Raw genomic sequence first — 72,089 nt, 5'->3', positions numbered from 1 at the left:
GGTCCACTGACCACTGCAGCACCTGCAGTTGACTCTGAAACACAGCAATAAGCACTGGCCTGTAAACTACCTCCCATAATGCACGGAGCATAATTGCTGACTCAAATACAACATACACCCAAACGCCCATACACACACATAATAACCACATGCTCTGGAAGGAGAATGTCAAGACTATCTCAAGGTTGGTGTGGGTGTATGCACGCACACACACACATACACACACACACACCATATCTACACTCGTAGTGTAGTCGAGGTTTAAAAAAGGCTTTTTAAAGTTTGTATTTTCCACTTTAAAATGTCAGAGTTAATCTGCCCTAACAAAAAATGTCCATTAAACATAATCCACTTAATAATTCTAATTTCCTGTTGCTGCAGGATTATATTCCTGCTGTAGCAAACTGGCTGAAACTAAGATCCTACATCTGTACCTGCAGTGCAGAGTAGATGTTGGGGTAGTAATAGGCCAGGTAGCAAATGTCGTCGTTGTGTTTGAAGTTTACGGTAAAGGTCAAGGTGTAGAAGGAAGAGCTCTTCTGGCCTCGGCATGGGCAGAAGATGTTTCGGCATGGACAAAACTCAAATGACATGTAATTTAAAAAACTCAATTTACAAAATGTTATAATACACAGTGTACAAAACATTAAGAACATCCTTCCTAATATTGAGTTGCACCCCCTTTCGCCCTCAGAACAGCCTCAATTCATCAGGACATGGACTCTACAAGGTGTCGAAAGCATTCCACAGGGATGCTTACTCATGTTGATGCCAATGCTTCCCACAGTTGTGTCAAGTTGGCTGGATGTCCTTTGGCGGGTGGACCACTCTTGATACACGCAATAAAAGTTTGAGCATGAAAAACCCTGCAACAGACTATGAGAAACAAGATCCTCTGGTCTGATGAAACCAAGATTGACATTTTTGGCCTGAATGCCAAGCGTCATGTACAGAGGAAACCTGTCAACATCCCTACAGTGAAACATGGTGGTGAAAGCATCATGCTGTGGGGATGTTTTTCAGCAGCAGGGACTGGGAGACTAGTCAGGATTGAGGGAAAGATGAATGGAGCAAAGGACAGAGAGATCCTTGATGAAACCCTGCTCCAGAACACTCAGGATCTTAGACTGGGCTGAAGGTTCACCTTCCAACAGGACAATGATCCTAAGCACACTGCCAAGACAATGAAGGAGTGGCTTTGGGACAAGTCTCTGAAACCTCACACTCAATATCAACTAAACAAAAGGAGATGATCATGGACTTCAGGAAACAGCAGAGGGAGCACCCCCCTATCCAAATCGACGGGACAGTAGTGGAGAAAGTGGAAAGTTTTAAGATCCTCGGGATACACATCACGGACAAACTGAAATGGTCCACCCACACAGACAGCGTGGTGAAGAAGGCGCAACAGTGCCTCTTCAACGTCAGGAGGCTGAAGAAATTTGGCTTGTCACCAAATACATTCACAAACTTTTACAGATGCACAATCGAGAGCATCCTGTTGGGCCGTATCACCGCCTGGTATGGCAACCTGCTCCGCCCACAACCGTAAGGCTCTCCAGAGGGTAGTGAGGTCTGCACAATGCATCGCCGGGGGCAAACTACCTGCCCTCCAGGACACCTACACCACCCGATGTCACAGGAAGGCCAAAAAGATCATCAAGGACAACAACCACCCAAGCCACTGCCTGTTCACCCTGCTATCATCCAGAAAGTGAGGTCATTACAGGTGCATCAAAGATGGGACCAAGAGACTGAAAAACAGCTTCTCTCTCAAGGCCATCAGACTGTTAAACAGCCATCACTAACATTGAGTGGCTGCTGCCAACATACTGACTCAAATCTCTAGCCACTTTAATAATAAAAAATTGGATGTAATAAATGTATCACTAGTCACTTTAAACAATGCCACTTTATATAATGTTTACATACCCTACATTACTCATCCCATATGTATATACAGTATTCTATACCATCTACTGCATCTTACCTATGCCGTTCGGCCATCGCTCATCCATATATTTATATGTACATATTCTTATTCATTCCTTTGTTGTTGTGAAATTGTTAGATGACTTGTTAGATGTTACTGCATGGTCGGAACTAGGAGCACAAGCATTTCGCTACACTTGCATTAACATCTGCTAAACATGTGTATGTGACCAATAAAATTGTATTTGATTTGAATGTCATTGAGTGGCCCAGCCAGACCGGACTTGAACCCAATCGAACATCTTCGGAGAGACCTGAAAATAGCTGTGCAGTAACGCTCCCCATCCAACCTGACAGCACTTGAGAAGATATGCAGAGGAATGGGAGAAACTCCCCAAAAACAGGTGTGACAAGTTTGTAGTGTCATACCCAAAAAGACTTGAAGCTGTAATCGCTGCCAAAGGTGCATCAACAAAGTACTGAGTAAAGGTTCCCAATACTTATGTAAATGTGATATTTCAGTTTTTTTTTTATATACATTTGCAAACATTTCAAAAAACCTGTTTTTGCTTTGTCATTAAGGGGTATTGTGTGTAGATTGTTGAGGGGGAAAAAACTATTTCATCCATTTTAGAATAAGGCTGTAATGTAACAAAATGTGGAAACAAGACAAGGGGTCTGAATACTTTACGAATGCACTGCATATTGTGGAGTCTTATGTAAGGATATTAATATTGTGTTAGCACTGGCGACGCTTGTATTCCTATTCCTACCAGTAAAAGTTAACTTGAACAATAAAGCAATTATAATCTGCTTGCAATGGATATCACTAAATAATGGTTTGTTCACGCACCAAATTACATGTCACAGCTCACTCTTCTAATCATCATTAAAAAGGATCTGCAGTCTATTTGAGTGTTTGTAAATTAATGTCCTCCCGGCACTCACCTGTAGTAGCAGATCGCAGTCGCAGTTCTGACCCAGTTGAGTCGTACCTCCAGAGCCTCTCTGGCAGTGTACAGCACCGGCTGCATCCCTGGGGACAGACAGATAGGTGTACTGTACTGTAGCTTACATATGCCTATCTATACCCTTTATGTCACTAATCTAATGAACAGATTGATGCCACAACATAAACTACAAGGAACGTTGTACCGTTAGGTGGGAGCACAGAGTACGGAGAGCACATACCGTTTACTAGAGTGTACAAAATAAGTCAAGATCTATAGAAAGTATACTCAATAGGGGACTTTAAAATGCCATTGTACTTTTTTCCTAGGATATAGACCCAATTTCACATTTACGGCAAGTGTTATTGTGGCCTGGCTCACCGCTGAGCTTTAGAACTGGGGAAGGTGAGGTTCTGAATGAAGGAGAGCCCTGCGTGGGGGATAGAGCAGCACAGTGAGGGGGACTGAGGGGGGAGCCACACAGAGAGGGAGGCTTTAAGGGGCAGCTACTGAGGGAACCCACCCCCAACACGTAGAGAGATCAACAACACAGGGGGTGGGCAGCCAACCCTAAAATATCTATTTTGACAATCATCTACCTCAGTGCTTATCCAGGGAGGAGGTCTTTATCCTGGCTATTCCTGCTTACCGTAGTTGAACTGGCTGTTGACTTTCTCACAGTTGATGATGTTGAAGCGATAGGGCACGTTGGCCGCCATACCTCGAAATAGAACCACTTGTGGTTCTGGGAGCAGTTGGCGTCCGTATTCAGGATCATATCATACTTGTGACTGAGGAGGAGGCAGGCGGTTGAAGTCAGAGATTACAGTTGAATCCCAAATGGCACCATATCCCCTGTATAGTGCACTATAATTTTGACCAGAGCCTGTCAAAAGTAGTGCTCTAAAAAGGGAATGGGGTGCAATTTGGGACACAGTCTACATTATGAAGAAATAAGTATTTCCCTCTCTGGTGTATTCTAACTGCTCTACAGTGTAGCCATTTTACAAAGAATTGCTGTATTATTTAATGACATTCCAGTCCCGGTATAGACTAAACCTTTAATTTGATCTGAAATATGTCAATGGGACACCTTCCTTACAGAACCAAAAGGAGAGGTTAGTGCGACGCTGTTTTATTTCCAATGCAGCATCAATGAGCCCCGAGGGGGATGGACTGCCTGTAGTCAGATCTCAGCAAGGAAGCAGTAAGGATCTGGAACCAAATGAAAAACCGTACCTGCGGACGTGAATGGCTTTGCGCTGGTTCCCGCACTCAAACTTGGAGAAGAAGCTCAGGGAGTTGGAGTGAACAAGAGAGCACAGGGAGCTGGGGGTGGGGGAGGTTAATTAATATAGAGTACCTTGACTACATCAACAAGTATAGATGGCTAGGAGAGTAATGGTCATTTTGATATTTAAGCTTTGGTGTAGCTGCTCTTACATGCTATTCATCTGACGTCCTCTATTTCCACTGCATTCAACTAACACATCAATAGATGAGTCTGGAGCAGCAGAGCCTAGAAATATCTCCTTCAATGTGCTTTCTCCAGACATACCCCCACCAAAGTGCATTGCTATTTTAACATTTGGTCAGTACCAAGAAGGGTATTTCACTGCCTGGTAGCAGATGTTTTAAGCAGCTATGGTAGACACCCATTAATAATCCACAGGAGGATACGGCCATATGATAACTGCTTGTGTGGAATCAGTCAGAGAGTGGCTGACTAGTCAGCACTTACCTGGGGTCCTCCAGATCAAACACAACTTCATTAATAATGTCCTCAGGGTAGAGGAGACGCTGGATGTCCTCAAACAATTTCCTGTTAGAGACAGTACAGTACATATCCAATGAGGATTGTATTTTATTTATTTCACCTTTATTTAACCGGGTAGGCTAGTTGAGAACAAGTTCTCATTTACAACTGCGTCCTGACCAAGATAAAGCAAAGCAGTGCGACACAAACAATAACACAGAGTTACACATAGAATAAACAAACATACAGTCAATAATACAATAGAAAAAGTATATGTACAATGTGTGCAAATGAGGTAAGATAAGGGAGGTAAAGGCAATAAATAGGCCATAATAGGCCATAGTGGCAAAATAATTACAATATAGCAATTAAACACTGGAGTGATAGATGTGCAGAAGATGAGTGTGCAAGTAGAGATACTGGGGTGCAAAGGAGCAAAATAAATAACAGTATGGGGATGAGGTAGTTGGATGGGCTATTTACAGATGAGCTATGTACAGGTGCAGTGATCTGTGAGCTGCTCTGACAGCTGGTGCTTAAAGCTAGTGAGGGAGATATGATTCTCCATTTTCAGTGATTTTTGCAGTTCGTTCCAGTCATTGGCAGCAGAGAACTGGAAGGAAAGGCGGCCGAAGGAGGAATTAGCTTTGGGGGTGACCAGTGAAATATACCTGCTGGAGCGTGTGCTACGGGTTGTTGCTGCTATGGTGACCAGTGAGTGATTATCCAATGAGGATAATCTAGTATAATATAGTTACACTACTGTACACTTCAATAACAAAGCATTCAGCATTAATCTAGTTTATTAATTATGGTTCTGTAATTATTTTAATAAATACTGTGCATAGAATATATTCTTAGATTTGCCGGTACTGGCCATATAGTACAGCATTATGTAATCTAAAGCATGTTATGACTCATTACAAACAAGTACATTTGAGTTCTGTAATATTATAGCGAATGGCGGACTTCATAAACCCTGGAAGTCAGCCTAAACCCAGCATGTTAACTTATATGGCAATTTGACTGGACACTTCTAGATTTCCCCTAACTAAATATAAACAGCGGGATACACCTGCAGACCTAGTTTTTCTGTGTAGCAATTTGGTGTGTCAGCACAGCAACGGGCCCTGATATTTCCTCCTCTCTCTCAGTAGTAGGAGAGAGACTGTGGTGCAGACACTGCTCTAGCTCTACCCCTCTCCTATAACTATTCCATTGCCAACTCCCCAAGGTCCCTCACATCTCCCCAACTTCAGAAGAGAGGCGCCAGCCACAGAGGAGCACTGCATCAGACAGCCATTCCTTTCCTCCTCTCTGTGAATACAGGATTACAAGATGGGCTGGAGAAATGTCTCCACTGCAACCACACAGCCCTCCTCATCCCCTCCTTCATCCCTGTGCAGGGTGCACTCTAAAGAAATCCACCAGAGGACAATAATAAAGTCTGGGAGATCCACCATCAGGAGGCTAGGGGAACACATGCTGGATGGAGCCTGAGGGTGTGGCTATTTGATCAGGCCATGCCTGTGAGGACCACTGACCTTCAACAACCCCACCAGGTCTTGAGGGGAGAGAACGGCCAGCAACCATCCCACTGAGTGAGAGAGAGTCAGAGGGTGGCTGAAAACACTTTCTCACGCTCTCTAAGAAAGCAGGGCCCAGCAGACCAGACACCGTCCAAATGACATGAGTCTACTTGTTTTTCTTCATGAGAGGAGTTTTACATCAGGGAAATATTAATTTAACTTGGGACAATTTACATACACTTCTGGTGAAAGCTGAATTTAAAAGTATTCAGAACCATGTTATGTGAACTCAGACTCCCAAAAATGAAAGTGCTTGACAAAATTGCATCTGTGCAACCTAAATGTTGCAGACTGCCAAACACTTTAAGTCCCCAAAAATAGATTTTGCACAGAAGAAGACACTAAATAGAGCTAATATCTTATCTCTCCCCAGGGTGAACACAATGAATTGTGAAATGAGTGAAATAAACATCCTTTCCCACAATCTGCTATTTGCACCTGGAAAAGTTATCCAGGAAGAAAAACAAAAACGTTTTGGTCCAGGCACTCGCCACACAGCCTAATTAGACTACTGAGTGTTTAATAAAAGGTTTGCACTTTGGGATACATTTGGGTTGAGGGAAGCAGAACGAGAGACTGACAAAGATCATTTTTAATGACAAATTAAACAGCTTGAGATAATGATAAGCAAGAGGTGGATATCTACACTAGATGACCAAAAGTATGTGGACACCTGCTCGTCGAATATCTCATTCCAAAATCATGGTCATTAATATGGAGCTGGTCCCCCCTATGCTGCTATAACAGCCTCCATTCTTCTAGGAAAGCTTTCCACTAGATGTTGGAACGCAGACTGCAAGCCAGGCCTAATCGCCCAACATCAGTGCCCAACCTCATTAATGCTCTTGTGGCTGAATGGCAAGTCCACGCAGCATGTTCCAATTAATCTTTAAGGTGTTCCATGGGATTGAGGCCAGGGCTCTGTGCAGGCCAGTCAAGTTCCTCCACACCGATCTCGACAAGCCATTTCTGTATGTACCTCGCTTTGTGCACTGGAGCATTGTCATGCTGAAACAGGAAAGGGCCTTCCCCAAACTGTTGCCACAAAGTTGGACTCACAGGATCATCTAGAATGCCATTGTATGCTGTAGCGTTAAGATTTCCCTTCACAGGAACTAAGAGGCCTAGCTCGAACCATGAAAAACAGTATTCCTCCTACATCAAACTTCACAGTTGGCAAAATGCATTTGGGCAAGTAGCGTTCTTCTGGTATTCACCAATCCCAGCTTCGTCCATCGGACTGCCAAATGGTAAAGCGTGATTCATTACTCCAGAGAACACGCTTCCACTGCTCCAGAGTCCAAAGGCGGCAAGCTTTACACCACTCCAGCCGACGCTTGGCATTGCGCATTGTGATCTTAGGCATGTGTGCGGCTACTCGGTCGTTGAAACCCATTTCATGAAGCTCCCGACGAACAGTTCTTGTGCTGACGTTGCTTCCATGGGGAGTTTGGAACTAGCTAATGAGTGTTGCTTCCGAGGACAGACGATTTTTACCCCCTACACACTTCAACACTCGGCAGTCCCACTCTGTGAGCTTGTGTGGCCTACCCCTTCACGGCTGAGACATTGTTACTCCTAGACGTTTCGAATTCACAATAACAGCATTTAAAGTTGACCGGGGCAGCTCTAACAGGGCAGAAATTTGACAAACTGGGGCCTCACGTGTGGTGCTTCACTACAGATCCAGGTTCGATCCCAGGCTGTGTTGCAGCTGTCCACATTGAAAGTCACTGTGCTCTGAGCTCTGCCAATGTTTGTGTATGGAGATTGCATGGTTGTGTGATCGATTTTATACACCGGTCAGCAACAGGTGTGGCTAAAATAGTCGAATCCACTAATTTAAAGTGTGTCCACTTAATTTTGGTCATGTAGTGTATCAACTACGAATTTTACATGTCAAAGATACTAAAGCATTTGTTGATTCTCACAAATGCCAATAATTTCAGGTTCAGAAACAAATGATAAAAGCATTGTCATCAATAAGACAAAAATATGTATAGAATACAATTGCATTACATGAACAGTCTATCATATAAATAAGGCCAGAATCAGATTATGTGGAAAAACATTTCAAGACCTATCTAAATCCCATCTTTCTGTGCATATATAAAGCCTATATTAGTCACTCTTCAGAAAGCTGCAGTAAGCAATTTGTTTGATTAGCCAAAACTTCTCCCTCTGTTTGTATGGCCCCTCAAAATGAGTAACCACATTGACTACACTGTAGCATAATAAATATAGTCGTAGAAATAGAGTGTAAAAGGATCTAAACTATTCAACCAGGAAAATCTGTTCAGTACAGTAACAACCCCCCTCAAACATTCCCACAGTGTTGAACGCTGTGCTAGTGTCAATGAAAGGTGTCAGATGGTTACACCACTACAGTGAGATGACCATCGAAGAAGACAGGGAAAATGTTGCCATAATTCTTAATATCTCCGGCAAGTCCGTCTCTTCTCAAAAACAATTCTGGCAATCACTTCCAGAAACCTGCTTCCATGAACTACTTTTTGAAGATGGCACTCAGAAAACATTAAATGAATCCAAGACAATTGACAGCATGAATGCTATCTCTGCTGTGCCATCTGTGACAGAGAGGAGCAACAGCAGATGATACAAAGAGAGAAAATAATCAAGACAGTGTGGATAGCAGGAGGACCAAGCATATATTTTACATCTTCCTTTCTAAAATTATCCTTAAATTCCTTGTACAAATGGTGTTTATGCAAATTAAGTGATGGGGTGCTTGTAATGGTTAGTACCACACTGATACAAGGCCTTCCATCATGCCATGACACAAGAATGACACTGCAATGGATAGCAGCCATTTTATGGGCTCCTGACCAATTCTGCTATTTTGTGTGTCTGATCTTAACTTTTTCCGCCATCGTTTCCTATGACCGAAAAGAGCTTCTGGATATCAGAACAGCAATAACGAACCTCGATTTGGATGAACGAGTAAGAGGCGCAGGACATTCCGCTCACCCCGGACCAGGCCCGAAAATGAAAAACGCGTCGTAAGAGAGGCCGATGTGTGAGCAACCTGACGAGACTACGTCGGCGAATACATAAACCGCTTATAACTTCCATTCTATCGCCGAAGGTACAATCACTGGAGAACAACTGGACAAACTCTGTTAGAGACTATCATATCAATGGGACCTGAAGAACTGTAATATCCTATGTTTCTTGGCGTCAAGGCTGAACAAGGACATGGACAATATACTTCTAGCAGATTTTTCTAAACATCGGCAGGACAGAATGGCAGTGTCGGGGAAACTCAAGGGGAGTTGTGTGTCTCTTTGTTAACAACAGCTGGTGTGTAATCTTTACTGTTAAGAAAGTCTTGAGGTTGGTTGGAAAAGGACGGAGTGAGAAATATATTTTTGTCATGGGCAAAGAAACTCAAAAGGGGTGATATGTTTTAATAGCTATATATAGAACAAATCGAGGTGAGGGCGGTTTTACATTTATTAATTTACATTTATTAATGATGTTATGAATAGAAACGGAGGAGTTGTCACATTTGCAGCCATCAAAAATATATGGGAATATCTGCTAAATCCAAATTTACGACCAACTGATTGCAGTATTACCACCAAAATGTAGGAGGCAAGTGGAAAAGGGAGAAGGTAGGGAACTTGTTTGTTTGATACAAATTGGCTAAAAGGAATTGGCATAAATAGAAACATATACTATTTGAGGACTAAAATGTTGACAGCTGCGCCATACAGGTTGCAAAATAAATGGGAAGAGATTTTCGATGTATCGATTCCATGGCACATGGTTTATGAACTGGTACAAAAAACAACAGTTGATTCAACACTTAGTGTTTTCAATTTAAATTATTATACACAATTCTTGGCACCAACAGAATGCTATATACAGTATATGGGGCACATAACAATCTCAGCTCTGTAGAATTTGCTGCGAAGAGACAGAATCAATAGATAATTTATTCAATATTGCTCCCATGTAGCTTGTTTCTGGCCACAGGTTCAGGAAGGGCAACAACAACAAAAATCACAACATGCACTTAAAAGTAACCTTACAAATAACAGTGTTGGGCGATTTGGAAATCCATAGTCAGTCAAAATATAATATAATAATACTCTTAGGAAAGGTTTTTATCTTTAGCTCACAATCGGTGGATACTATACGATTAGAAATGTTAAAAAATTATGTAAAACATCACAGCACAATTGAAAGATATATGGCACATTAAAACCAAACGAGGGTGGTCTATGGTGATAGGTGGGATGGGCTGAGAGTGATCTATTGATTCTGTGAGGGTTGGGATTAAAAAGCTTATGTTTGGTCATGTATTATTATGTGTAATGTATTGTTATGTGACTGCTTTATATAAAAGTACCATGTATGTAAAATGTGAATGTAAAATGTATATGCAAAATGAAAAGCTTAAAAAATATGTATGTATATATATATTTGTCTGAAGATGGAAGGTAGTGGATGGTCCACACACACCAACACTGTCTTGAAGAGGGCACGACAAAGCCTCCTCCCCCCCATGAGCCTGAAAAGATTTGGCATGGCCCCTCAGATCCTAAAAAAGTTCCACAGCTGCACCATTGAGAGCACCTTGACTGGCTGCATCAACACTTGGTATGGCAACTGCTTGGCATCCGACCGCAAGGCACTACAGAGGGTAGTGCATACAACACAGCACATCACTGCCGTGGAACTCCCTGCCATCCAGGACCTCTATACCAGTCGGTGTCAGAAGAAGACCATAAAAATGGTCAAAGACTCCAGCCACTTAAGTCATATACTGTTCTTTCTGCTAACGAACGGAAAGCGGTACTGATGCACCAACTTCAGAACCAACAGGACCCTGAACTGCTTAGTTAGTTAAACAGTTAACCAAATAGCTGTCAGGATTATCTGCATTGACCCTTTTTGCACTAACCTCTGACTCATCACATATGCTGCTGCTATTGTTTATTATGTGTCATTTTATTTCTAGTTACAGTTGAAGTCGTAAGTTTACATACATTTAGTTTACATACAAACTCGTTTTTCAACCACTCCACAAATGTCTTGTTAACAAACCATAGTTTTGGCAAGTCGGTTAGGACATCTACTTTGTGCATGACACAAGTCATTTTTCAAGCAATTGTTTACAGGCAGATTATTTCACTTATAATTCACTGTATCACAATTCCAGTGGGTCAGAAGTTTACATACACTAAGTTAACTGTGCCTTTAAACAGCTTGGAACATTCCAGAAAAATATGTCATGGCTTTAGAAGCTTCCGATAGGATAATTTACATAATTTGAGTCAATTGGAGGTGTACCTGTGGATTTATTTGTCACGCCCTGACCATAGAGAGCCTTTTTATCCTCTATTTTGGTTAGGACGGGGTGTGACTAGGGTGGGTAATCTAGGTTGCTGATTTCTATGTTGGCCTGATATGGTTCCCAATCAGAGGCAGCTGTTTATCGTGGTCTCTGATTGGGGATCATATTTAGGCTGCCATTTCCCCACGTGTTTTGTGGAATCTTGTTTGTGTGTAGTGGCCTGTGAGCACTTCATTGTCGTCACGTTTCGGTCAATCTTTGTTTTGTTTTTTTGCGTTTCAGTTAATAAACATGTGGAAACCATATCACGCTGCCCCTTGGTCTGATAATTCTTACAACGAACGTGACATTATTTCAAGGCCTACCTTAAAATTCAGTGCCTCTTTGCTTGACATCATGGGAAAATCAAAAAAATCAGCCAAGATGTCAGAAATTTTGTTTTAGACCTCCACAAGTCTGGTTCATCCTTGGGAGCAATTTCCAAACGCCTGAAGATACCACGTTCATCTGTACAAACAATAGTATGCAAGTATAAACACCATGGGACCACGCAGACGTCATACCGCTCAGGAAGGAGATGTGTTCTGTCTCCTAGAGATGAACGTACTTTGGTGCGAAAATTGCAAATCAATCCCAGAACAACAGCAAAGTACCTTGTGAAGATGCTGGAGGAAACAGGTACAAAAGTATCTATAGCCACAGTAAAACGAGTCCTATATCGACATAACCTGAAAGGCCGTTTAGCAAGGAAGAAGTCACTGCTCCAAAATCGCCATAAAAAAACAGACTACGGTTTGCAACTGCACATGGGGACAAAGATGGTACTTTTTGGAGAAATGGCCTCTGGTCTCATGAAACAAAAATAGAACTTGTTTGGCCATAATGACCATCGTTATGTTTGGAGGAAAAAAGGGGAGGCTTGCAAGGCGAAGAACACCATCCCAACCGTGAAGCACGGGGGTGGCAGCATCATGTTGTGAGGGTGCTTTGCTGCAGGAGGGACTGGTGCACTTCACAAAATAGATGACTTCATGAGGAAGTAAAGTTATGTGGATATATTGAAGCCGGAGTTGAATGGAACAGCACTTCACCTTAGTGACTGTTCCCTCTGCTCTATACAATACATATGTTTATTTTATGTGGTGATAAAAGGCATATATTGAGGCCGGAGTTGAATGGAACAGCACTTCACCTTAGTGACTGTTCCCTCTGCTCTATACAATACATATGTTTATTTTATGTAACAAATGTTTTTTTTTATGTTTTCTTTCACAGTGATAGTGACTCCGACTGGGAGCCCCCGGTGTCAAGCTGCCCGCTCTACCTCTGCCCCCTCTACTCCTGCCTCCAGTGGTGTTCATATGCCACAGTTCATTACTGCAGGCATGACTGTGCCTCAGGGCCAAAAGGGCACAGCATGGAGGCGTCGTTGTGTTCTGTGTCGCATGAAGTCGCCCATCACCTGCACCACTTGTTCAGTTTGCCTCTGCTTTACATCAGAAAGAGACTGCTATGGGACATGGCACAGGCAGCAAAATGTTGTGTAGGGGACTTCCAAAGGGTCTACTGTTTTTTTTAAATATTTTTTTACTAATATTTTTTACAACATTTTCATATTTTTTTGCCTGTGTTAGAATTGCTTTTTGATATGTTGTATATAGTTATTTGCACTGTTGTATATAGTTATAGGTCATTTCACCAATTCGGCCACTTGGGTACATTTGGGAAACTTGTGTGGGACACCTGGGTGACTTCATGCTAAATGTCATGTAGCTCACCCATTCCTGAAGTTATCAGTCTGAAACTTTGCACACCTACAGTTGCCCTCTTGTGTATTCCATCAAAATTAACTCCAGCTGATGATGCTACAACAATGTAAAACAGAAAACGTATGCTCTTTCTTTCTCTTTTCTTCCACCAGATCTACTGTGTTATATTCTCCTACATTCAATTAACATTTCCACAAACTCCAAACTATGCAAGAACTATTTAGAGAAGAAACAGTCAGCTGGTATTCTGTCTGTGCTGGCCACTCCATTATAGTCACCGGATTTCAACCCTATTGAGCTGTTGTAGGAGCAGCTTGACCGTATGGTACACACAATGTGCCCATCAAGCCAATCCAACTTGTGGGAGGTGCTTCAGGAAGCATGTGGTGAAATCTCTTCAGATTACCTTAAAAAATTGACAACTAGAATGCCAAAGGTCTACAAGGCTATAATTGCTGCAAATTAATGATTATTTGACAAAAGCAAAGTTTGAAGGACACAATGATTATTTCAATTAAAAATCATTATTTATAACTGTGTCAACATCATGACTATATTTCCTATTCATTTTGTAACTCATTTCATGTATGTTTTCATGGAAAACAAGGACATTTCTAAGTGACCCCAAACTTTTGAACGGTAGTGTACTTGTAAGTTGAGCAGCCGGAGTGTTAGATGTGCCTGCTTGGGTGTGTCAGTATGGATCTGATACCATGGCTCTTCCTTCCTCCTATCTCTCTACCCACAAGAAGTAGGGGTTACAGCATGCCAAATGCTGTTATTCACAGACAGCCACGCGGTGCCTAGTCCTGGTCACATCAGTCAGGCACATAGAATAAAATAAGTATATTAGGAAGAGGAGGATAATGGGGGCTCCGGAACGACTTCTTCCATGTGTGTGTGTGAATGAGGCAGCGAGGTGGTGGCATTGATTTATGCCTGCATCAGAGGCCCTGTTATTGAAGTAATGTGAAGTCAGAAATCGCTGCACATCAAACTCACTGCACACACTTCCTCGGTCAAGCCTTTTCGCAAGTAATGGATCAGTCAAATAGGCTCCCATTTTACTAATTTAGGAGAAATTACAGAGGAAAATTGCATGTGTCAGATTATGTCTGTGCCCATGCCAGTGAGTGCTTGAGTGAGTGAATGTGTGCTTGTGTGTGTGTGTGTGTGTGTGTATCGTGTGTGCGTGCATGACTACTGAGTGCATGTGTGCTACAATCACAAATCACTCACGTATTCCTTGCTGCAGTCAGCCTCTTCATTTCAAATGTCGTCGTCACTATCATCTTCAAAGTTGACATCTAGCGAAAAAGAAAATACAAGACGACTAATACGTACATTTCAAGATGTGTCAGACTTCTGAACAATTTGTGTAGGATGAAACAAACTGGTAAATGAGAAATCTGTCCCTGTCTGACATGTAATATACATGTGCATGACTAAAATGTGAATTGTAAAATGCACAGTACGGACCTGTAACAGTGACCAAAACAAATAGATGCATACCTCCAAATCATTAAACATACAATATGAGAGCTTTTTATCTTGTCCTGTATCTTTTATATTCTACAAAGGACAAACACTTCTATTGCATATGGATTTTACAGTAATGCCTCTGACCTTAAAACAATAACTTGATCTTCTTTTGTTTCTGTAGACCTTTCACCCTGATGTTCTAGTCCGCTAACATGACTGGCAGATGAAAGAGTTCAACTCCATGTCATGTCAGCAGACAGATAGGGGAATGAACGATGGTTCACGGAGAAAGAATTCAGAACCTCCTCAGAAAGGCCCCCATTCCAACAGGATGAGCTAGGAATATGTCAAACTGAAATCTGCCTCACAGCAACAGCAGCCATAAAAGTATTTCAATTTGGAGGGTCATTACTGAGAGAGGTGTGAGGAATTGGTAGCTACAGGGGCTCTTAAAGGACCAAATCGCCCGCTAACTGATTCTAGAGGTGTGCCACTGTTGATGTAACTAGAGACAGTCAATTTCAACATAGCAGACTGGCCTTGTTGATGTCCCGTGTTGCAGACAATATATCTTTTGAATGTTGTGAAATATGTCCTTGTTGTTGGAACTGTAAATATAGATTTTCAATGGCTTTTCAGATTTTTGGCAAATTGGAAAGCCCTATGGCAGTCTGTAGCTCTGCAACATGTAAATCATACATCAATGCATGGAGTATTTATATTATTTCCTTTGGATAGATCATCCTGTACTTTACCCTGTTCTCAGAGTTTCACTGCTGCCTGCTTATTCACTCCTGTCTGTTTATAAGCAAGTTAGATGAAGAGTGATCCACTCTTCTGGGAAGGCGTTCCACTAGATGTTGGAACATTTCTGCGTGAACTTGCTTCCATTCAGCCACAAGAGCATTAGTGAGGTCGGGCACTGATTTTGGGTGATTAGGCCTGGCTCGCAGTCAGCATTCCAATTCATCCCAAGGGTGTTCAATGGGGTTGAGGACAGGGCTATGTGCAGGCCAGTCAAGTCATTCCACACCTATTTCGACAAACTATTTCTGTATGGATCTAGCTTTGTGCATGGGGGCATTGTCATGCTGAAACTATTGCTATAAAGTTGGAAGCACAGAATCATCTAGAACGACATTGTATGCTGAAGAATTAAGATTTCCCTTCCCTGGGACTGAGGGACCTAGCCCGAACAATGAAAAACAGCCACAGACCATTATTCCTCCTCCACCAAACTTTACAGTTGGCATTATGCATTCGGGCATGCAGCTTTCTCCTAGCATTCGCCAAACCCAGATTTGTCCGGTCGGATGCTAGATGGTAAAGCGTGATTCATCACTCCAGAGAACACGTTTCCACTGCTCCAAAGTCCAAATGGTGGCGAGCTTTAAACCATTCCAGCCAACGCTTGGCATTGCACATGGTGATCTTAGGCGTGTGTGCGGCTGCCGAGGATAGACGATTTTTACTCGGTTCCGCGCTTCAGTTCTCGCCGGTCCAGTTCTGTGAGCTTGTGTGGCCTGCAACTTCGCAGCTGATCCGTTTGTGCTCCTAGACGTTTCCACATCACAATAGCAGTGCTTACAGTTGATCGGGCAGCTCCAGCAGGGCAGAAATTTGACGAACTGGCTTTTAGGAAAGGTGGCATCCTATGACGTTGCCACGTTGAAAGTCACTGAGCTCTTCAGTAAGGCCATTCTACTTCCAATGTCTTCTATGGAGAGTGCATGGCTGTGTACTCAATTTTATACACCTGTCAGCAATGGGTGTGGCTGAAATAGCCGTATCTACTAATTTGAAGGGGTGTCCACACACTTTTGTATACATAGTGTAGCTACAGGGTAACCACACCTGAGCTTGCTGAATAACAAAACACGCCAGGAAGTATTTTTCACTGCAGGTCACTGTCAGTGTGTTACAATGGGATAATGGTGCTCATCATATTCAATCAATTACTGCAATAACAAAAAAATATATCACATTCCTCTCATATATAGGATTCACACACACAGAGAGACAGAGAGAGACAGAGAGAGAGAGAGTTCTTGGGCTCCTGAGTTCTTCTGCAAAAAATAAAGAATTAGAGTTGGATAAATGTATATAAACTTAACATTTTTCACAAGGACTTATACAGGATACCAACCTCAACATTAAAACTTTCAATCCAAATCAAAATTCCATAACTAAAACCTCGATCTTGGCCAAAATGGCCTAAATGGACTATTACTACCAAGGACTATCAAGAAAAAACTTCTAACAAACCAAAACTTGCAGAAGAAGCACGGCGGAACCTGGAAATAATATCCAACACAAAACTGAGTGAGTAATATTCAGTCTGAAGCTACTTCGGAAGCCAAAAAGAAAAAGACAATCTCTAGGTAATTTTGTTATATAAAGCTAAGTAAATAAGTATACTAAGCTACCAAGCTGCTAGGACAGAACAGACCAGGCAACTTAATGTTCCACACAGACCATCCCCTGGCATGCACAGTGCTATAAGAGCACACTATCCCTATTTCAATAGAGAGTTTATTGGCCCCAGGGTGGAAACTCAGAATATGAGGAAATTGAAACAACCTCTGTCAACGTGTACTAGTGTGGGACAGTAATGGTGCAGGGCATCCTCATGCAGTTCCAGCAGGACTTTTACGGGATCAAAGAGAGAGAGCACAGCAGGAAAGGCTCTCTCCCTGTGACGACTCCCCCATCATGAGTGAGGCTGATCAAACTTCTTCAAACTGTCCTGCAGACGAGTGTGGGGGCGTTGTTGTGTGTGTCTTGCACACACACACAAATCTAGTCCACACAAATCTAGACAGAACAAACCCATAAAACAGACCAACACAACAACGCCCCCACAACAAGACATGGAGGGCAGAAGATGGAGAACTTAAAGAGGCACAAATGGCACTAAAGGACGAGGTCCGAAAGCTGAGGTGTGACAGAGAGCAGGACACTCCCCCAGACAAGCCAGCAGAACAGCCCACCTCAGACCCAGACCCGGGACAGACAACCCAACAGACCACACCACCTCTGAACAGCCCTCCTGACAACCCCTCCCCACATCCACTAAGGACACACAAAATCCAGATATTGTGCTCCTCATTGAGTCAAATGGCAAATACATTCGAGAGGATAAACTTTTTCTGAAACACAAAGTGGCTAAACTCTGGTGCCCAAACACTAGGCATGCCCTGGAGCTGTTGTCAGGGAACAGACTGAGTTCCCCCAGCCACATCATAATTCACATGGGCACAAAGGAAAGGTTGGCAACAGCACTCAAGGGAGTGATTGAAAAAGCTTCTTCAAGGGCCTCCCAGGTGGCGCAGTGGTCTAAGGCACTGAGCTGTGCCACCAGAGACTCTGGTTTCGAGCCCAGGCTCTGTCACACCCAGCTACGACTTGGAGGTCCATGGGGCAATGAACAATTGGCCTAGCTTCGTCCAGGTTAGGGAGGGTTTGGCCGGTAGGGATATCCTTGTCTCATCGTGCACTAGCGACTCCTGTGGCGGGCCGTGCGCAGTGCACGCTGACCAGGTCGCTAGGTGCACAGTGTTTCCTCCGACACATTGGTGGGGCTGGCTTCCGGGTCGGATGCGCGCTGTGTTAAGAAGCAGTGCGGCTTGGTTGGGTTGTGTTTCGGAGGATGCATGGCTCTCGACCTTAGTCTCTCCTGAGCCAAGATAGTAACTACTAACAATTGGATACCATGAAATTGGGGAGAAAAAGGAGGTCAACTTTCCCCAACGCACAAGTGGTTATCTCCACCCTGCTACCACAAAATAATTTTTAACCATATGGGGGGTGAATGCAAGCATTTTGCAAGAAACCTAATGTATACCTAATGTATACCTGGCCCACCACTCCACCCTGGACTTGAACAGCCTTCACGACCAGGCAATCCCAACTTTTGCCAGGACCCTGAATGATGTCACCCTCATCCGTAGCCCCAGCACCTCACACAGGAGCAACAGAGCAACAGACACCCTGCACAGACCAGCGAGACCACCTCCCGAAGGACCTGCACTTAGAGAACCCATGCCAAGAGGACATACATCCAGACCACAGCATCACCAGTCACAACCCAACCAGCTAAGACCACCCCAAGCAAACCCTAGCCACACCCTATATATGCCCCCCCATATCAGACCTATGCCCCTTCCGCACACCCCATGCCCACCACTCATGTGGCAAGGACCTCAACATGACAGCAGGGCATATGACAAGGCCGTGAGCAGAGCAACAGGCACAAACCCCACTATTACACCCGCCCCAGCCCCATCCTGGAACTTAATCAGTACAGTTGAAGTCTGAAGTTTACAAACATTTAGGTTGGAGTCATTAAAACTAGTTTTTCAACCACTCAACAAATTTCTTGTTAACAAACAATAGTTTTGACAAGTAATTTTTCCAACAATTGTTTACAGACAGATTATTTAACTTATAATTCACTGTATCACAATTCCAGTGGGTCAGAAGTTTACATACACTAAGTTGACTGTGCCTGATAGACTAATTTACATAATTTGAGTCAATTGGAGGTGTACCTGTGGAAGTATTTCAAGGCCTACCTTCAAACTCAGTGTCTCTTTGATTCACATCATGGGAAAATCAAAAGAAATCTGCCAAGATTTCAGAAAATAAATTGTGGACATCCACAAGTCTGGTTCATACTTGGGAGCAATTTTCAAACACCTGAAGGTACCACGTTCATCTGTACAAACAATATTACGCAAGTATAAACACCATAGGACCACGCAGCCGTCATACCGCTCAGGAAGGAGACACGTTCTGTCTCCTAGAGATTAATGTACTTTGGTGCGAAAAGTGCAAATCAATCCCAGAACAACAGCAAAGGATCTTGTGAAGATGCTGGAGGAAACAGGTACAAAAGTTTTTATATCCACAGTAAAACGAGTCCAATATTGACATAACCTGAAAGGCCACTCAGCAAGGAAGAAGCCATTGCTCCAAAACCGCCATAAAAAAGCCAGACTACGGTTTGCAACTGCATTTGGGGACAATGATCGTGCTTTTTGGAGAAATGTCCTCTATTGAAACAAAAATAGAACTGTTTGGCCATAATGACCATCGTTATGTTTGGAGAAAAAGGGGGAGGGTTGCAATCCGAAAAACACCATCCCAACCATGAAGCACAGGGGATGCAGCATCATGTTGTGGGGGTGCTTTGTTGCAGGAGGGGCTGGTTCACTTCACAAAATAGATGGCATCATGAGACAGGAAAATGATATGGATATACTGAAGCAACATCTCAAGGCATCAGTTAAAAAGTTACAGCTTGGTCGCAAACGGGTCTTCCAAATGGACAATGACCCCAAGCATACTTCCAAAGTTGTTAGTCCTGTTTGTTGTGCCAGGACTTCCAGGGTTTTCCACCCCTTCTCCCCCAGCAGCCGCAGGTCATCCAGCCTTATTAAACCCACTGCCATCAGTCACTTATGCAGGGTGGCCGACTGAACCGATCTCAAAAGGATGGCTGGATTGTGGAAGAACTGGCTCCTCCCACACCCACATCCCAGGCTCCACATGTGGGCCTTAGCAGCTGCCATGCCCTCAGCACCGCAGAGTAAAAAATCAGAGAGACCTGCTATACTCAATGAGGAACAGCTGCCGGTCCAACCCTAATCCGCCAGCTCTCCTCAGCAGCCCGCATGTTGGTTCCCTCCAGCTGACATCAGTATGGTACAGCAGTCTGTGCACCGCCTTTAGTCGGAACGCAGCCAGTTTATACCACAGGGAGGATGCCCCCATGTTGTTGATTATCAGCATCCTCCCCTTTCTATGACACTTGGGACTGGAGCCACCACCACCTGGGCAGCCTTGACCACTGCCTGTGACAGCTCCTCCCAGTTCTTCCTGATACACCTCTCCAAGCCCAGGTACATCCACAAAATGTTAAACCCTTCCCACCCCCACTGCAAACCCCCTGGAATCAGAAGGAGTGCTCTATGCCTCCATGCCCCACATAACAGAGCTTTGCTCTTGACCCAGTTCACCTTAGTCTCTAGTGCCTGCATATCCTGCCCATCCCAGGCACTGCTATGCCTTGTTTGTGCTTTCTTACTACATCTGCCTCTGGAATACTGTGAATTCCACAGAGTGCTTTGGTTCTGTCATAAAGTTCTGTGGCAAATTCATCTGTGAGATTGCCTATGAGTGTGTCACATACAGCTTGTTTGCCGAAACAAGCTTCTGCCAGGTCTACAGTCTCTTTCTGGAGGAACTTATGTAGTTCCTCAGTTTTAGAAAGAAGGGACTGAAACATCAGCAGCAAATACATGGTGGAGAAATTATGAAGCTTTGTTCTCAGACAATGGGGGATCCAATGGCAGAGAGACAATCAAAAATAGCAGTTAAAGTGTCCAGGACGGCATTTATGGAACGCAGCTGGCATGCCCAGGAAGTGTGCTGTACAAGTTCAGCTGATGCTATTCCAAGTTTGGACTGAGATTCTTTGAACTTGTGGTGGTTAGCTAGGGATGTACTGAAAAATGAATACACGTTCCCCAAGAAACTGAAAAACTCAGCAGCTTCCGGAATAGCCCTGCAAGTATGACACAACACCAAATTAAGCTCATGAGCATAGCAATGTACATAAATTGCCTCCGGATGCAGCACTCTGAAATGTGCTTGCACACCTCCTTTGGACCCACTCATGACAGCTGCACCATCATAGGTCTGCGCAACGTACTTTAGGCCTGATACCCCTCTCATTTGGAGCTGCTGTTGCAACTCATTTGCTATCGATTGGGCTTCAAGTGACTTGATTTCTGCTAGTGCTAGTAAACGCTCCTTAACGGTCCCCTCTGTCACATACCTAACACACAGAGCCAACTGTTCAGACTGCCTGGCCTCATATGCCATAATGGCATACATTCTAGACTTTGACATCTCAGAGACCATGGTGTCCATAATCTCTTGAGCACAGCATTCGATCATGTCATTCTGAGATTCTGGAGAAAGATACGTCGCATTTTATGAAGTATTGTACCTTTGCAGACAAGGGTCAAACTCCTTCAAAAGCTCCATACATTCAAGAAAGTTCCCTCTATTTGTGCTTTCAATAGATTCATCATTGGCATGGAAAGAGTCCCTATCTTCCTAACGTTGACCTCAACAATTCTCCTTGGATACTCCCTTCTCTCTGCAATATCACTATCATGGGCAGATGTTATAATTTGAGCAATATTCCCATGACTGTTAGCTTCCTGGTAGCTTTGCCATGCCACAACACTGTCTCTGTCTGTTTGTGCCATTTCATGTTTACCGAAGATAAACAGCTTTTTCCAATTTTTACAGCCATTACTGACAAAATAATAAAATGTAATGTTTTTGCCAAAAAGTCAAATTGGAAAGCAGAAATCCGCGTTTTTGTGGACAGAGTACTGTACCCAATTGTATTTCTGTGGGTAGCTATTCAGCTTCACTTGTCTGGGCCCAGTGTCTTTGTCACCCAAATCGCTCTCATTTCTGGAAGGTGTTGCTGCATTGGCTTAATTACTTTCTTTCTCTGGATCTGTTTGTTGTCCCTCCCTGTCTGGATCTGTTTGTTGTCCCTCCCTGTCTGGATCTGTTTGTTGTCCCTCCCTCTCTGGATCTGTTTGTTATCCCTCCCTGTCTGGATCTGTTTGTAGTCCCTCCCTCTCTGGATCTGTTTCTTGTCCCCCCCTGTCTGGATCTGTTTGTTGTCCCTCTCTCTATAGATCTGTTTGTTGTCCCTCTCTCTCTATAGATTTTTGTGGACAGAGTACTGTACCCAATTGTATTTCTGTGGGTAGCTATTCAGCTTCACTTGTCTGGGCCCAGTGTCTTTGTCACCCAAATCGCTCTCATTTCTGGAAGGTGTTGCTGCATTGGCTTAATTACTTTCTTTCTCTGGATCTGTTTGTTGTCCCTCCCTGTCTGGATCTGTTTGTTGTCCCTCCCTCTCTGGATCTGTTTGTTATCCCTCCCTGTCTGGATCTGTTTGTAGTCCCTCCCTCTCTGGATCTGTTTCTTGTCCCCCCCTGTCTGGATCTGTTTGTTGTCCCTCTCTCTATAGATCTGTTTGTTGTCCCTCTCTCTATATAGATTTTTGTGGACAGAGTACTGTACCCAATTGTATTTCTGTGGGTAGCTATTCAGCTTCACTTGTCTGGGCCCAGTGTCTTTGTCACCCAAATCGCTCTCATTTCTGGAAGGTGTTGCTGCATTGGCTTAATTACTTTCTTTCTCTGGATCTGTTTGTTGTCCCTCCCTGTCTGGATCTGTTTGTTGTCCCTCCCTCTCTAGATCTGTTTGTTGTCCCTCCCTCTCTGGATCGGTTTGTTCTCCCTCCCTCTCTAGATCTGTTTGTTGTCCCTCCCTCTCTGGATCTGTTTGTTGTCCCTCCCTCTCTAGATCTGTTTGTTGTCCCTCCCTCTCTGGATCGGTTTGTTCTCCCTCCCTCTCTAGATCTGTTTGTTGTCCCTCCCTCTCTGGATCTGTTTGTTGTCCCTCCCTCTCTGGATCTGTTTGTTGTCCCTCCCTCTCTGGATCTGTTTGTTGTCCCTCTCTCTAGATCTGTTTGTTGTCACTCCCTCTCTGGATCTATTTGTTGTCCCTCTCTCTCTGGATCTGTTTGTTGTCCCTCCCTCTCTGGATCTGTTTGTTGTCCCTCCCTCTCTGGATCTGTTTGTAGTCCCTCCCTCTCTGGATCTGTTTCTTGTCCCCCCCTGTCTGGATCTGTTTGTTGTCCCTCTCTCTCTAGATCTGTTTGTTGTCCCTCTCTCTCTCTAGATCTGTTTGTTGTCCCTCCCTCTCTGGATCTGTTTGTTGTCCCTCTCTCTCTGGATCTGTTTGTTGTCCCTCCCTCTCTGCATCTGTTTGTTGTCCCTCCCTCTCTGGATCTGTTTGTTGTCCCTCCCTGTCTGGATCTGTTTGTTGTCCCTCCCTCTCTGGATCTGTTTGTTATCCCTCCCTGTCTGGATCTGTTTGTTGTCCCTCTCTCTCTGGATCTGTTTGTTGTCCCTCTCTCTCTGGATTGGTTTGTTGTCCCTCTCTCTCTCGATCTGTTTGTTGTCCCTCTCTCTCTAGATCTGTTTGTTGTCCCTATCTCTCTAGATCTGTTTGTTGTCCCTCCCTGTCTGGATCTGTTTGTTGTCCCTCCCTGTCTGGATCTGTTTGTTGTCCCTCTCTCTCTAGATCTGTTTGTTGTCCCTCCCTCTCTGGATCTGTTTGTTGTCCCTCTCTCTCTGGATCTGTTTGTTGTCCCTCCCTCTCTGGATCTGTTTGTTGTCCCTCCCTCTCTGGATCTGTTTGTTGTCCCTCCCTGTCTGGATCTATTTGTTGTCCCTCTCTCTCTGGATCTGTTTGTTGTCCCTCTCTCTCTGGATCTGTTTGTTGTCCCTCTCTCTCTGGATCTGTTTGTTGTCCCTCTCTCTCTGGATCTATTTGTTGTCCCTATCTCTCTAGATCTGTTTGTTGTCCCTCCCTGTCTGGATCTGTTTTATTGTCCCTCCCTCTCTAGATCTGTTTGTTGTCCCTCCCTGTCTGGATCTGTTTGTTCTCCCTCCCTGTCTGGATCTGTTTGTTCTCCCTCTCTCTCTGGATTGGTCTGTTCTCCCTCCCTGTCTGGATCTGTTTGTTCTCCCTCCCTCTCTGGATCGGTTTGTTGTCCCTCCCTCTCTAGATCTGTTTGCTGTCCCTCCCTCTCTAGATCTGTTTGTTGTCCCTCTCTCTCTGGATCTGTTTGTTGTCCCTCCCTCTCTGGATCTGTTTGTTTTCCCTCCCTCACTGGATCTGTTTGTTGTCCCTCTCTCTCTAGATCTGTTTGTTGTCCCTATCTCTCTAGATCTGTTTGTTGTCCCTCTCTCTCTAGATCTGGTTGTTGTCCCTCCCTGTCTGGATCCGTTTGTTCTCCCTCCCTCTCTAGATCTGTTTATTGTCCCTCCCTGTCTGGATCTGTTTGTTGTCCCTCTCTCTCTGGATTGGATTTGTTGTCCCTCTCTCTCTGGATTGGTTTGTTGTCCTTCTCTCTCTGGATCTGTTTGTTGTCCCTCTCTCTCTGTATTGGTTTGTTGTCCTTCTCTCTCTGGATCTGTTCGCTGTTCCTCTTTCTCTGGGGATGCTTGCTCTCTCTCACTTGTACAGCTCGCATGTTGATCTCTGCCTTGCATAGAAGCCTCTCTTTCTGCATGACCCTTTAAGACATCATGAGCATAATTTATTTATGCCTCACAAAAGTAAGACATGTGCTGTCATATGCTGTAGAAATTTAACTGAAAGCTTAAACATCTACTTGCTTTTTATATCACTAACCTTCATCAGACATTCTCCCTCAGCCCTGTCAGCCTCCAGCTTATTTCCCTCACTCTTGTCTGCTGTGTTTTGACATATATTGCTATTAAACTCATTTTTACAATAACTCAAGGCTTAATAGGTGATTAATCAGTTTAAGTTTTTATTTTTGTTTGAACTGGTAAAATCTTAATTTCTCACCGGATTGGCCTTCGGCAGAGCTGCTGGCACTGCCTCTCTTGAAGAATTTCTGTATATCCATCTAACGTTAGTCATTAGCTAGCCTACAGTTGAGAAATTGAGGATAATACAATGACATTGTGATCATTGTCACCTTTTGCACACATGACCTACTGATAATTGTTTTGCAATGGTCTACTGAATGAAAGCAATTGAGTATGAAAAGATATGTGCATGATGTTATGTCATCTGTCTCATTTATAGCCTGGCACAGATAGCAAAACTACATTAAATACAATGTTAATTAGATATCATCGCCACATAACTTATAGACCAAGCGACATCCCTGCCACCATCCATAGCATGACTAGACCCAACCTCAGCTACACCACCATCCATAGCATGACTAAACCCAGCCTCATCTACACCACCATCTATAGCATGACTAGGCCCAGCCTCTGCTGCCTGCGTCTCATGCCCCCCTGCACATTGACCTTGATTTCCCCCACTGGCGCTTGTACCCTCAGCTACCTTATGTACAGCCTTGATGTGTGGGCACGCAAAGCTCTTATGCCCCAAATCGCCACACTCAAGCACCGTACACCATCTGTGCTGGCAAACCCTGCATAGAGCCCCTCCCCATGCCTCACTTTAAAATGCACATTTAACGGTTGCACATTGTTATTCAGAAACATGAACACTTGCCTCTGGAACGAAAAAATATGCTTAACGGCATCTGCCTGAAAACCTGCCGACAGTACACGAAACCCGCTAGCAAACTTACCAAACCGATTCAGCTCTTTCTGGATTTGATGATCCGTAATAAACAGAGGTAGATTCTCAACTACCACCCTTTTCGAAGGAGTCGAAATATGAGAAATCGGCACCAACACATTCCTAACAAATACTCCACTAGCAATCAGCTTACCCACCAAATTCAATCTTTTCATGAACACAACCACAGCTTTGTTCATTCTGGATGTGAAATGTATAAATTCAGTTCCTACCTGCTCCAAGACCTTGGGGTCTTGGAGCAGTGTCAGTAGTCCTCCTATGCAGGGGGAAGGTATAAACACTGATTGGAGGTCAGTGGAAGGGGGCATTTAGGATGTCACTTCCTCATCAGCTGAACAGCAGGCTCCACCAAAGACTCCAAACCTTTACTGGCCAGGCAGGTCTTTCAAACAACAACAAAAACACACACAGTCACCTCCTAGATTGTTCAAATAAAATAAAATGTTATTTGTCACATGCGCCGAATATAACAGGGGTAGACTTTACAGTGAAAAATGCTTACTTATGAATCCTTTCCCAGCAATGCAGAGTTAAAAAGTAAAACTATTTGGTAATAAAAATAGAAAATAGTAACACAATAAATAACAATAACGAGGCTATATACAAGGAGTACCAGTACGGAGTCAATGTGCAGGAGTACGAGGTAGTTGAGATAATATTTACATGTCGGTAGGGGTTAAAGTGTCTAGGCAATCAGGATAGATTTTTGCTGTTGTTATTTTTATTTATTTGACCCCTTTTTCTCCCCAATTCCGTGATATCCAATTCCGATCTAATTACAATCTTGTCTCATTGCTGCAACTCCCTAACAGGCTCGGGAGAGGCGAAGGTCGAGTCATGCATCCTCCGAAACATGACCCGCCAAGCCACGCTTCTTAACACCCGCTTGCTTAACCCGGAAGCCAGCTGCACCAATGTGTTGCAGGAAACACTGTTCAACACTGTTCAACCAATGTGTTGGAGGACATGTAGATGCCCGGCCTGCCACAAGGAGTTACTAGAGCGCAATGAGCCAAATAAAGCCCCCCCAGCCAAACACTCCCCTAACCCAAATGGCGCTGAGCCCATTGTGAGCTGCCCCATTGGGCCTCCCGGTGACACAGCCTGGAATCGAACCCCAGGCTGTAGTGACGCCACAAAACCTGAACCCTGTTTGTTGTTATTTTTTAACTGTCAAATTAGGAGCCCTGTCCAGCATTACAATCAAGTTCGGTATTATACGCAAATAACTTGCCGAGGGCAATCAGAATTGCCAGGCAATACCAACTCCAATTATAAAATGCCAATATGATTAAAGTAATAAGATAAATGAATTTCAAATTCTAAAGAGTAGAGAAAGCAAAAAGGAGTAGAGAAACCAATTAGAGTAAGGGATATTAGTTATGGCTTATAACAGTGACAGGTAGCCTTTGAAACTATGTGAGGGTATACCTGTATTTTGTGGAAGAGGTGACTGATGCCCCCCTGTGCCACCAGGGAATCTCTGCCGGCGCTGCAGTGGGTGGTCTGGTGTAGGCAGCGAGCAAGGCCAGGTGGATGGGGATGGCTTGGGTCCTTGTTGTGCCAGTCCTCATACAGCTCCAGCAGGACAGTCATAACCCTTGGCTACAGCGGTCCTGACATTGGCCTCAGAGACAGAAATCAGTTTTAATGTCAACAAAGAAGTAGTTATATATTTTGTATTTGTATATTACTATGGATCCAAATTAGCTGCTGCCAAGGCAATTAGGGAAAGTGAAAAGACCTCTGGTGGCATGTCTTGTGGGGTATGCATGAGTGCCTGAGCTGTGTGCTAGTCGTTTAAATGGACAGCTAGCTGCATTCAACATGTCAATAATTCTCACAAATACAAGTACTGTAGTGAGGAAGTCACTCCTCTGTTTGGGGTCACTTAGAAATGTCCTTGTTTTGAAAGAAAACACATTTTTTGTCCATTAAAATAACATCAAATTGATCAGAAATGCAGTGTAGACATTGTTAATGTTGTAAATGTCTATTGTAGTTGGAAACGGCTGATTTATTATGGAATATCCACATAAGCGTACAGAGGCCCATTATCAGCAACCATCACTCCTGTGTTTCAATGGCATGTTGGGTTAGCTAATCCAAGTTTATCATTTTAAAAGGCAAATTGATCATTAGAAAGCCCTTTTGCATTTATGTTAGCACAGCGGAAAACTGTTGTCCTGATTAAAGAAGCAATACATCTGACCTTTAGACTTGTTGAGTATCTGGAGCATCAGCATTTGTGGGTTCGATTACAGGCTCAAAATGGCCAGAAACAAAGAACTTTCTTCTGAAACTTGTCAGTCCATTCTTGTTCTGAGAAATAAGGCTATTCCATGTGAGAAATTGCCAAGAAACTGAAGATCTCGTACAACGCTGTGTACTACTCCCTTCACAGAACAGAGCAAACTTGCTCTAACCAGAATATAAAGAGGAGTAGGAGGCCCTGGTGCACAACTGAGCAAGAGAACAAGTACATTAGAGTCTAGTTTGAGAAACGGATGCCTCACAAGTCATCAACTGGCAGCTTCATTAAATAGTACCGACAAAACACCAGTCCCAACGTCAACAGAGAAGAGGCAACTCTGGGATGCTGGCCTTCTAGGAATAGTTGCAAAGATAAAGCCATATCTCATACTTGCCAATAAAAATAATAGATTAAGATGGGTCGATTTTACGTTTTCATAACAATCGGAAATCGGTATTTTTGGAAATCAATTTGGCCATTTTATAAATATATTTTTTTACACCTTAAAACCTCTTACTTCTACCCCCTCCTTTTTCGAAAATTCTGTTAAAAATCGCGCAACTTTTCAGCGTCCTGCTACTCATGCCAGGAATATAGTATATGCATATGATTAGTATGTGTGGATAGAAAAACTCTGAAGTTTATAAAACTGGTTAAATCACGGCTGTGACTATAACAGATCGTGTGTTTCATTGAAAAACGCAAGAAAAACTGCTCTCTGAAAGCTAAAAATAATTTCCATAAGTCACTTCCACGAGTTGTTAAAAGAGAACAGAATTTAATATCGACCTGCCTGCAATTCATACAAATTCCACACATGGCGCCATTGTCCTCATTTTCAATTGAATTAATTGTTGGAAAATCCATCTATCTGGCATCCATTTTCCCAGTCTTGACCCGGATGTAGTTGATGAAGACATTATCAGCCATTGTTTTGCAAGTGAAGACCTATTGAAAATACATCGCCCTGTAATCATTTTGATAGATTATAAACGTTTACTAATACCTAAAGTTGGATTACAAAAGGATTTCGAAGTGTTTTGTGAAAGTTTATCGTCGACTTTTTTAATTTTAAAAAATTACGCAGCGTTTAAAAACAATGTTTTTTTCTGAATGACACAGCTTCCATACAAAGCTATTTTGGGTATATATGGACCGATTTAAACGAAAAAAAGACCCAATAGTGATGTTTATGGGGCATATAGGAGTGCCAAGAAAGAAGCTCGTCAAAGGTAATGAATGTTTTATATTTTATTTCTGCGTTTTGGGTAGCGCCGGCTACCGCAAAATCTGTTGTTTACGTGTCGTGCTGGCATTTTGGGGGGTGCATGCTATCAGATAATAGCTTCTCATGCTTTCGCCGAAAAGCATTTTAAAAATCTGACTTGCTGGCTAGGTTCACAACGAGTGTAGCTTTAATTCAATACCCTGCTTGTGAATTTTGATCAAAGATTGAGTTGTAACGAGTACATTTAGCATTTAGCGTAGCGCATTTGCATTTCCAGGGGCATACTTGAGACGTCTGCGTCTCAAGTATGGTCAAGAAGTTAATTTAATCTTTATTTAACTAGGCAAGTCAGTTAAGAACACATTCTTATTTTCAATGACGGCCTAGGAACGGTGGGTTAACTGCCTCGTTCAGGGGCAGAACGGCAGATATTCACCTTGTCAGCTCGGGGGATCCAATCTTGCAACCTTACAGTTAATAACCTGTTGCGACTCTAGGGGCAGTATTTTCATTTTTGGAGAAAAAAACGTTCCCGTTTTAAACGGGATATTTTGTCAGGACAAGATGCTAGAATATGCATATAATTGGCAGCTTTGGATAGAAAACACGCTAATGTTTCCAAAACTGTAAAGATATTGTCTGTGAGTATAACAGAACTGATGTTGCAGGTGAAAGCCTGAGAAAAAACCAATCCGGAAGTGCCCCAGGTTTTGAAAGCGCTGCGTTCCAATGAGTCCCTATTCAGCTGTGAATGTGCCATCAACGAGCTTACGCTTTCTACGTATTCCCCAAAGTGTCTACAGCATTGTGACGTAGTTTTAGGCATTTCTGTTGAAGAATGCCGTAGGGGGCCACATTGCGTAAGTGGTCACATGGTGGCTCCGAGAGAGATTCTCGCGTAAAATACAGAGGTAGCCATTACTCCAATCGGTCCTACTGAAAAACTAATTGTCCCGACGGATATATTATCGAATAGATATTAGAAAAACACCTTGAGGTGTTATGTTATTAACAACGTTTGCCATGTTTCTGTCGATATTATGGAGCTAATTTGGAATATTTTTCCGGTTTTCGTGACTGCAATTTCCGGGCGATTTCTCAGCCAAACGTGAAGAACAAACGGAGCTATTTCGCCTACAAAAATAATATTTTGGGAAAAAATTAACTTTGGCTATCTACCTGGGAGTCTCCTGAGTGAAAACATCCGAAGTTCATCAAAGGTAAACGATTTAATTTGATTGCTTTTCTGATTTGTGACAAGGTTGCCTGCTGCTAGCAAGGCATAATGCTATGCTAGGCTATCGATACACTTACACAAATGCTTGTCTAGCTTTGGTTGTAAAGCATATTTTGAAAATCTGAGATGATAGGGTGATTAACAATAGGCTAAGCTGTGTCTCAATATATTTCATTTGTGATTTTCATGAATATAAATATTTTCTAGGGATATTTATGTCTGTTGCGTTATGCTAATTAGTGTCATGCGATGATTACGCTCCCGGATCCGGGATGGGGAGTCACAAGAACTAGTCCAACGCTATAACCACCTGCCTCTCGTTGCACTCCACAAGGAGACTGCCTGTTACGCAATGCAGTAAACCAAGGTAAATTGCTAGCTAGCATTAAACTTATCTTATAAAAAACAATAAATCAATCATAATCACTAGTTAACCTCTTGGATCTCTAGGGGCGCTATTTCATTTTTGGATAAAAAAGTTCCCATTTTAAGCGCAATATTTTGTCACGAAAAGATGCTCGACTATGCATATTATTGACCGTTTTGGAAAGAAAACACTCTGAAGTTTCAGAATCAGAGCGCAAAGCCAGGTACAATTATTTTTCCATTTGAGAGCAAGGAGAAACCAGGCTTCCACGAAGGATATATCATCGACGAGATATGTGGAAAAACACCTTGAGGATTGATTCTAAACCACGTTTGCCATGTTTCAGTCGATATTATGGAGTTAATTTGGAAAAAAGTTCGCGTTTTGAGGGCTGAATTTTCGTTTTTTTTTTTTTTTTTTTTTTTTTTTTTGGTAGCCAAATGTGATGTACAAAACGGAGCTATTTCTAATACACAAAGAATCTTTTTGGAAAAACTGAGCATCTGCTATCTAACTGAGAGTCTCCTCATTGAAAACATCAGAAGTTCTTCAAAGGTAAGTTATTTTATTTGAAGGCTTTACTTGTTTTTGTGATAGTTGCCTGCTAAATGCTAACGCTAATGCTAACGCTAAATGCTACGCTAGCTAGCTACTGTTACACAAATTGTTTTCCTATGGTTGAAAAGCATATTTTGAAAATCTGAGATGACAGTGTTGTTAACAAAAGGCTAAGCTTGAGAGATAGCATATTTATTTCATTTCATTTGCGATTTTCATGAATAGTTAACGTTGCGTTATGGTAATGAGCTTAGGTCTATAAATAGAATCCCGGATCCGGGTTTGGTCGTCGCAACAGGTTAACTACACATGGTTGATGATATTACTAGTTTATCTAGCGTGTCCTGCGTTGCATATAATCTGACTGAGCATACAAGCATACAAGTAACTGACTGAGCCGAGGTAGGCAGCAGCAGGCTCTTAAGCATTCATTCAAACAGCACTTTGGTGCGTTTTGACAGCAGCTCTTCGTTGTGCGTCAAGCATTGCGCTGTTTATGACTTCAAGCCTATCAACTCCCGAGATGAGGCTGGTGTAACCGAGGTGAAATGGCTAGCTACTTAGCGGGGTGCGTGCTAATAGCTTTTCAAACTTCACTCGCTCTGAGACTTGGAGTGGTTGTTCCCCTTGCTCTGCATGGGTAACGCTGCTTCGAGGGTGGCTGTTGTCGATGTGTTCCTGCCCAGGGAGGGATGTGTTCCTGCCCAGGGAGGGATGTGTTCGAGCCCAGGGAGGAGCGAGGAGCGAGGAGGAGCGAGGAGAGGGACGGAAGCTACACTGTTACACTGGCAATACTAAAGTGCCTATAAGAACATCCAATAGTCAAAGGTTAATGAAATACAAATGGTATAGTGGGAAATAGTCCTATAATTCCTATAATAACTACAACCTAAATCTTCTTACCTGGGAATATTGAAGACTCATGTTAAAAGGAACCACCAGCTTTCACATGTTCTCATGTTCTGAGCAAGGAACTTAAACATTAGCTTTCTTACATGGTACATATTGCACTTTTACTGTCTTCTCCAACACTTTGTTTTTGCATTATTTAAACCAAATTGAACATGTTTCATTATTTATTTGAGGCTAAATAGATTGTATTGATGTATTATATTAAGTTAAAATAAGTGTTCATTCAGTATTGTTGTAATTGTCATTATTACAAATACATTTTAAAAATCGGATGATTAATCTGTATTGGCTTTTTTAGTCCTCCAATAATCGGTATCGGCATTGAAAAATCACAATCGGTCGACCTCTATAGTGTAGGTAGGGGTAAAGGGAATATGCATAGATAATAAACAGTAAGTTTCAGCAGGGTAAAAACAAAAAGGAGGGGGACTCAATGTAAATAGTCTGCTTGCTGTGCGGTAGCAGAGAGAACAGTCTATGACTTGGGTGACTGGTGTCTCAGACAATTTTGTGGGCCTTCCTCTGACACAGCCTAGTATATAGGTCCTGGATGGCAGGAGGCTTGGCCCCAGCGATGTACTGGGCCATATGCACTACCATCTGTAGAGTCTTATGGTCAGATGCAGAGCAGTTGTCAAACCAGGCGGTGATGCAAACAGTCAGGATGACCTCGATGGTGCAGCTGTAGAGCCTATTGAGGATCTGGGGACCCATGCCAAATCTTTTCAGTCTCCTGAGGGGAAAACGCGTTGTCGTGCCCTCTTCACGACTGTCTTGTTGTGTTTGGACCATGATAGTGTTTTGGTGATGTGGACAAAAAGGAATTTGAAACTCTCGACCTGATCCAGTACAACCCCATCAATGTGAATGGGGGCGTGTTTGGCCACGCTGTCGTGGATGAACAGTGAGTATAGAAGGGGACTAAGCACACACCCCTGAGGGGGCCCCGTGTTGAGGATCAGCGTGGCAGATGTGTTGTTGCCTACCCTTACCACCTGGGGGCGGCCCGTCAGGAAGTCCAGGATCCAGTTGTAGAGGGGGGTGTTTAGTCCCAGGGTCCTTAGCTTGGTGTTGAGCTTTGTGGGCAATATGGTTTTGAACGCTGAGCTGTAGTCAATGAACAGTTTTCTCACATAGGAGTTCCTTTTGTTCAGGTGGGAAAGGGCAGTGTGGAGTGTAATTGCGATTGCGTCTTCTATAGATCTGTTGGGGCGGTATGCAAATTTGAGTGGGTCTAGGGTTTCTGGGATGATGGTGTTGATGTGAGCCATGACCAGCCTTTCAAAGCACTTCATGCCTACTGACGTGAACGCTACGGGACGATAGTCATTTCGGCAGGTTACCTTCGCTTTCTTGGGCACAGGGACTATGGTGGTCTGCTTGAAACATGTAGGTATTACAGACTCGGTCAGGGAGAGGTTGAAAATGTCTGTGATTTAGTTGAGGTTTATGGTTTATTGAATGATTTGTCCCAAATACAATGCTTTTCATTTTTGAAATATTTATCTAGCTTATTTCTTGCCACACATTCTGAAACTGACGTCAGGTCTTCGTGTTGCAGTGATTTCAATTGCTGTGTTAGCTGACGTATAGTGTTGAGTCATCATCATACATAGACACACAGGCTTTACTCAGTGCCAGGTCATTAGTGAAGATTGAAAAAAGTAAGGGGCCTAGACAGCTGCCCTGGGGAATGCCTGATATAGCAGAGCATGGCTACAGCAGTCCTGATATTGGCCTCTGAAAATAAGAGAGAAATGTAGAGGTTTTAATGTCCACAAAGTAGTTGTTACAGTATATAGCCGTGCTATATTATTTATTTATTGAGCCACTATGTTTAGCAATGCTTCCTTGGCCTATTTATCAAGCCCGTGGCAGTGATGTCAAGGATCTTGAGCCGATGATCAATGACTGTTATTACTTTGACAAGGAGAGCTACCTTTTCTTGGAAAATGTAAAATATTGCATTGTACACAGTGTGAGTGTCGGAAAAATATACACTATAACATTCAGTTGACATGTGCAAACGTATCTGCAGGGTAAGCTTTTATCACAGCTCTCTAGACACAGAAAAGCTTTTCTATCAGGTTTAATAGCAGTAGAAACACTCAAACATCCTCATTTCCAGCTCAGTGAAAGAGAACAGAATGAAATAAACTTGGAAATGTGAAGGACTTTCTCCTGTTGGCATCACTTTATCTACCTCTCTGAAGTCTGAACCCCCTCTATTTCTCGTCAATGATAATTTGGCAAGGTCTAACTGAAGCCAAAACATAGTATCCATCATATGTCCAGCAGAGAGCTAAGGCTTGAGTGCTAAATTGTTTAAAGTATTTATTCACATTTGACCGTTGCATCGATTTAAATATTAGCAACCACCTTAGTGTCAAAGAAAAAAGCGTGTCGTATTTGCATTAGTTCCTTGTCTGTTTACTCTCTGGGTCTGGGTAAATGTTTACTTCAAGCAGCTGTATTAGCTATTCATATTAAAATTGATCCTGGCTGGCGTTTTATTTTTCTCCATGTTATGCTTCACTGTCCATTTTATTAGAAAAATGTAATAAGAGCGTGCATCATTTTGGCACTGAGAGGCCAAATAAACAATGCTATAATGAAATGAAATAAAAACATGTGGCATTTGGTTATAATAATGACGAAGATGTTGGAGAAGATGTGGAATGCAGGAAGACTGATCCAATGGATATGAGATGAGAAACTCAATGAGATTATGGCAGTTTGCGTTATAACACATGTAGGCTCCGTGATGATACCATTGTGCAGAACAATTGTGTGTATCAACAAAAATACAGAAGAATACGGTAAGAAGCGCTTTAGGTCAACTGGTATGATAACGAAGCTCTAGTGAGTGCTGCAACATCTACATATTTGAAGGAGGAATATGAGTTTAAAGGGACTGTATAAAAATGCCCTGGCTTTGTTTAGTTAGCTGGGTATAGACATAAGCCTAACTAGATCTACTATCCACAATGGCCATGAACCTCATTACCGTGCAGTGAAAGGGAGGACGATGTACACACTCCCATTGACACAGCTTGCTGATCTTATAACATAATGCATCCTTGTATCTAATGAAGAAGCTGGGGCCTGGCCAATACCCAAGCCAGAGCCAGAGCTACACTCTGCTGCTGATAGAGAATATATAGAGCCACTGCAGTAGTGCACAGAGCAAGTGTAGTGTTGTGAAGGTCAGCCTGACGTGTGTACTGCATTGTATGTTGGACTGGGGCAGCATGGGAAGTGATGAAGTGTATCTCCCCAGTCTGACAGATGATCACAGGAGATGGAGTGTAGAGTGAGTATAGAAACAAATGAGTAAGGACTTGGGATTATCTCACTAGTGCAAGAGCTCCCCTCTCCCCCGCCCTCTGTCTCTCTCTCTCTCCCACACACACTCTCTCCCCTATATCTCAGCATAAGGTCCATGGGTTCTTAGAGCTCCAGCCCTCTGCAAAGCACAAACACAGCTTTCTAAAATATGAATGACTGCAATGGGTTTGATCACTCTCCCACAGGACTGGAGATCAATTTGTTAGGAGCAGGTATGTAGGTAATGCATACTACACAGGTGATGCATACTAATCCACATTAATCCAATAATAACCACAGGGGCAATGTTTGTATGTAATCAATCTGAAAATCCTAGAAAGTTTAATTGTTTTAATATTTTAGGATTTTTTATTTTGTATTCCTATGGAGATATGGATTGAGAAACGGTGTCATGACAGCAGCCCAGAAATAACGCATCAACACAGAGTGGATGCAGCTCAAGCCTAGTTTAACCAGTTAAACATTGGTAATTCAACATGAAAATATGATCCATCTGCAATCTTCCTTTTCACATTTCATGTCATCTTTGTAGCTGTCGTCTGAGCAGCTTTACAGAATCATCATCCAGCCTTCAACATCTAAATGTGTTAGACTGAAATAAAATGCACAACTATCTGATCATCAAGGAAAAACCTGTTGAATTGTTCAGTGGTTATTAACTACCTCTGACTCACATCCCCCTGAAAGAACAGGAAAACAGGACCGTGAAAAAATAACATCACAAAGGGTAATAAAGCTCCCTGAAGACTGCACAGACAAAGAGCAGTGACTGCGCTGGAAACTGCTGCTGAATGTAAGATAATTAATTGCACCATCACCACCTAGGTGCACATCTTAAAATAGGCTTCAGAGAGAAGCAGGATCCTAATGTTATTTATAAGCAGAATCATTTAGCAAGCAACTGCAGTGCATCAACAGGTGCAGAGCCTGCATACACAAAAGAGAGAGCTGAGGGGCTGAGAGAGCTGAGGGGCTGAGTGAGCAGAGGGGCTGAGTGAGCTGAGGGGCTGAGTGAGCTGATGGGCTGGCTGAGTGAGGCACAGTGTCACACTGCCACCTACAGTTAGACTAGAACACTGCTGCCTGGCTGTTATAAGAGAGGATGTCTCCGCACAGAGCTGAGAGCATGACTGCAACCTCTCCCTGGCAGATTAATAGCTGAGCTTGTGTGTTTTCATGCCTTTACGCATTTTGAATGCCGAGAGAAAACAGTAATTTGATTTTGTTGGAGAGAAAAAAAGGATTCCCCCTGACGATAAAAGGAAATAACAGTTCTGTTAAAGTACACAGGGACCTATATTAAAGTGAGATTTACTACAGTATCAATAGCTAATATGGATTGTGTTCTGAGCAAATATCTTGTGAGGGAGATGTGATATTAAATCATTGTCTGACAAGTTGTAAAGTTGTGGAGAAGCTCAGTGTAATTATGTTATACTGAGTATGATTGTGTTCCAACTGAGTGAATCCGACTGGGAAGAAGCTGTTAGAAATAGAAGTGCTGCAAGAAAATAAATCAATTAAACCACTTCATAAAGATGATCACTCTGAGTAAAAACACAGACATGGGGATCTGCATTATAAACATCCAAGAAGATGTAAAAATGAAAAACACTTCATTTAAATCCCAATAGTATTGCTTGTCATATATGCGTATTTCACCATTGCCTACGCTAGCAAAATTGCTAAAACTGCTCATTACTATTACAATTTACCCACTGGCTTGTAATAGACTTGATAAAATGGCCACCTTTGACCAGTTAATTGAGGGGTTTGATGTCAAGAGAATATATTAATTGTACAGTCAAAACAAAGCCTGTGGCACTGACCATTCAACACATAATAAGGGCTGGGGTCGAGGCTATCCAACACACAATAAATCAAGTCAAATTTGATTTGTCACATGCGCCAAATACAACAGGTGTAGTAGACCTTACCGTGAAATGCTTACTTACAAGCCCTTAACCAACAATGCAGTTCAAGAAATATAGTTAATAAAATATTTACTAAATAAACTAAAGTAAAAAAACTAAAATCTAATCAATCAAAAAGTAACACAAGAAATGGACATAACAATAACGAGGTTATATACAGGGGGTACCGGTACCGAGTCAATGTGCGGCGGTACAGGTTAGTCGAGGTAATTTGTAAAGTGACATAGATAATAAAAAGTGTGTAGCAGCAGTGTAAAAACAAAGGGGAGGGGGGGTCAATGTAAATATTCTGGGTGGCCATTTGATTATTTTAGTTGTTCAGCAGTCTTATGGCTTGGGGGTAGAAGCTGTTAAGGAGCCTTTTGATCCTAGACTTGGCATTTCAGAAGGGTCTTGATAGTTTTTAGGGCCTTCCTCTGATACTGCCTGGTATAGAGGTCCTGGATGTCTGGAAGCTTGGCCCCAGTGATGTACTGGGCAGTACGCACTACCCTCTGTAGCACCTTACGGTCAGATGCCGAGCAATTGCCATACCAGGCAGTGATGCAACCATGGATGCTCTCCATGGCGCAGCTATAGAACCTTTTGTGGATCTGGGGACCCATGCCAAATCTTTTCAGTCTCCTGAGGGGGAAAAGGTGTTGTCGTGCCCTCTTCACAACTGTCTTGGTGTGTTGGAACCATGATTGTCTGTTGGTTATGTGGACGCCTAGGAAATAGAAACTCTCGACCTTCAGTCCTGTCGATGTTAATGAGGTTGTGTTTGGCCCTCTTTTTCCTATAGTCCACAATCAGCTCCTTTAATAAGGGCTGGAGTTGAGGCTATCCAACACATAATAAGGCCTGCAGTCCAGGCTATCCAACCAGAGGAGGCTCCTCAAAGGAGGAAAGGGAGAACTCTCCTGCTCAGTGAATTTCATGAAAATAAAAATAGTGAAACATTGAAAATCTAATCTAATTTATTTATCAAGCCCTTTTTACATCAGCAGATGTCACAAAGTATTTATATAGATCCCCATCTGAAAACCCTAAACAGCAACCAATGCAGAGGTAGAAGCGCGGTGGATAGGGAAAACTCCTTAGAAAGGCAGGAACCTAGAAAGAAACCTAGAGAGGAACCAGGCTCTGAGTGGTGGCCAGTCCTCTTCTGGTTGTGCCAGGTGGAGATTATAAGAGTACATGGCCATTAAGGCCAGATCATTCTTCAAGCTGTTCAACTGTTTATAGATGACCAGTAGGGTCAAATAATAATCACAGTGGTTGTACAGGATGCAACAGGTCAGCACCTCAGGAGTTCCCCTTTTGACTGTAGGCAAGACACACTTGTCTTTGTACTCCTCACCTGGTTGCCGCCACACACGCTTGACACCATCTGAACCAAATAAGTTTATCTTGGTCTCATCAGACCACAGGACATGGTTCCAGTAATCCATGTCCTTAGTCTGCTTGTCTTCAAACTGTTTGCGGTCTTTCTTGTGCATCATTTTTAGAAGAGGCTTCCTTCTGGGATGACAACCATGCAGACCAATTTGATGCAGTGTACGGCGTATGGTCTGAGCACTGGCAGGCTGACCCCCCACCCCTTCAACCTCTGCAGCAATGCTGGCAGCACTCATAAGTTTATTTCCCATAGAAAACCTCTGGATATGACGCTGAGCACGTGCACTCAACCTCTTTGGCCGACCATGGCGAGGCCTGTTCTGAGTGGAACCTGTCCAGTTAAACTGCTGTATGGTCTTGGCCACCGTGTTGCAGCTCAGTTTCAGGGTCTTGGCAATCTTCTTATAGCCCAGGCCGTCTTTATGTAGAGCAATAATTCTTTTTTTCAGAACCTCAGAGACTTCTTTGCCATGAGGTACCATGTTGAACTTCCAGTGACCAGTCAGTATGAGGGAGTGTGAGAGAGATGACACCAAATTTAACACACCTGCTCCCCATTCACACTTGAGACCTTGTAACACTAATGACACCGGGGAGGGAAAATGGCTAATTGGACCCAATTTGGACATTTTCACTTAGGGGTGTACTCACTTTTGTTGCCAGCAGTTTAGACATTAATGGCTGTGTGTTGAGTTATTTTGAGGGGAGAGCAAATTTACACTGTTATACAAGCTGTACACTCACTACTTTATATTGTAGCAAAGTGTCATTTCTTCAGAGTTGTCACATAAAAAGATATACTCAAATATTTACAAAAATGTGAGGGGTGTACTCACTTTTGTGATATACTGTATATACAGTGGGGATAACAAGTATTTGATACTTTGATATTTTAAAAAAAATATATATATATTTTTTTGTCATTGTCTTTTGATGAATGAAAACATGTTCTATCATAGTAGCTCAAAATTGATCAGAAATTACTAATCTGCTTTGCTCTTTGCAATTTTGATCTTCCTCCTCCTTGTACCCCTATTTTGACAGTACTGTACCCTGCATCTCACAAACTTGTCCTTTGTCTCTGTGATACTATAATTATTGTGCTTTGTTGATATGAACCTGCAACTAGTCAAAATCTATTGAGCAGTCAGTACTGTTAATAAATGGGAAGCACAATGTTCAGGCCATACAATTTGTCCATTGTATAGTATCATCAAATCAAATTTATTTATATAGCCCTTCGTACATCAGCTGATATCTCAAAGTGCTGTACAGAAACCCAGCCTAAAAACTCCCTAGAATGGCCAAAACCTAGGAAGAAACCTAGAGAGGAACCAGGCTATGTGGGGTGGCCAGTCCTCTTCTGGCTGTGTCGAGTGGAGATTATAACAGAACATGGCCAAGATGTTCAAATGTTCATAAATGACCAGCATGGTCAAATAATAATAAGGCAGAACAGTTGAAACTGGAGCAGCAGCACGGCCAGGTGGACTGGGGAGAGCAAGGAGTCATCATGTCAGGTAGTCCTGAGGCATGGTCCTAGGGCTCAGGTCCTCCGAGAGAGAGAAAGAGAGAATTAGAGAGAGCACACTTAAATTCACACAGGACACCGAATAGGACAGGAGAAGTACTCCAGATATAACAAACTGACCCTAGCCCCCCGACACATAAACTACTGCAGCATAAATACTGGAGGCTGAGACAGGAGGGGTCAGGAGACACTGTGGCCCCTTCCAAGGACACCCCCGGACAGGGCCAAACAGGAAGGATATAACCCCACCCACTTTGCCAAAGCTCAGCCCCCACACCACTAGAGGGATATCTTCAACCACCAACTTACCATCCTGAGACAAGGCTGAGTATAGCCCACAAAGTTCTCCGCCACGGCACAACCCAGTATACAGCCTACAATGCACTGTACTACAGTATACAATACTAAAAGGGACAAAAATCAAAGGAGTAAACATGTGATCAATGTGTTTCTTCTTGCTTTTGGGCTGGGTCAGGCCAGAGGACTTTGTCGACATCACAAGCAATATTGTCCCTCCTGAGGCAATGGGGGAAGAAGCCTCTTGAGTGCCGTATACAGCCCTGACATGATTCCTCACCTATTTTACCACAGGCTAAATCCATGGCTTGCAGCAGATTTACTCTGATGTAGGGTTGTCTATCATACACTTTCCATCTCCAAGAGGAGAAAAACTCCTCAATTGGATTCAGGAAAGGCGAGTATGAAGGGAGGTACAAGTTCATAAACTGCCCATTGATGTTAAACCATTCCCTTACATGAGCAGCTCTGTGGAAACTGACATTGTGCCACACTATCACATAGGTGGGAATGGGATTCTCATTTAGCTCTTGACCCTGCTGCTCTTGAACCTGCTGCTGAAATAAAATATATCTTAGATTGGCAATAAATCTTAGAAGGTGCTGGGTGTTATATGGCCCGAGTGTAACATGGTGATGTAGAACACCATGGTTGCTGATAACAGCACAGATTGTGACATTGCCACCTCGTTGACCAGGGACTTCAACAATGGCCCGCTGTCCAATCATGTTTCGGCCTCTCCTTCTCCTCTTTGTTAGATTGAAGCCTGCTTCGTCGACAAAGATGAACTCATGGGGTCTGTCCAAGGATTCCAAGTCAAATATTGTCTGTATAGAAATACAACATACTGTATGTAGGATTTTGTAAGTCGTACAGAGACAGTGCTATACTGTAGAGTACAATTAGGCTTCTGATTCACATACATTGTATGTACTGAAGAGTACGGTCATTCATATAGTATGTGTTAGTACTGTAGACAATCTGGATTACAGTAAATGTTCCTGAATGTACACTTACTTGCACATACTGAGCTCGCAGTTCTTTCACCCTTGGTGAGTTGCGCTCAAAAGGAACTCTGTATACTTGTTTCATTCGCATCCTGTTACGATGGAGGACACAGTCAATTGTGTAAATGCTTACACTGTCGATTCCCTGGAAGTGTGTGTTGTCTTGTATCACACGTTCCTGGATTTCTCTGAGTCGTATTGCATTATCTTGAAGGACCATGCCAACTATAACGGCCTCTTGCTCCCGAGTGAATATAGCTGTCCTTCCACCTGCATGTGGCAGCCTTGCAATTCTACAAAAAGTAGTTATGCAGTTACAAAACATATTCATGCAGTACAATGCATACAGTGATTAACTTTACAAATGTCTATTGAAAAAGCTGCATATAGTGTAGTACAGTATATTTGCAATTACAAAAATACAGTAGTATCCTGTACCTGTTCTCTTCTCTGAATGTCCTTACTATGGTGAACACAGAAAATCGGCTCAAATTGGGTTGCACTCTAAGTCCTGCTTCCCTCATTGTCAGTCCATGGACAAGAACATGGTCTATAACTGTTGCTCAGATTTCATCAGATATTTCCACTCTTTGTCTTCCTCTTCATCCTCCTCTTCCTCTTTCTTGCCCTCCTCCTCCTCTTCCTCCTCGTCGCCCACCTCGCATACGCACTCCTCTCACATTGTTTATTCTATCCATTCTCAGACTTTCTACTTCCCACCTTCAACAACCTGTTTGCTCTCTGAACTGGCTTATATTGGTTGTGTCGCATCATTTGAAACAGGTTAAATCAATTTTGAGTGGTTGTGTCCAATCAATGACATGTCTTCCCTATTTGTATTTGATTGTTTGCACTTGTGTTTACCATGTGCATTAGAGTGCAGAATGTGTTTTCAGAATGAGAATGTGTTTAGAGTTTTGCTGAAAAGTCTGTGAGATCTGCAAATTGTGTTTTACCATGTGAAATGGTTTAAGGTATTGACAACAGACTGCATAATTAGCTAAATGAGTCCAGGCAACTGAGAACTTTGTTCAGCCAATGGGTTTTAGTGTTTTAGCAATTGAGAAAATCTGTAATGATTGTGATATGAGAAAACTGAGGATGGATCAACAACATTGTAGCTACTCGACAATACTAACTTTAATGACAGAGTGAAAAGAAGGAAGCCTGTACAGAATACAAATATTCCAAAACATGCATCCTGTTTGCACTTAAGTAATACTGCAAAATAATTGGAAAATAAATATGTTTTTTGTCCTGAATACAAAGCATTATGTTTGGGGCAAATCAAACACAACACATCACTGAGTACCACTCTTCATATTTTCAAGCATGGTAGTGGCTGCATCATGTTATGGGTATGCTTGTCATTGGGAAGGACTAAGGAGTATTTTTTAGGATAAAAAGAAACAGAATACAGCTATAAGCACAGGTTAAAATCCTAGAGGAAAACCTGGTTGTGTGCTTTTCAACAGACACTGGGAGACAAATTCACCTTTCAGCAGGACAATAACCTAAAACACAAGGCCAAATATACACTGGAGCTATTTACCAAGACGAAATTGAATGTTCCTGAATGGCCTAGTTACAGTTTTGACGTAAAATCGGCTCTTAGAGACTTACCCAAAAAGACTCACAACTGCAAACGCTGCCAAAAGTGCTTCTGCAAAGTATTGACTCAGGGGTGTGAAATTTTATGTGAATTAGATCTCTGTATTTTTCTTTTTAAATTGATGTTTTTACTTGTCATTATGGGGTATTGTGTGTAGACGGGTAAATTTTGAAAAAAAAATTGACTGTAACAACAAAATGTGTTATAAGTCAAGGGGTACTGTATGAATCCTTTCTGAAGGCAATGTAGGTTACATAAGCAGAGGCCCCTTCAATAGTAAAGTCAAAATCTCTGTCAATACAATCACAAACATTTATTACCAGCAACATAACTGCTGATTAAGGGTTTCAGACATACAGTATATTCTGCCACAACAGTGTGAACGTAGATTAATTATGAATGATGTTAGCTACATCCCCATGAATCCTAGTTCGGTCTTCGGAATTAGGATGATGTTATGCGTGTTATGTTGATCTTGAGCCGAGGTGAAGGGCATAAACAAGCCAAACAACAAGCCAAACAAAAACAAATCAAATTGTATTGTTCACATTCACATACTGTCACGCCCTGACCTTAGAGATCCTTTTTATGTCTCTATTTTGGTTTGGTAAGGGCGTGAGTTGAGGTGGGCATTCTATGTTTTGTGTTTCTATGTTTTGGCCGGGTATGGTTCTCATCAGGGACAGCTGTCATCGTTGTCTCTGATTGGGAACCATACTTAGGTACTGTCACGCCCTGGTCGAAGTATTTTGTGTTTATCTTCATGTATTGGGTCAGGCCAGGGTGTGGCATGGGGTTTTTGTATTGTGGTGTGTTTTGTCTTGGGGTTTTGGTGTGTATGTATTGGGATTGTAGCTAGTGGGGTGATCTAGCAAAGTCTATGGCTGTCTGGAGTGGTTCTCAATCAGAGGCAGGTGTTTATCGTTGTCTCTGATTAGGAACCATATTTAGGCAGCCATATTCTTTGAGTTTGTCCTTAGTGTCCTTATGTCCGTGTTTATGAGCACGAGTATTAGGCTGTTTCGGTTTTCGTTACGTTTATTGTTTTGTAGTTTTGTATTGATTCGTGTTACGTTGTGTTATTAAACATGGATCGAAATCTACACGCTGCATTTTGGTCCGACTCTCCTTCAGATGAAGAAAACCGTTACAGAATCACCCACCACAAAAGGACCAAGCAGCGTGTCAACAGGCAGGAGCAGCCCAAAGAGGAGATGCGCAATAAGGATTTCTGGACATGGGAGGAAATCCTCGACGGGAGAGGACCCTGGGCTAAACCAGGGGAGTGTAGCCGCCCAAAGGTGCAGCAGGAGAAGAGGCAACAGGAGCAGCCCAAAGAGGAGTACAGTATGGACTATACTTCTTGGGAGGAGATAGACAGGTGGGCGGTCGACCCAGGGAGAGTGCCGGAGCCCGCCTGGGATTCGATGGAGCAGTGCGCGGAAGGATATAGGAGAATGAGTTTGCGAAGCAAGCAAGGCGGCGCGGACGGAGGCCCGAGAGTCAGCCCCAAAAATGTATTGGGGGGGGGCTCAGGGAGAGTGTGGCAGAGTCAGGGTTCAGACCTGAGCCAACTCCCCCTGTTTATCGTGAGGAGCCAAGGAGGAGACCAGAACCAGAGCCGGTGTTGGAGGTGAGCGAAGCAGAGACTGTGAAGGAGTTAATGGGGAAATTGGAGGAGAGAGAAATGAGGGAGTTGCTGTGTTGGTGCTTTTTGCATGGAATTCGCCCGACGGAACGTGTCGGATTTGATGGCACCTGGGTTAGCGCTCCATACTCGTCCTGAGGTGCGTGTTAGTCGGCTGGTGAAGTTGGTTCTAGCCTCACGCACCAGGCCTCCTGTGCACATCCCTAGCCTTGCACGTCCTGTGCCAGCACTGCTCTCAAGATCTCCAGTACGCCTTCACGGTCTAGCCCATCCTGTGCCACCTCCACACCCCAGCCCTCCGGTAGCAGCTCCCCGCACCAGGCTTCCTGTGCGTGTCCTCGGCCCAGTACCACCAGTGCCAGCACCACGCATCAGGCCTACAGTGCGCGTCGCCTGTTCAGCGCTGCCAGAGCCTTCCTCCTCTTCAGCGCTGCCGGAGTCTCCCGCCTGTTTAGCGCTGCCAGAGCCTTCCGCCTCTACAGCGCTGCCGGAGTCTCCCGCCTGTTCAGAGCAGCCAGAGCCTTTCTCCTCTACAGCGCTGCCGGAGTCTCCCGCCTATTCAGCGCTGCCAGCCTGCATGGAGCAGCCAGAGCTGCCAGCCTGCATGGAGCAGCCAGAGCTGCCAGCCTGCATGGAGCAGCCAGAGCTGCCAGCCTGCATGGAGCAGCCAGAGCTGCCAGCCTGCATGGAGCAGCCAGAGCTGCCAGCCTGCATGGAGCAGCCAGAGCTGCCAGCCTGCATGGAGCAGCCAGAGCTGCCAGCCTGCATGGAGCAGCCAGAGCTGCCAGCCTGCATGGAGCAGCCAGAGCTGCCAGCCTGCATGGAGCAGCCAGAGCTGCCAGCCTGCATGGAGCAGCCAGAGCTGCCAGCCTGCATGGAGCAGCCAGAGCTGTCAGTCTGCATGGAGCAGCCAGAGATGTCAGTCTGCATGGAGCAGCCAGAGATGTCAGTCTGCATGGAGCAGCCAGAGCTGTCAGTCTGCATGAAGCAGCCCGAGCTGCCAGTCTGCAAGGAGCTGCCAGTCTGCAAGGAGCTGCCAGTCTGCAAGGAGCTGCCAGTCTGCACGGAGCTGCCAGTCTGCACGGAGCTGTCAGTCTGCACGGAGCTGTCAGTCTGCAAGGAGCTGTCAGTCTGCAAGGAGCTGTCAGTCTGCAAGGAGCTGTCAGTCTGCAAGGAGCTGCCAGTCTGCAAGGAGCTGCCAGTCTGCACGGAGCAGCCAGAGACGCCAGTCAGCATGGAGCAGCCAGAGCCGCCAGTCAGCATGGAGCAGCCAGATCTTTCAGTCTGCCAGGATCAGCCAGTCAGCCAGACTCTTCCAGATCCGCCAGTCAGCCAGACTCTTCCAGATCCGCCAGTCAGCCAGACTCTTCCAGATCCGCCAGTCAGCCAGACTCTTCCAGATCCGCCAGTCAGCCAGACTCTTCCAGATCCGCCAGTCAGCCAGACTCTTCCAGATCCGCCAGTCAGCCAGACTCTTCCAGATCCGCCAGTCAGCCAGACTCTTCCAGATCCGCCAGACTCTTCCAGATCCGCCAGTCAACCAGACTCTTCCAGATCCGCCAGTCAACCAGACTCTTCCAGATCCGCCAGTCAACCAGACTTTTCCAGATCCGCCAGTCAACCAGACTCTTCCAGATCCGCCAGTCAGCCGGGATCTGCCAGAACCGCCAGTCGGCCAGGATCTGCCAGTCGGTCAGGATCTGCCAGTCGGCCAGGATCTGCCAGTCGGCCAGGATCTGCCAGTCAGCCAGGATCTGCTGAAACCACCAGCCAGCCAGGATCTGGTAGATCTATCTACCTGCCTGAGCTTCCTCTCACTCCTGAGCTTCCTCTCACTCCTGAGCTTCCTCTCACTCCTGAGCTTCCTCTCACTCCTGAGCTTCCTCTCACTCCTGAGCTGCCTCTCACTCCTGAGCTGCCTCAGTCCCGAGCTGCCTCAGTCCCGAGCTGTCCTTCAGTCCCGATCTGCTCCTCAGTCCAGTGGGGTTCTGGGTGAGGACTACTAGGCCATGGTCGGCGGCGAGGGTGGACTATCCAGGGACGCGAGGAGAGGGGACTAAGACATTGACTGAGTGGGGTCCACGTCACACGCCGGAGCCGCCACCATGGACAGACGCCCACCCGGACCCTCCCTATTGTTTTGAGGTGTGTTCGGGAGTCCGCACCTTAGGGGGGGGGGTTCTGTCACGCCCTGGTCGAAGTATTTTGTGTTTATCTTCATGTATTGGGTCAGGCCAGGGTGTGGCATGGGGTTTTTGTATTGTGGTGTGCTTTGTCTTGGGGTTTTGGTGTGTATGTATTGGGATTGTAGCTAGTGGGGTGATCTAGCAAAGTCTATGGCTGTCTGGAGTGGTTCTCAATCAGAGGCAGGTGTTTATCGTTGTCTCTGATTGGGAACCATATTTAGGCAGCCATATTCTTTGAGTTTGTCGTGGGTGATTGTCCTTAGTGTCCATATGTCCGTGTTTATGAGCACGAGTATTAGGCTGTTTCGGTTTTCGTTACGTTTATTGTTTTGTATTTTTGTATTGATTCGTGTTACGTTGTGTTATTAAACATGGATCGAAATCTACACGCTGCATTTTGGTCCGACTCTCCTTCAGATGAAGAAAACCGTTACAGGTACCCTTTTTCCCACCTGTGTTTGTGGGAAGTTAACTTTGTTTGATGGCACAGAGCCTTAAGCTTCACAGTTTGTTTTGTATGTTTATTGTTTTGTCGGCGTCATTTCTTAAATAAAGTAAAATGTACGCTCACCATGCTGCACCTTGGTCCTCATCCTTCAACAGCCGTGACACATACACACATATGTTATTGTGGGTGAAGCAAAATGCTTGTCTTCCTAGCTCCAACAGTGCAGTAATATCTAGCAATTCACAACAACAAAAGTGTTGCATCCGCTGGAACACAGAACATGTCATGCCAGTGTTGTCTGTTGATTTGTCTTTGATCCACATTTAGAGGACACAGCTACTGTGACATGCTCCATTATGAAGGATAAGCAGTGTGTGCTTCCCCTCTGATTCCACATCAATACCACTCACACAGAGTATCATGTAGCTTAACAAATTATTCAGTTAACATGCTCTGTTTTACTAACACACCTTCCCGTCTCCGACTCAAACTGAAGCAGTGCAACTTAAACAGTTAAACACAGGCACCTTGCAGTGCTGTATGCAAAAGAGCCCATGGTGCTAACTGATCTAAGTGGTGAAAAATAAATTATCCTGCCGATTTCACATGAAAAAATTTGATTTATTTCAGCACATTTGAACAGGGGTTATAAAGTTGTTCCTCTGCTGTGGCTGTTTTTGCTGTGGGATATGAAGCAGGGCTCTGGACAGATCAATGATCACACACACTCACACAGAGGAGCTCATCAGAGGTACAGAGAGTCATGTTAATTATCTTCTGAGAAAAGCTTCTTGGTCATATTAAGGCCCTTTGTGAGACTCGGCTCATAACCACAGGTTAGCCCTGTGGAGCCCCTCTTTTATCAACTAGCTTGTTGTTCTGAAACCCAGCTGTGTGTGTCATTGTTAGCCCTCAGGGATGTGGTTGAGATGCAGCCATACAGTACTGTAGATCTCCCTATGGGCAAAAACAGCCTATAGTGTACAGTCTGAACACTAAAGGCAGCAAAAAGGGAAATCTGGCAGTATTGCGTTTTCGATACCATGCTGGGGAAAGGCTTTGAGGGCACAGTTCACTACATACTGTACATTGCTGATAAGCCTCTTCCTATTACCCATATGTTTTACTTCGCATGTGATCAAATAACTGCATGTTTCAGAATTCTTAATCAGAATCCATGCTGGGAGCAGGGAGCTCTGTAATTGACAGTGTGGTGCTTCACCCTGCATGGATGTGTAGCTATCAGCAGGTTGATATGGAACCTGTCCAATTTCCCAGCAGTCTCTCTCTGTGGAGCTCATGTCATCTCATTATCTCACAGTTGTTTGCCGAACAACAGAGAGATTAATGTAATACGGAGGAATAAGAAGGTTTAGGCCCTTTTCTTTAAACCTCATAAGAAATGGGTAAGTAAACATGCCCTGGTTTGCATCTGTTCTGCATAGACAGATACAGGAAATACTATCCCAAGCTATTTGCATAACTATAGCCCATGTGGGGAATGGAGGACTGCACAGGGAGGAGAACAGTGGAACTGGACGCTAGCAGAATGGGAGGGGAAGAGGAGCAAGACAGTGAAACCACCAGGGTTCCAGAGTCTGAGAGCCGGCTCAGGGCAGTAGACTGTCCTTCATCAGGAGACACTCAGCCCGGACCCCAAAGCTCACAGCTCAGAGCTGATGCCAGCAATCCAGAATGTGGGCTGGGAACGACGGATCGGAAATGCCACCAGTGTCAGACTCTGTTTACCAATGGATGGACAATAAATTCCACTCAGTAAGAAAAGCACTGACTGGCTGGTGCTGGGATTGTTGATATAAGCACTTCTAAACTATTACTAAATGAAGCACACACGCAGGTCCGCGTGCACGCACAAACACACATACTGTCCTCATTTGGGCCTGCGATTCAATGTGTCAGCGTGTGTTTGTAAAGTATTATAAAAAACATGTTTTTGTATATTATGATTAGTTAAACTGTCTTTCGCACAACAAAATCTATTAAGGACTTCAGGCTGGTAAAATTGAGTGAGAACGTCAGGTGTTCAAACTCCCCCATGCTGCCAAAGGCAGTAATAATTACTTTCTATTTGCACAGTAAGACAGTGCCAATACATATGCCCCCTGCCGTGATCCAACTCCATTAAACATGAGTAACCTAGCTACTTCCTTCTAAATGAGCTGCTGGGGAAAGTTCTGATGAATGTAGGTTCAGCATGTTCCTTCACTCTCTGCCCGGCGGACTCTTGTTTTAAGGCACACATTTAATTACAAATCTGAGCCATGCCAAACTTATGCAAATTGTTGAATTTGTGCCGACCCGAGAAAGTTCAGTTTCATAAGAGATTAAGTTTTAGAAAATGGAAAACCTCTCTTGTTCATTGAGGGGAAAAATAGGTATTTCTTAGCTACCGTAAAATGTAAATGAAATACAGCCACTCAAATAGCCACCTGTCCCTTGTAATAACAGGGCAACGGCACACATTTCAGCAAATAAATGCCTGTTTCAAATAAACGCAGGGTCTAAATAAATTGTTTACGAGGTTAACATGAATTACAATTAATTGTTTACTAGGTTTAATGCTTTATTTGTTACATTAAATAATTCAGTAATAATTTGAAAAAATTATGGCAATCATCTGTTTTTATAACCAGTAAGAAACTGCTAGCCTTTGGATGCTAACAGCTGCTAGCTGACTGGCAAGCACAAAAACAGTCAACAACTCCAGGCGTACAGAACCATAGAAATAGGCCGATCACCCTACAGTGGCAAGATAAGACCTGCCAAAAATTCACAGTGAAATAAGCGAATAATTATTTTCAAGGAAAATATATATTTTTTAAATAGAGGCATACTAAGACAAAGGAAATGTGACAAAGTGTGTAAATGATAACACATTAGTGCAGGACATTAAGTAATTGATTAAAGTGCTAGAAGTGAAGGCAGGAAATAAACAATTAGATTATTTGCATAGTTATGTGCATTAGGAAGTAGACACCTGGCTCAAAGAGTCTGGAGGAAACCTGGCACCATCCCTACGGTGAAGCATTGTGGTAGCAGCATCATGCTGTGGGGATGTTTTTCAGCGGAAGGGACTGGGAGACTAGTCAGGATCGAGGGAAAGATGAACGGAGCAAAGTACAGAGAAATCCTTGATGAAAACCTGCTCCAGAGCGCTCAGGACCTCAGACTGGGGCAAAGGTTCACCTTCTAACAGGACAACAACCTTAAGCACACAGCAAAGACAACACAGGAGTGGCTTCGGGACAAGTCTCAATGTCCTTGAGTGGCCCAGCCAGAGCCCGGACATGAAAGCAATCGAACATCTCTGGAGAGGCCGGAAAATAGCTGTGCAGGGACGCTCCCCCAAGATTGTAACGTCCTACCCAAGAAGACTCGAGGCTGTAATCGCTGCCAAAGGTGCTTCAACACAATACTGAGTAAAGGTTCTGAATTTCCATTTGACATTTGCAAACATTTCTAAAAACCTGTTTTTGCTTTGTCATTATGGGATATTGTGTGTAGATTATTGAGGGGAAACAACTATTGAATCAATTTTAGAATAAGTCTGTAACATAACAAAATGTGGAAAAATTCAAAGGGTCTGAACAGTTTCTGAATGCACTGTATATAACACAAATAATGTCTGAGTCTATAAGCAACAATACACCTATTTTGTGTTCTTGGCTTTATAGTGGTGCTACAGTATGCCTTTTAACAGTACTAGGAAGCACCGAAGGCTGCTGAGGGGAGGACGGCTCATGATAATAGCCAGAACGGAACATATTTGTATTTGATGCCATTCAACTCATTTGGCTCCAGTCATCAAGCCAGTCCTCCCCAATTAAGATGCCACCAACCTCCTGTACTAGGAAGTCCCTTCTGCCTCTCCCGAGTTAGGCTACACTTTGCTAACTCATGAGACACAATCAGCTTAGTTAACACTTAAAACCTCTTGAAGCTAGGGGGCACTATTTTTATGTTTGGAAAAATAACGTTCCCAAAGTAAACGGCCTATTTCTCAGGACCAGATGCTAGAATTTGCATATAATTGATAGATTGGGATAGAAAACGCTCTAAAGTTTCCAAAACTGTCAAAATATTGTCTGTGAGTATAACAGAACTGATATTGAAGGCGAAACCCTGAGGAAAATCCAATCAGGAAGTGCCTCTTATTTTGAAACCCTTCTGTTCCTATGCATGCCTATCCTCCATTTAAAGGGATATCAACCATATTCATTTTTCTATGGCTTCCCTAAGGTGTCAACAGTCTTTAGACATAGTTTCAGGCTTTTATTTTGAAAAATGAGCGTGAAAGATCACATTGCGTAAGTGGATAGGTGGGGGCTCTCAGAGTGAGTTTTTGCGCTACAGAGTAAAGCAGCCATTGTTCCACCCGCTGTTATTGAAAAACCTACACACTCGGTTGATATATTATCGAATATATATTTTGAAAACAACCTGAGGAATGATTATAAAAAACATTTGACATGTTTCTGTGGACATTATGGAGACTATTTGTAATTTCCTTCTGCGTTGTCGTGACCACTCTTTCCTGTGGATTTCTGAACATAACGCAACAAACAAACTGAGGTATTTTGGGTATAAAAATAATCTTTATGGGACAAAATTAACATTTGTTGTGTAACTGGGAGTCTCGTGAGTGAAAACATCCGAAGATCAAAGGTAAACGGTTAATTTGATTGCTTTTCTGATTTTTGTGACCAAGCTTCCAGATGCTAAGTGTACATAATGCTATGCTAGGCTATCGATAAACTTACAAACGCTTGGATTGCTTTCGCTGTAAAGCATAATTTCACAATCTGAGACGACAGGTGGATTAACAAAAGGCTAAACTGTGTTTTGCAATATTTTAGTAATATTATTTGACTGTGGCGCTATCCTATTCAGCGGTTGCTGACGAAAATGATCCCGCGACAGGGATGGGTAGCGTCAAGAAGTTTTAAGCTGCTGGGCCTCGCTACCCCCTTAACTACACCAATGGGCAGCCATTTTGAATGCAACATTCTAACAGTCTAATAATTACATTTCATATATGCTGAGTGTACAAAACATTAGGAACACCTGATCTTTCCATGACAGACTGACCAGGTGAATCCAGGTGAAAGCTATGATCCCTTATTAATGTAATTTGTTAAATCCACTTCAATCAGTGTAGTCACGACTTGCAGACTTGTTTTTGAGTTGCTGTGCGTTTTGTTGTCAACCTGTTTTGCTACCTGACAAATTTACGTTTTTTTATTTTTTAATTACCGTTTATATTTTTGTTTTTTCCTCAACTTTTTCACTCCGGACGCTTTATCTGGACGTGGTTCGTCAGGACCTCCAACAGCCGAAGCTAAGTAGTAACATTAACATGATGCCTTCTAATTGCAGTCGCTGTACTCGCCTTACGGCGAGGATAGCTGTGCTACAAGCCCAGCTTCAGACGCAATCGCTAGGCAAGGGTAATTTCAGTGTAGGAAAGGATGAAACTGCGTCTGTGCCACCAGTAAATACAGATAGTAGTATAAATCCCCTGGCACAGTCCCCGCAGCCGGACAACTTTCTCACGGTTTCTGGAAGGAAATGCTGTAGGAACGCTCAACCGGTGTCGCTCATTCAGCCGACAGAAACTTTCAACCGGTTTTCCCCATTAAGCAGCGGGTCGGAGTCAGAGGCCGAGTCTTCTCTGGTCTCTACTCCTCCCGTTACGGGGTCTGAGACGCCGAAGCTTCCCACCATTAGCTCTGACAAATTGAAAACTCTAGTCATTGGCGACTCCATTACCCGCAGTATTAGACTTAAAACGAATCATCCAGCGATCATACACTGTTTACCGGGGGGCAGGGCTACCGACGTTAAGGCTAATCTGAAGATGGTGCTGGCTAAAGCTAAAACTGGCGAGTGTAGAGAGTATAGAGATATTCTTATCCACGTCGGCACCAACGATGTTAGGATGAAACAGTCAGAGATCACCAAGCGCAACATAGCTTCTGCGTGTAAATCAGCTAGAAAGATGTGTCGGCATCGAGTAATTGTCTCTGGCCCCCTCCCAGTTAGGGGGAGTGATGAGCTCTACAGCAGAGTCTCACAACTCAATCGCTGGTTGAAAACTGTTTTCTGCCCCTCCCAAAAGATAGAATTTGTAGATAATTGGCCCTCTTTCTGGGACTCACCCACAAACAGGACCAAGCCTGACCTGCTGAGGAGTGACGGACTCCATCCTAGCTGGAGGGGTGCTCTCATTTTATCTACCAACATAGACAGGGCTCTAACTCCTCTAGCTCCACAATGAAATAGGGTGCAGGCCAGGCAGCAGGCTGTTAGCCAGCCTGCCAGCATAGTGGAGTCTGCCACTAGCACAGTCAGTGTAGTCAGCTCAGCTATCACCATTGAGACCGTGTCTGTGCCTCGACCTAGGTTGGGCAAAACTAAACATGGCGGTGTTCGCCTTAGCAATCTCACTAGGATAAAGACCACCTCCATTCCTGTCATTATTGAAAGAGATCATGATACCTCACATCTCAAAATAGGGCTACTTAATGTTAGATCCCTTACTTCAAAGGCAATTATAGTCAATGAACTAATCACTGATCATAATCTTGATGTGATTGGCCTGACTGAAACATGGCTTAAGCCTGATGAATTTACTGTGTTAAATGAGGCCTCACCTCCTGGCTACACTAGTGACCATATCCCCTGTGCATCCCGCAAAGGCGGAGGTGTTGCTAACATTTACGATAGCAAATTTCAATTTACAAAAAAAAAAATGACGTTTACGTCTTTTGAGCTTCTAGTCATGAAATCTATGCAGCCTACTCAATCACTTTTTATAGCTACTGTTTACAGGCCTCCTGGGCCATATACAGCGTTCCTCACTGAGTTCCCTGAATTCCTATCGGACCTTGTAGTCATAGCGGATAATATTCTAATCTTTGGTGACTTTAATATTCACATGGAAAAGTCCACAGACCCACTCCAAAAGGCTTTCGGAGCCATCATCGACTCAGTGGGTTTTGTCCAACATGTCTCTGGACCCATTCACTGTCACAGTCATACGCTGGACCTAGTTTTGTCCCATGGAATAAATGTTGTGGATCTTAATGTTTTTCCTCATAATCCTGGACTATCGGACCACCATTTTATTACGTTTGCAATTGCAACAAATAATCTGCTCAGACCCCAACCAAGGATCATCAAAAGTCGTGCTATAAATTCACAGACAACACAAAGATTCCTTGATGTCCTTCCAGATTCCCTCTGTCTACCCAAGGACGCCAGAGGACAAAAATCAGTTAACCACCTAACTGAGGAACTCAATTTAACCTTGCGCAATACCCTAGATGCAGTTGCACCCCTAAAAACTAAAAACATTTCTCATAAGAAACTAGCTCCCTGGTACACAGAAAATACCCGAGCTCTGAAGCAAGCTTCCAGAAAATTGGAACGGAAATGACGACACACCAAACTGGAAGTCTTCCGACTAGCTTGGAAAGACAGTACTGTGCAGTACCGAAGAGCCCTTACTGCTGCTCGATCATCCTATTTTTCTAACTTAATTGAGGAAAATAAGAACAATCCGAAATTCCTTTTTGATACTGTCGCAAAGCTAACTAAAAAGCAGCATTCCCCAAGAGAGGATGACTTTCACTTTAGCAGTGATAAATTCATGAACTTCTTTGAGGAAAAGATTATGATTATTAGAAAGCAAATTACGGACTCTTCCTTAAATCTGCGTATTCCTTCAAAGCTCAGTTGTCCTGAGTCTGCACAACTCTGCCAGGACCTAGGATCAAGAGAGACGCTCAAGTGTTTTAGTACTATATCTCTTGACACAATGATGAAAATAATCATGGCCTCTAAACCGTCAAGCTGCATACTGGACCCTATTCCAACTAAACTACTGAAAGAGTTGCTTCCTGTGCTTGGCCCTCCTATGTTGAACATAATAAACGGCTCTCTATCCACCGGATGTGTACCAAACTCACTAAAAGTGGCAGTAATAAAGCCTCTCTTGAAAAAGCCAAACCTTGACCCAGAATATATAAAAAACTATCGGCCTATATCGAATCTTCCATTCCTCTCAAAAATGTTAGAAAAGGCTGTTGCGCAACAACTCACTGCCTTCCTGAAGACAAACAATGTATACGAAATGCTTCAGTCTGGTTTTAGACCCCATCATAGCACTGAGACGGCACTTGTGAAGATGGTAAATTACATTTTAATGGCATCGGACCGAGGCTCTGCATCTGTCCTCGTGCTCCTAGACCTTAGTGCTGCTTTTGATACCATCGATCACCACATTCTTTTGGAGAGATTGGAAACCCAAATTGGTCTACACGGACATGTTCTGGCCTGGTTTAGATCTTATCTGTCGGAAAGATATCAGTTTGTCTCTGTGAATAGTTTGTCCTCTGACAAATCAACTGTAAATTTCGGTGTTCCTCAAGGTTCCGTTTTAGGACCACTATTGTTTTCACTATATATTTTACCTCTTGGGGATGTTATTCGAAAACATAATGTTAACTTTCACTGCTATGCGGATGACACACAGCTGTACATTTCAATTAAACATGGTGAAGCCCCAAAATTGCCCTTGCTAGAAGAATGTGTTTCAGACATAAGGAAGTGGATGGCTGCAAACTTTCTACTTTTAAACTCGGACAAAACAGAGATGCTTGTTCTAGGTCCCAAGAAACAAAGAGATCTTCTGTTGAATCTGACAATTAATCTTAATGGTTGTACAGTCGTCTCAAATAAAACTGTGAAGGACCTCGGCGTTACTCTGGACCCTGATCTCTCTTTTGAAGAACATATCAAGACAATTTCAAGGACAGCTTTTTTCCATCTACGTAACATTGCAAAAATCAGAAACTTACTGTCCAAAAATGATGCAGAAAAATTAATCCATGCTTTTGTCACTTCTAGGTTAGACTACTGCAATGCTCTACTTTCCGGCTACCCGGATAAAGCACTAAATAAACTTCAGTTAGTGCTAAATACGGCTGCTAGAATCCTGACTAGAACCAAAGAATTTGATCATATTACTCCAGTGCTAGCCTCTCTACACTGGCTTCCTGTCAAAGCAAGGGCTGATTTCAAGGTTTTACTGCTAACCTACAAAGTATTACATGGGCTTGCTCCTACCTATCTCTCTGATTTGGTCCTGCCGTACATACCTACACGTACGCTACAGTCACAAGACGCAGGCCTCCTAATTGTCCCTAGAATTTCTAAGCAAACAGCTGGAGGCAGGGCTTTCTCCTATAGAGCTCCATTTTTATGGAACGGTCTGCCTACCCATGTCAGAGACGCAAACTCGGTCTCAACCTTTAAGTCTCTACTGAAGACTCATCTCTTCAGTGGGTCATATGATTGAGTGTAGTCTGGCCCAGGAGTGGGAGGGTGAACGGAAAGGCTCTGGAGCAACGAACCGCCCTTGCTGTCTCTGCCTGGCCGGTTCCCCTCTTTCCACTGGGATTCTCTGCCTCTAACCCTATTACAGGGGCTGAGTCACTGGCTTACTGGGGCTCTCTCATGCCGTCCCTGGAGGGGGTGCGTCACCTGAGTGGGTTGAGTCACTGATGTGGTCATCCCCCCCCCTTGGGTTGTGCCGTGGCGGAGGTCTTTGTGGCCTATACTCAGCCTTGTCTCAGGATGGTAAGTTGGTGGTTGAAGATATCCCTCTAGTGGTGTGGGGGCTGAGCTTTGGCAAAGTGGGTGGGGTTATATCCTTCCTGTTTGGCCCTGTCCGGGGGTGTCCTCGGAGTGGGCCACAGTGTCTCCTGACCCCTCCTGTCTCAGCCTCCAGTATTTATGCTGCAGTAGTAGTTTATGTGTCGGGGGGCTAGGGTCAGTTTGTTATATCTGGAGTACTTCTCCTGTCCTATTCGGTGTCCTGTGTGAATCTAGGTGTGCGTTCTCTAATTCTCTCCTTCTCTCTTTCTCTCTCTCGGAGGACCTGAGCCCTAGGACCATGCCCCAGGACTACCTGACATGATGACTCCTTGCTGTCCCCAGTCCACCTGGCTGTGCTGCTGCTCCAGTTTCAACTGTTCTGCCTTAATATTATTTGACCATGCTGGTCATTTATGAACATTTGAACATCTTGGCCATGTTCTGTTATAATCTCCACCCGGCACAGCCAGAAGAGGACTGGCCATCCCACATATGCTCTCTCTAATTCTCTCTTCTTTCTCTCTCTCGGAGGACCTGAGCCCTAGGACCATGCCCCAGGAATACCTGACATGATGACTCCTTGCTGTCCCCAGTCCACCTGACTGTGCTGCTGCTCCAGTTTCAACTGTTCTGCCTTATTATTATTCGACCATGCTGGTCATTTATGAACATTTGAACATCTTGACCATGTTTTGTTATAATCTCCACCCGGCACAGCCAGAAGAGGACTGGCCACCCCACATAGCCTGGTTCCTCTCTAGGTTTCTTCCTAGGTTTTGGCCTTTCTAGGGAGTTTTTCCTAGCCACCGTGCTTCTACACCTGCATTGCTTGCTGTTTGGGGTTTTAGGCTGGGTTTCTGTACAGCACTTTGAGATATCAGCTGATGTACGAAGGGCTATATAAATAAATTTGATTTGGTTTGATTTAGATGAAGGGGAGGACAGGTGAAATAAGGATTTCTAAGCCTTGAGACAATTGAGATGGATTGTGTATGTAGAAGAATGGGTGAGACAAAATATTTAAGCGCCTTTGAACGGGGTATGATAATAGGTGCCAGGAACACCAATTTGTATCAAGAACTGAAATGCTGCTGGGTTTTTCACACTCAACAGTTTCCTGTGTGTATCAAGAATGGTCTACCACACAAATTACATCCAGCAAAGTTGACACAACTGTGGGATGCATTGGAGTCAACATGCGCCAGCATCCCTGTCGAACACGTTTGACACCTTGTAGCGTCTATGCCCCAACGTATTGAGGTTATTCTGAAGGCAAAAGGGGGGGTTGTTAGGAAAGTGTTCTTAATGTTTTGAACACTCAGTGTATGCTATCGAAAAATAACCCTTTGGTTGTGTTTACAAAGATCTTGAGTAACAGAATACGAAGACAATTTTTTTCAAAGAACAGAATAGCATTTTTATTGTTTTTATTTCACCTGTATTTAACCAGGTAGGCTAGTTGAGAACAGGTTCTCATTTACAACTGCGACCTGGCCAAGATAAAGCAAATCAGTGCGACACAAACAACAACACAGAGTTACACATGGAATAAACAAACATGCAGTCAATACCACAATAGAAAAAAAGTCTATATACAGTGTGTGCAAATGAGGTAAGATTAAAGAGGTAAGGCAATAAATAGGCTAGTGGCAAAATAATTACAATTTAGTAATTAAACACTGGATTATTTAATTGGAGTGTTTAATTTAACTGGAGTCTTTAATTTACATTTACATTAGTTACATTAGTTTCAGAGGAGTCTGCTGACTTGAAAAACTGAGGAGGATGGGAGACCCACGGTATAGGCATAGAACGCACGGAGATGTCAAAGTGTATTTCAAAAATCTTCAAAGAGTAATTATTTTAACATAAAGCATTTAATAAAGACATTTATAGCACAATATTATAGGGAATGAGAGGGCAACCTATACCGTTTAAGGAAGGGATCACAGCAGTGATTGAATGAGGGTATGAGGCATGAGTTGATGTGTTCAGAGGCTTGACTTGAGTGCAGGACAGGACTTGACTGGGAAGAGAAAAAAACAATAACACAACACACTACACAGTTAGACAAAAGAGCTAAGAATAACTTAGTTCGAGCAAGGAGTAAAATCATTAATGTGTAATAATGTGATTGTGTATGTGATTGGCTCTACATAGAGAAAATGAAAACTTAAACTGATTAATCACATATTAAGCCTTGAGTTATTGTAAATATGAGTTTAATAACAATATATGTCAAAACACAGAAACAAGAATGAGGGAAAAAAGCTGGAGGCTGACAGGGCTAAGGGAGAATGTCTGATGAAGGCTAGTGATATAAAAAGCAAGTAGATGTTTAAGCTTTCAGTTCAATTTGTACAGCATATGACAGCATATGTCTTACTTTTGTTCGGCATAAATAAATTATGTTCATGATATCTTAAAGGGTCATGCAGAAAGAGAGGCTTATATGCAAGACAGAGACCAACATGCGAGCTGTATAAGTGAGAGAGAGCAAGCATCCCCAGATGAACAGGGACAAGAAACAGATTCAGAGAGAGAAGGACAACAAACCAATCCAGAGAGAGAGGAACAACAAACAGATCTAGAGAGAGAGGGACAACAAGCAGATCCACAGAGAGAGGGATAACAAACCAATCCAGAGAGGGATGGACAACAGACAGATCCAGACAGGGAGGGACAGCAAACAGATCCAGACAGGGAGGGACAACAAACAGATCCAGGGAGGGAGGGACAACAAACAGATCCAGAGAGAGAAGGACAACAAACAGATCCAGAGAGAGAAGGACAACAAACCAATCCAGAGAGAGAAGGACAACAAACAGGTTCAGAGAGGGAGGGACAACAAACAGATCCAGAGAGGGAGGGACAACAACCAGAAACAGAGAGAGAGGGACAACAACAAGATCTAGAGAGGAAGGGACAACAAACAGATCCAGAGAGAGAGGGACAACAACCAGATCTAGAGAGAGAGGGACAACAACCAGATCTAGAGAGAGAGGGACAACAACCAGATCTAGAGAGGGAGGGACCACAAACAGATCCAGAGAGGGAGGGACAACAAACAGATCTAGAGAGAGAGGGATAACAAATAGATCTAGAGAGAGAGGGACAACAACCAGATCTAGAGAGGGAAGAACAACAAACAGATCCAGAGAGAGAGGGACAAAAAAACAGATCTAGAGAGAGAGGGACAACAAACAGATCTAGAGAGAGAGGGACAACAAACAGATCCAGACAGGGAGGGACAACAAACAGATCCAGACAGGGAGGGACAACAAACAGATCCAGAGAGAGGGAGAACAAACAGATCCATAGAGAGAGGGACAACAACCAGATCTAGAGAGGAAGGGACAACAAACAGATCCAGAGAGAGAGGGACAACAACCAGATCTAGAGAGGGAGGGACAACAAACAGAACCAGACAGAGAGGTACAACAACCAGATCTAGAGAGGGAGGGACAACAAACAGATCCAGACAGGGAGGGACAAAAAACAGAACCAGAGAGAGAGGGACAACAATCAGATCTAGAGAGGGAGGGACAACAACCAGATCTTGAGAGGGAGGGACAACAAACAGATCCAGAGAGGGAGGGACAACAAACAGATCCAGAGAGAGAGAAACAACAAACAGATCTAGAGAGAGGGACAACAAACAGATCCAGAGAGGGAGGGACAACAAACAGATCCAAAGAGAGAGGGACAACAAACAGATCTAGAGAGAGACAACAAACAGATCTAGAGAGGGGGGGACAACAAACAGATCCAGAGAGAGATTGACAACAAACAAATCCAGAGAGAGAGGGACAACAAACAGATCTAGAGAGGGAGGGACAACAAACAGATCCAGAGAGAGAGGGACAACAAACAAATCCAGAGAGAGAGGGACAACAAACAGATCTAGAGAGAAAGGGACAACAAACAGATCCAGACAGGGAGGGATAACAAACAGATCCAGACGGGGAGGGACAACAACCAGATCCAGACACGGAGGGACAACAACCAGATCTAGACAGGGAGGGACACCAAACAGATCAAGAGAGGGAGGGACAACAACCAGATCTAGATAGGGACGGACAACAAACAGATCCAAACAGGGAGGGGCAACAAACAGAACCAGAGAGGGAGGGACAACAAACAGATCCAGACAGGGAGGGACAACAAACAGAACCAGAGAGAGAGGGACAACAACAAGATCTAGAGAGAGAGGGACAACAACCAGTTCTAGAGAGAGAGGGACAACAAACAGATCTAGAGAGAGAGGGAACACAAACCGATCTAGAGATAGAGGGACAACAACCAGATCTAGAGAGGGAGGGACAACAAACAGATCTTGAGAGGGAGGGACAACAAACAGATCCAGACAGGGAGGGACAACAACCAGAACCAGAGAGGGAGGGACAACAACCAGATCTAGAGAGAGAGGGACAACAAACAGAACCAGACAGTGAGGGACAACAAACAGAACCATAGAGAGAGGGACAACAACCAGATCTAGAGAGAGAGGGACAACAACCAGATCTAGAGAGAGAGGGACAACAAACAGATCTAGAGAGAGAGGGAACACAAACCGATCTAGAGAGAGAGGGACAACAACCAGATCTAGACAGGGAGGGACACCAAACAGAACCAGAGAGAGAGGGACAACTAACAGAACCAGAGAGAGAGGGACAACAACCAGATCTAGAGAGAGAGGGACAACAACCAGATCAAGAGAGAGAGGGACAACAACCAGATATATTGAGAGAGGGACAACAACCAGATCTAGAGAGAGAGGGAACACAAACAGATCTAGAGAGAGAGGGACAACAACCAGATCTAGAGAGAGAGAGGGAACACAAACAGATCTAGATAGAGAGGGACAACAACCAGATCTAGAGAGGGAGGGACAACAAACAGATATATTGAGAGAGGGACAACAACCAGATCTAGAGAGAGAGGGAACACAAACAGATCTAGAGAGAGAGGGACAACAACCAGATCTAGAGAGAGAGGGAACACAAACAGATCTAGATAGAGAGGGACAACAACCAGATCTAGAGAGGGAGGGACAACAAACAGATCTAGAGAGAGAGGGACAACAACCAGATCCAGAGAGGGAGGGACAACAACCAGATCCAGACAGGGAGGGACAGCAAACAGATCCAGAGAGAGAGGGACAACAACCCGATCTAGAGAGAGAGGAACAACAACCAGATCAAGAGAGAGAGGGACAACAACCAGATCTATTGAGAGAGGGACAACAACCAGATCCAGCGAGGGAGGGACAACAACCAGATCCAGACAGGGAGGGACAGCAAACAGATCCAGAGAGAGAGGGACAACAACCAGATCTAGAGAGAGAGGGACAACAACCAGATCTAGAGAGGGAGGGACAACAACCAGATCTAGAGAGGGAGGGACAACAACCATATCTAGAGAGGGAGGGACAACATACAGATCTAGAGAGAGAGGGGACACAAACAGATCTAGAGAGAGAGGGACAACAAACAGAACCAGAGAGAGAGGGACAACAACCAGATCCAGAGAGAGAGGGACAACAAACAGAACCAGAGAGAGAGGGACAACAACCAGATCTAGAGAGAGAGGGACAACAACCAGATCTAGAGAGGGAGGGACAACAAACAGATCTAGAGAGAGAGGGACAACAACCAGATCCAGAGAGGGAGGGACAACAACCAGATCCAGACAGGGAGGGGCAGCAAACAGATCCAGAGAGAGAGGGACAACAACCAGATCTAGAGAGAGAGGGACAACAACCAGATCAAGAGAGAGAGGGACAACAACCAGATATATTGAGAGAGGGACAACAACCAGATCCAGCGAGGGAGGGACAACAACCAGATCCAGACAGGGAGGGACAGCAAACAGATCCAGAGAGAGAGGGACAACAACCAGATCTAGAGAGAGAGGGACAACAACCAGATCTAGAGAGGGAGGGACAACAACCAGATCTAGAGAGGGAGGGACAACATACAGATCTAGAGAGGGAGGGACAACAACCAGATCTAGAGAGGGAGGGACAACAACCAGATCTAGAGAGGGAGGGACAACATACAGATCTAGAGAGAGAGGGGACACAAACAGATCTAGAGAGAGAGGGACAACAACCAGATCTAGAGAGGGAGGGACAACAAACAGATCTAGACAGGGAGGGACAGCAAACAGATCCAGAGAGAGAGGGACAACAACCAGATCTAGAGAGAGAGGGACAACAACCAGTTCAAGAGAGAGAGGGACAACAACCAGATCTATTGAGAGAGGGACAACAACCAGATCCAGCGAGGGAGGGACAACAACCAGATCCAGACAGGGAGGGACAGCAAACAGATCCAGAGAGAGAGGGACAACAACCAGATCTAGAGAGAGAGGGACAACAACCAGATCTAGAGAGGGAGGGACAACAACCAGATCTAGAGAGGGAGGGACAACAACCAGATCTAGAGAGGGAGGGACAACATACAGATCTAGAGAGAGAGGGGACACAAACAGATCTAGAGAGAGAGGGACAACAACCAGATCTAGAGAGGGAGGGACAACAAACAGATCTAGACAGGGAGGGACAGCAAACAGATCCAGAGAGAGAGGGACAACAACCAGTTCAAGAGAGAGAGGGACAACAACCAGATCTATTGAGAGAGGGACAACAACCAGATCCAGCGAGGGAGGGACAACAACCAGATCCAGACAGGGAGGGACAGCAAACAGATCTAGAGAGAGAGGGACAACAACCAGATCTAGAGAGGAAGGGACAACAACCAGATCTAGAGAGAGAGGGACAACAACCAGATCCAGAGAGGGAGGGACAACAACCAGATCCAGACAGGGAGGGGCAGCAAACAGATCCAGAGAGAGAGGGACAACAACCAGATCTAGAGAGAGAGGGACAACAACCAGATCAAGAGAGAGAGGGACAACAACCAGATATATTGAGAGAGGGACAACAACCAGATCCAGCGAGGGAGGGACAACAACCAGATCCAGACAGGGAGGGACAGCAAACAGATCCAGAGAGAGAGGGACAACAACCAGATCTAGAGAGAGAGGGACAACAACCAGATCTAGAGAGGGAGGGACAACAACCAGATCTAGAGAGGGAGGGACAACAACCAGATCTAGAGAGAGAGGGGACACAAACAGATCTAGAGAGAGAGGGACAACAACCAGATCTAGAGAGATAGGGACAACAAACAGATCTAGATAGAGAGGGAACACAAACAGATCCAGAGAGGGAGGGACAACAAACAGATCTAGAGAGAGAGGGACAACAACCAGATCCAGAGAGGGAAGGACAACAACCAGATCCAGACAGGGAGGGACAGCAAACAGATCCAGACATGGAGGGACAACAACCAGATCTAGAGAGAGAGGGACAACAACCAGATCTAGAGAGAGAGGGACAACAAACAGAACCAGACAGGGAGGGACAACAAACAGATCCAGACAGGGAGGGGAAACAAACAGATCCAGACAGGGAGGGACAACAAACAGATCCAGACAGGGAGGGGCAACAAACAGATCCAGACAGGGAGGGACAACAAACAGATCCAGACAGGGAGGGGCAACAAACAGATCCAGACAGGGATGGGCAACAAACAGATCCAGACAGGGAGGGGCAACAAACAGTCCCAGAGAAAGAAAGTAATTAAGCCACTGCAGCAACACCTTCCAGAAATTAGAGCAATTTGGGTGACAATGACACTGAGCCCAGACAAGTGAAGGTGAAGAGATATCCACACGAAAGTTTCGGTACACAGAAACGGGCATTTCAGCACTGCTGGTTTGAGAAATACAATTGGGTAGAGTACTCTGTCCACAAAAACGCCGCTTTCTGCTTTCCATTTTGAATTTTTGGCAAAAACATTCAATTTGATAATTTTGCCAGTAATTACTACAAAAATTGGAAAAAAGCTTTGTTTATCTTCGGTAAACATGCAATGGCACAAACAGACAGAGACAGTGGCATGGCAAAGCTACCAGTTATGGGAACATTGCTCAAATTTTAACATCTGCCCATGATAGTGCCAATGATGAATCTATTGAAAGCACAAATAGATGGAACTTTCTTGTATGGAGCTTTTGAAGGAGTTTGAGCCTTGTCTGCAAAGGTACAATAATGTATCTCTCTCCAGAATCTCAGAAAGACATGATCGAATGCTGTGCTCAAGAGATTATGGACACCATGGTCTCAGATGTCAAAGTCTGGAATGTATGCCATTATGGCGGATGAGGCCAGGGATGGGCAGACTGAACAGTTGGCTCTGTGTGTTAGGTATATGACAGAGGGTATCGTTAAGGAGCGTTTACTAGCACTAGCAGAAATCAAGTCACTTGAAGCCCAATCGATAGCAAATGAGTTGCAACAGCAGCTCCAAATGAGAGGGGTATCAGGCCTAAAGTACGTTGCACAGACCTATGATGGTGCAGCTGTCATGAGTGGGTCCAAAGGAGGTGTGCAAGCACATTTCAGAGTGCTACACCCGGAGGCAATTTATGTACATTGCTATGCTCATGAGCTTAATTTGGTGCTGTGTCATACTTGCAGGGCTATTCCGGAAGCTGCTAAGTTTTTCAGTTTCTTGGGGATCGTGTATTCGTTTTTCAGTACATCCCTAGTTAACCACCACAAGTTCAAAGAATCTCAGTCCAAACTTGGAATAGCATCAGCTGAACTTGTACAGCACACTTCCTGGGCATGCCAGCTGCGTTCCATAAATGCCATCCTGGACACTTTAACTGCTATTTTTGATTGTCTCTCTGCCATTGGATCCCCCATTGTCTGAGAGCAAAGCTTCATAATTTCTCCACCATGTATTTGCTACTTATGTTTCAGTCCCTTCTTTCTAAAACTGAGGGACTACATAAGTTCCTCCAGAAAGAGACTGTAGACCTGGCAGAAGCTTGTTTCAGCAAACAAGCTGTATGTGACACACTCATAGGCAATCGCACAGATGCATTTGCCACAGAACTTTATGACAGAACCAAAGCACCTCCTTGGGTTTAGGCACAGAATTGTCATGTTCCCAAACAATGAAAACAGAGTTGTTGCTCCCCTTCTTGGACAGGACGGTTTGTGAGCTTGACCAGCGATTCTTGATTGTAAAGGCAGACAGGCATATAGCCCCAACTCAAAAAACTTCCTTGATTCATCATGCTTAACTGAGTTTGCCAATCACTACAGTATTGATGTTAAAACAGAAGAGATGTTGGTGGCCAGAAACTTTTTTGCCCGGAAAAGAGAGGCTGGATGTCCTCCCAAAGATATGCTTGCTGTGTATAACCTCCTGGGTGATCACGTTTCCTTCTCTGAAGGAAATAATTCAGGTTTCCCTCACAATTCCTGTGAGCAGCTGCTCCTGTGAAAGGTCCTTTAGTGCACTGCGCTGGCTACACTCCTGGTTGCGTAAGACAATGGGTCAGAAAATACTTACAAGTCTTGCAGCTATGTCCACTGAGGGTGAAGTGCTTGGGCCACTAAGACACAATAATGTTATTGACTGCTTTGCCACCTTTAAAAATAGGAGGTACACTCTGACGCGTCCACCCACAAAATAAGCATCAAAAGAGAGAAGCAGGAGGAGCAGTTCCGTAATATAGGTTGTAATATTTGTTCGGGATCGTTTTTTAAATGTTATTTAGCTCATTAGTTGAATTTAGTTTTGCCCCATTGTGGATGATACTGTTTAAGATGTTCCACGTGTCTGAATTATTGGGTTAATATTGAGCAACAATTAACAAAAGGGTGAAATTTAAATAAATGTATTTTTCTAATGGTATAATAGGACCTGCATGTCTTCACATTTCTCTCTCATTTTATTTCTCTCTAACCTTATTTTGAACGATTTTACACGCGTTACTATAAAAATACATGATGAAAATAAGATTTAGAGGCTTTAAAACATATCCTGGGGGAGTATACCCAGACCCCCCTAAAAGAGGCTATCCGTGAATCTCTAGTGACGTCCCTGGTGTAGTGGAATGGTCATCACTTCTTAAATCAGGGAACAGGAGGGGACTTAGCTGGAAATCCATGAAGCAGATACATTCCATTGTAGCTGCCCCATTGTAGGTTTGAGCAACACGTTTGTCCACGAAGTTAAACAAAGACTGATGTGTCATGTGGGCGAGATGCACAAAGTAACCCAAGAAACGTTCCTGAATAAAGCCCTGGTCATCCACATACCTTGCGATATCTGACAACGGCAAGCAGACTGGTGGCATCATAGGTCCTAGAGTTGGGGGACAATTTTTACCTAACCAGTTAAACTCTGGACCCTATAAGGGGGGGGGGGGGGGGGCAGTGAAATCCCTGTCAAACTGCAGAAACCTTATACTTGTTCATATTCATTATATTTAGACTAGATAAGGTGGGGGATTTCCTCTACCCAGACAGAGACAACAACTGATAAGCAATAGAACTCACAGGGCTGAGCTTGCTTTATGCATGTTTGTATAATGCAGGCCTATGCAGTTGTAGGTCTTATAAAAAATGTACTTACATCTGTCATCACTATTATGTTGATTGATTCATTCCAGTTAATACTTTTGGATTGGAAACGTATTCAAAATGCACATGTGCCTCGAAGTGTGAGGGAGTATCAGTCTGAATATAACATCCAGGCCTCGATGATGTCCCAGCAGTGTAGCTGTGGTGACTGAAAAATAAAAAAGTAAACAAAAGCCACACGTTGATATTAATGTCCTTTGAATATTGCATTTTTACTGGTTAGTGCTAATTGATGATGCATACAGACAATACTTTTATATTTAGAAACAACTCATTGACCGTTGATAGTGATAGTAAAAATGATCAGACTTAAAGCTGCTTCAGCTTTGACCATGTGACCTCAGACATGTTATTTGACAATTTCACTGGTCAATATTTAGATAGAGTATGTTTTTAACAAATCCTTATTACTATCCTAAATGAAGGGCACCAGCATATGTCTGTACCCAAGCCAAATGTTTTTGCGCCACTTCAGAATGTAGATCTCCTTCATATTCTCTGAACGCCCAAAGTTACATTGAAACCTTTGTATTACTTCTGGATACTGTTGACATTTAGAAAAGATCAGATGGACAAAGCAGTAAAGTGTGATTGAAGCTTTAAGGACTTTGACCATTTATCCACCAGAGAAGAAGACCTGGAGTACCCAAAGGCAGGCTGCCGTCCTCCTGGTAAATATTTGATATTCTGTTTCAGCAGAGTCAGTGTCAGCAGCACAGCCTCGGCCTTCTCTGCCTTCATCCCAATACGACGGTCTGACCGAGACACACAAAACACCACAGACACACAGCTATGAGTAACCCACAGATCTACTGAAAACTGACTGACCTCCCACAGACACTGTTTGCACCGATGCAAATATTCACATTCTATGAGGCAGAAAAAGTGATCGAGCAAAATAAATATTTGATCAGTGGAATTAAAACAGTTTGTGTATACTGTATGTTTTGATTATTTCATCTATCACTTAAAATAACAAGAAAACACTTCTCAGTGAGAATCACCATAATAACATGAAGGCATTAATAAATGCTGCTTGGTAGCATGAGGGCAACATTTGCACTGAATGATATGCAATGCAAATTATCATAAATTGTCAATTTGCTTGAATGATTTCATGGTGCTTTTACACATGTGAATTGCCTGTCGGTCCGAGGAGTGGAATAGATTGCTTAACCAGGCACAGCAATCCTAGTTTGTGAACAAATATCACAGCAATTAGTGTGGAAAAAGCTTCAATGGCATTATTGGATAATGCCTTGTGCATAAATATTCATAGCTTGAATTTTTTATGATTGGAGGACACCCATTAAATGTGAAGTGTCCCGTCAAAGGAATTCATTAGATGACTGTACTGTATGTTTTGAAGCGCAAACACAACAGGCTCATCAGGCCTTGACATGAGGAGCAAAGCTTTCCTTTCATCGTGAAGCAGATGAGACCAATAAATACACTATGTACTGTTTAGCAATAACATAATGAAAGCAATAAAATAAAGTGATTTGGGATCTAATGCAAATAGTAATGCAAGCTCAAATAAATTGTATCGTACATCACCATATAAAATCGACTGTTGCTTCTATGCGACCTTGCTCTTGAGTGGAAACACAAATGCACTTCCCAAAAGCTAGTTGGGGACCTTTGACACGGAAATTTGCTGGTGAATTAGGTGGAAAGATCATAACAACTCAGCGCTTAAATTTGACCCTTGCTTCTCATTCTTGTCGAAATAGCTTGAGACCAAAATCTGTTTTTAGAGACCAGCTTATGCTGCTGACACCAGTTACCATAAACGCTTCATTAGTTTGGGTTGGGTAAGAGTAAAAATCTCAATGAATATGAATGGAGAAAGCCTATCACCCAGCATCGCCCCTAGGCAAGTCAGTTAAAAATTCTTATTTACAATGGCGGTCTACCAAAAGGCAAAAGGCCTCCTGCGGGAACGTGGGCTGGGCTAAAAACTAAAACTAAATTAAAAAACAATTTAGGACAAAACACACATCACGACAAGAGACACTACACAACATTACATAAAGAGAGTCCTAAGACAACAACATAGCATGGCAGGAACACAATATGACAACAAAATGGTTCCAACAACTAGTGGCCATATGTCACTAATGAAGATATGAGGGTTGCATCCATGTCAGTTAAGTTGTGTCACACAACACAGTGGCTAAAGGCAACTAAACCAAAGAAGGGTAATTGACTGTAGATATCAAAGGAGAGTAGAGGTACTGTAGCGTTATATAGCTGAATGGAATGACTATGAATCTGTACTATGAATCTGAATCAACAACGAAGACTCACCGGCTGAAAGCAGCTCATCCAGCATGTTGACGATATTGAGGTAGCTCTCAATGTCCCCTGCATTCTGTGAGGAGAAAAGATCAACACTGCGTCAAAACCTCAGCCAGGCTGCTGCTGTTGCTGTCTGTAATGTTGGCTGTACAGTGGCAACTTGAAAGAGAGAACTGACATTGACATTGTTGTTACATTTCCATACCTATTTTAACTATGTGACCTTGCTATCGAGTTGCAACACAAATTCATTTCCCAAAATCCAGCCAGGGACCTATAATTCGGACATCTAATTTTGCTGATGAGTTAGGTGGAGAGATCCCTTAGGTCACAAAAACCCAGCGATGTGTGGGTCCCAAATACTGCAGCCAGCCCAGGGACAGGAAACTGAATGCCCTGGGCCCAGCAGGGGTTTGGGTGCTGTGTTCAAAAGCAGCAGCAGATGACAGACCTTCTGTAGGGTGGGGTACTAATCCCCAGAGTGATGGTCTGAGTCGCAAATGGCACCCTATCAGGGGCACTACTATGGGCCCTGGTGAAAGTAGTGCACTACATGGGAAATAAGGTGCTATTTGTGATCCACTCAAGGAGCCACAGATGGAGCTTCTACCCTCTGTCTCGCTTGGCGGCACTTTGTAGAAAGACAGCACCTAAACAGTCATGGTGGTGAAGTGTGAATGGATCACCTACACCAGTGGTTCCCAAACTTTTATAGTCCCCTACTCCTTCAAATATTCAACTTCCAGCTGAATACCCCCTCTAGCACCAGGGTCAGCACACTCTCAAATTTAGTTTTTTTGCCATCATTGTAAGCCTGCCACACACACACATTATACGATACTTATATTAAATATAAGAATGAGTGTGAGTTTGTCACAACCCGGCTCTTGGGAAGTGACAAAGAGCTCATGTAGGACCAGGGCACAAATAATAATAATAATAATAATCAATAATTTTGCTCTTTATTTAACCATCTTACATATAAAAGCTTATTTGTTCAACGAAAATGGTGAACAACTGGTTAATGAGAAGGGTATGCTTGAAAGGATGCACATGACTCTGCAATGTTGGGTTGTATTGGAGAGAGTCTCAGCTTTACATCATTTTCCACATAGTCTGTGCCTGTATTTAGTTTCATGCTAGTGAGGGCCGAGAATCCACTCTCACATAGGTACGCGGTTGTAAAGGGCATCAGTGTCTTAACAGCGCGATTTGCCAAGGCAGGATACTCTGGGCGCAGCCTGATCCAGAAATCTGGCAGTGGTTTCTGATTAAATTAAATTTTCACAGAACCGCTTGTTGCAATTTTGATGAGGCTCTCTTGTTCAGATATTGGTAAGTGGACTGGAGGCAGGGCATGAAAGGGATAACAAATCTAGTTGTTTGTGTCATCCGTTTTGGGAAAGTACCTGCGTAATTGTGCACTCACCTCACTCAGGTGTTTCGCTACACCACATTTGACATTGTCCGTAAGCTTGAGCTCATTTGCAAAAAAAACAAATCGTATAATGATGGAAAGACCAGTGTGTTGTCCTTGTTAATGCAGACAGAGAGGAGCTCCAACTTCTTCATCATAGCCTCAATTTTGTCCCA

Source organism: Oncorhynchus clarkii, chromosome 1, assembly GCF_045791955.1.
Source record: "Oncorhynchus clarkii lewisi isolate Uvic-CL-2024 chromosome 1, UVic_Ocla_1.0, whole genome shotgun sequence".
In the NCBI taxonomy this organism is placed as follows: Eukaryota; Metazoa; Chordata; class Actinopteri; order Salmoniformes; family Salmonidae; genus Oncorhynchus; species Oncorhynchus clarkii.
Note: the sequence above shows the minus strand (reverse complement) of the source record.